The sequence below is a fragment of the Durio zibethinus genome, chromosome 13 (genome assembly GCF_047325235.1).
Source record: "Durio zibethinus cultivar Kanyao isolate XHJ-2024 chromosome 13, ASM4732523v1, whole genome shotgun sequence".
In the NCBI taxonomy this organism is placed as follows: Eukaryota; Viridiplantae; Streptophyta; class Magnoliopsida; order Malvales; family Malvaceae; genus Durio; species Durio zibethinus.
The window spans coordinates 24,271,978-24,323,067 of record NC_143174.1 but is presented as its reverse complement, the minus strand read 5'-3'; the positions used below and the strand labels follow the sequence as shown (position 1 = coordinate 24,323,067).

Below are 51,090 nucleotides of genomic sequence, written 5' to 3'. Positions count from 1 at the left end.
AAAAAAAAAAAGAAAGAAAACAAATGTCTGTGGTTAATGACATGACATCTTTCAACACACGTGAGTTATTTGAATCATTATCTTATTGGCTTTTTTTTAATTCAAATTAGGTTAATTTGGTATTAAATAATAAATTGAGAGTCAATTGATATAAATAGAAGAAAATGTGTTTAATTACAAACTTTACTATAATTAGAGAACATATTTTATCATTTTACCTAACCTAAGTAACTAGATGAAGAAAGTCCTTATTTTTTTTTTTATTTGTGTTCATTGATCATTCAATCTATTATTTGATATAAAAAAAAATCATATAAGATGAAAAAAATTTAATGTATGCACCAAAAAGAGAAAAAAAATTAATGTATGCGATTAACGACATAATATATTTTAACACATGTAAATTATCTTAATCTCATCGGTTTATTTTTTTTAATTCAAATTAGGTTAGTTTGGTATTAAATAATAAATTGAGAGTTCAATTGATATAAATAGAAGAATATGAGTTTAATTACAAACTTTACTATAATTAGAGAAAGCTTATTCAAATTTGATGGTAAGTTATAGAGTCAAGGTTTTCAAAACAAAAACATTGTAACATCACTATTGCACACCATGTTAGTACTTATTAAAGGACAAAGGCAACCTTTCTCAATGGAAATTTTATCCTATTAAGTGCTAACAGTTAACAAGAATTATTATTTTGATTCCCTTTCTTCTTCTTTTTTTTTTTTTTTTGGAGCACTAAAATGGCAATGTTTGTGTATATGTGTTGTTTATCTTAATATACAAAGAAATAATTTAAAAATGAAAAGATTCTTTAAATTTTTTCATTTAAAAAACATATGTATAAAGTTAAAAATTGTTTTATTTGACTCATCAGCTTTTAAGAGGGTTTTAAAATAGAGAACTTGTTTAAAAGTTTGAATGAAACAAAATACATTTTAATTGCAAGGGAATGGTTAAAATTATGCATAGAAGCATAAGGTCTCTTCTTTGTTTGAAAAGCTATTTGGAGATAATGCAACCTAGTAATGGGCACTAGTCTAGCTACATTTTTCTTCTAAGCTTTTAGTTAGATTTTGTGATTTAAAACACGATAGTGAAAATCATATGAAAATAAAATTTTAGTAATAATTATATATAGGTTTAATAAAATAAAAAAAATCATATTTTTATGGTAACACGAATTATGATATATAATTTTTAAGTAAAATATGATATAAATATCCGAATTTTAATATTTTACATGATATTAATGCACAAATTGTAAGTTCTATTTTTAGTTTATAAATTATTAACAATTAAAAACTTGACAATTTGTAGCATGTTTACTACATGTCTCTTAAAAGATAGTAATACTCTAACTAAATAAAAAAAAAATGATAGCCATTCTTTATATTTTTCTTTCTTATGTCCGTACAAGTTTTCAAATTAAGAATGCTTCTCGAAGAAATGTAAGAATTATGCATAAAAAAAATTATGAATAAATAAATCTAACTTAATTTCCAGATTAACTAATCTTAACCAATTAGAAAATGTATCAAATTAAGTTATTAATTTTCCAAGCTTAATTTGATCATAAAATGAAAAGGTATTGAAAATCAAGTATTAACTCTTATTAGGCATGGTTTTCCTTTTAATCATACATACACTTAGATTGAAAAATTCATCATCATGCCCTGATTAGTTTGAGAACTCTCCTACTAGCAAATTTAATGAGTTTTAATTGTTCTTTAATTGTAGAAAAAAAACCGAAAAATTAAACTATAATGTTAATCCGAAATGGCAAAACTATGATTGTTAAAGCAAATCAAATGCGTCTCCAAAGATGGCAATCCTTTAATTAGAGAAAAAAAATTGATAACCAAGGCTAATTAACTACTTTGACTTATAGTTGAGATTAATTAACTTGATTAACATGACCATATTTGTCTAATTTTAAAAGAACATTTAGTTTTGATCAATAATAAAATATGATATTCAGTAAATTTAAAATATAAATTTAAAAAAATTATTAAGATTGAAATTTTTTAAATTATTTTAGCAAAGTGTGAACTTAATTTAAGAGTTAGATTTTCTTTTACTTGTTATGATATGTAGGTTATAACGAAAATTCAAAAACAAAGACCGATTATAAATGGCAAAAATATAATGGTTATAACCGACACAAAACATAGAGATTTGAGATTTGGAATAGGAACCTGTAGAATTCAGTTGCCATAAAAGCGCGTGGGCGGTTAATTAGTTGCAAGAGTGTGGACAGATGTACAGATAGGGCCCACATGTTTGTCCCCACTAGGTTAACATCCACCGTCAGATCCGGCAATATGCATACCAACCACAGTTAAGTTACTAAAATATAGTTTTAAGATAATTCTCCATGTTAATCTGCTTTTTAACATCACAAAGGTTTGAAAATAACTACAATAAAAATATAAAAAATTTACTAAATACGAATTAATATCTTAATTCTGTGAATTTGTACAACAACGATTAAAAAATAAATAAATAAATTTAATACTTTATTATTTTTTTAATTGAAAAATATATTATACATACAAATTTTTATAAATTCATAATATATTAATTAATTCAAAAATTAATTGACTAATAAACTTGATATTTAAATTTTAATATTTATAATTTATTCTTTTATTTTTGAATAATAACTTTTTTAGTGTAAAAAAATTACTAATACATTATTATTGTTATTAATATTATAACATTACATATAATATATAATAAAATAAAGTAATAAAAGAATAGTAAAAGCTAGGGTTCAGTAAATCTTAAAGAGGCACCCTCCTCTCCCAATATTCTTCTCGGGATTGGTGGTGAAAAGAAACTAACTTATTTCCGCTATAAATATCCCATCTTCCCTCATTCCCTACACCCTGTAAACTCGCCTTCAATCTCTTTACTTTCTTTTCCTTCCTGTTTCCTTTGCTTGGTTCTAGCCATGGTTGTTTATGAAGATTAGGTTTTTTTTAGGGTAAAGGATAAAAGATGGTGGTGATGAGAGGAAAAGGATAAGAAAGAAACAAACATGGCCCTCTTTGTATTCTTCCGCAGCTTTCTTGAACGGCAACTTCATCTTAGATCGTTCTTTGTTGTTGTTGATGGTGCATGTGGGTGGCATACGAGTATGTTGTTGCGGTTCAATAAAGCTGTGGGACGACACAGACAGGGTCAAAGGGAAAATTTCAAGATCGATCGGCCCCAGGATTTGAAATTCTATTTTGGGTGTTTATTTTTTTGTCTAATTAATCTTTTTTTTTGTTTGTTTGGTTTGTCTTTCTGATCCACTTGCAAGGAGTTTTTTGATGCACTCAATAAGTTTTTCTTTGAGATGATTTGACTATGAATGGAATATATATATATATATATTATAGATCAGTAGCTTCCATGGTTATTTGCTTTAAAGAACAAAATTTTTCTGAACCCTAAATGGGTTTTGTGTTTTTTCTTCTTTTGAGTTATGTGAGATGTCCGAGCTTGAGTTGCCATTCTCTCTATTCTTTTGTTTTTGAATTATTATGTTGTTTCTTTCATTTTGCTCTTGATTTGGGCTGCTTTCTAACAGTCCGAAACCATCATAACCATTATCCCATAATAATTTCTGTAGCTGTTTGTTTTTCATTGTTTAGAGAAAAATTAAAGGGAGCAAGTTGTTTTCTTCCATTGCTGTTCTTCTGCAAGCTGCCTCTTTGTACATCAAAGAAAAAGAAAAGGTTACTCCTAATTTGCAGTAACACTGTAAGAAAAGAGAGAGAGAAAGAGAATGATAACTGTTGTTTTTGTACTTGGAATTTTCTACAGCTCTAGATTCTTGTCTTTGCTGAATATTTCTAAGAGTTTGTTTTGGATCTTCTTATCTTAATTGTTTTGACTTTATTTTAATGTAGCGTGCCCCCATGTGTACGTAGGTTCCACACTGCTGGACTTGAGGTTCAAAAAGCTCTTACTTGATATTTGTAGATAAAATTGCAACAGTTATCAGCTGATCAATCTGCAGTTATACTTCCATCGATAAATATTAACTTCAGTCATTTTTATAGATTTCCAAACCCCCAAAGATTCCATTGCAGTCAAATTTTCTTTTTTGTGAGTGAGTGACTATATGATTCACTGCATTCTCATTAATTGGATTTCATGCTTTTTATTCCGTTTAAAGTGTACAATTATTCTGCTTTAGATGGCTCAAAACTGCCAGGATAATTTTTAATTAACCATAATAGGGTTACTACTCAAATAAGCAGCATTAAAATTCCAGTTATATTGAATGTATGCACCAGCGGAATTAGGCTTAAGCCTATCCTGGCTCATTTGAGATCCCACACAATTGATTAAAGTTTACCATGCCTAAGTTCATGCAATTGGATTTGAATGTGAAGCTTGCTGAGTGTTAGGTGAATGAAGCTCTTATAATCAAAAGAAAATAAGAAACCTGGATGGACTGTCCCACTTTTGAATTTTCTAAGATTAGGGTTTTTTTTTTCTTTATATATATATATTTACATATATATTTTTTTCAACAATGCCCAAGGACAACTAAGCTGCAAGAAAAGTGGTTCTAGATTATCCCACAAAACATGCTGTCTTGTCCTGATAGTACTGGGGATGTTTCAAAATCTGATCTTAATGTACGTGCCTTCCTCTAAGGTAGTTGAAACAAGTAAGCTTTTTTTTTTTCATTTGACAAAGTAGATCTACCATAGACAAACTAATGTGATTTTTTAAAATGGAGGCATATTGTTTTGGACAAATTTTTACAGTCATAAAACAAATCCGATGAGAAAGTACAATGATCTGCACCCTGACAAACTAAACAATTGCTGGCTTCTTTATATATATATATATATATATATATTTATATTTATACACACTATATGTTTACCTTAGCTGTATTCGTAGATGTTCACTAGAAAATTGAACTCATCCAGTTAAGGAGCCAAATCTTTTATTCGTTTGTTGAAGTTGCACAAGTCATTTGATCTAGCAACTTTAATGATGTGATCGATCTTTTAATGCTGCCAACTAATCTTGCTCACATTTTAATCATTTCTCCTTTTGTTTTGGTGTACAATGTTTTTAATAACATTACTTTATGATTGATGTAACATGGAGCATCGCTCCTTTATTCTTTGGATTTAATTCTGAGTGCTAATTAACCGACAATTTTCCAGACTTTTGTGGCAATTTTCGAGTCTCCAAGCTTTTTGTTCGTCCGAGTGGCTTAGTTGATTTCATTTAGATGATATTAATGGTTTCGCAAGACTTAGGAAGCGGTTTTAACGGCTCATCAGCATTAAAAAAAAAAAACTGACAGTTAATTTAATCTCTACTATAAGTCTATACTGTTGTAATAGCCTTAACTTAATTTGTTTGCAAGTAATTATTCCAAAAGAAAAGTACTTTACTAGCATTATCATAGCAAAAGATTTAAAAGGTTGGAATCACAGATTAAACAAATATATTATATGCTACAGAACAACCTAGCTACCACTTACTTATATTGTATTGATGAGGTCAAAAAGGAAGGATTTGTTTGTCGGATTTATATAATTTATAATTATTATAGCTTTTTCCTTTAGGAAGGAAAGATAAGAGAGATGAAAAGCTGTGATTGCCTTGTGTTTTGTGAATGTCCACTTGAATAATCTCGGTAATCTTAAGAGAACTACTACTGTAACTGCTGCAACACTTGTCTTATTGTCTGTATTATTGGCTGTGATATCAATAGATTAAAGTATTCATAAATCTTATGAATTGTGGAGTAGTTTTTTATATTTCCTTTACTTTCCCTATTGGCTTGGCATGTGCATGTTCCATTACCTAATTTGCACACATGCAAAAATTTATACATTATCTTGCACGATGCTGGTGTATTTTTTGCATGTTTTGCTGTTTATATGTTGGGAAAGTTGGGCTGGTTTTTCTTGTCAAAAAGTGAAAGGGGGTAGTGAATTAATTTTGCTGAGAAACGATTGACAAATTTTGTTAGTACTTCCACATTTTGTTTACTGATCCTTTTCTCATTTGGATATTTGATTAGGAATGTCATAAGTGAATTCGAAGTGTCGAAGACCGGCTTTTGCAGGGAAGAAATAGGATTGAAGGCTTCGATATTGTCATGATGATGGTTGATTACTTTGGCTTGTACGATATACATATTCCTTTCACCTTCATGGTCAACAAAGTTGCAATTTTTCGTTGCTGGCGCCCTTTCACATCAGATAAAAGGGCAGGTCCCTGCGCTCTTGCAGTTGCAATTGCTCTCCTATTGTTCCAATGGTTTGAACAAAGAGTTATACCTCAAAAGCGACGTGACCGAACAATTTTCCCCAACACATGGGGGCGGAATTATTGCTTTGCCTTGCCATTTCCCTTTCAGCATGTTCATGGCTCCCCCAAAGTTTCAGCCCTAGTACATATCTCTTTAACGGGCGCCAGTTGTATATATATATCAATTGGATTATTTATATAAACAAGTAAAGGTCTCAACTTGATTTAATCCATAAAGCTAGCAATAGCATGAATTCAACAAGAAACCAAACCCATATTCATGAACTCGTTAGTGAAGCAACTAAGTGAAACTACTATATCTTCATTCAAATGTGTACAAAATCATGGATGATTCCCACTTCCCTTCCTTTCCTCCCTCCACGAAATCTCAGTACTTACAATGTTTCATGTTTACTTACATAGAATAGTTTGAAAGGACAAAAAAAGCTTAAAAAATTTTCCATTCTTGCTTTTTTATTATAATAATTAAATTGGAAAAGGGTATTATTTTTTTGGTTAAGAAATGGGAAAATTTGAAGTTGAGACACCATTAATCGATTGTCCTTGCCACCTTGAACAAAAAATTTGACCAAAAAGCTTCCTCTGCACTTCAAAAAAAAAAAAAAAAATCATAGTATACTCCTACATATATGATTTTTGTACTATGATTTATGTTTAGTAAAAGCAGCAATGTAAGTATATAATGGCTTGAATTGGTAAATTGCTCATGCATAAAAGTTTTTAATTATTATCACCTTTTCCCCATGCTTTGTCAATAATTGAATTCACTCTGATAAAAAAAAAAAAAAACCCCGTAATACATTAAATATTTAATTACTATATGTAGTCATGTATCATTATTATTATTATTATTACTAATTATTTTCTACTTTGTACGGATTATAGAACCTTTCTTTGTATTAAGGAAAGATTCTCCATCACTACTCTTATCTTCACTCTAATTAATTAATGGTCCCTTTTCCTTCTTCTATCTTTGATTACACCTTAATAAGAGCCTTTTTCTTTTGGGCTTTTCTATTAGGTGAGATTCTTCTCACTCATCTTTAATTTCCCTGACTTAAATTATGAATCACTGTTTTATTTTAATTTGTTAAAGGCCTATAGTATATATAGCTGTAAAAAGGAAATTTTGTAATTAATAATAATTTAATTTAATTTAATTTTCTAGGAAAATTAAAACTATTTGCATGGGGTTGGTGTAACAGAAGTGAGCGTATATATAGATATATTTTAAATGACCCACTGATATTGTTGCTACTTGCTTAGAATATAATTGGATGAAATTTAGAAATTAAAACCAAAAAGAAACAGAAAATGAAAAAAAAAAAAAAAAAGAAGAAAGAAAGTAGTTGGAAATAAGAGGTGCTTGTGGCTGTGAGGTAGATAACCTTTATGTTCCTTTGGCTGTTCTTCTACTGCCCACCAATGCTGTTTCCGCACGTAAGCAACTTCTGCTGTCATCAACTTTCTACCCCCTTCAACCCATAAATTGTCAAACATACTAGCTGGAAAATTTGCTGTCTTAATTAATCAAATATATGTATAGTTATCGACTCGTCGTCGTCATAGAAAAAATGTTCAAAATGTAAAACATCAAAAGTTGAACTTAATAGTCAGAATATATGTTAGTTTGAATTCCTGAATAAACAATTATAAAAAATCAGCCATGCACCATTCCAAAGATGTAAGGATACATTTATGCATGTATAATTAATGCAATATTGATAAGCTAGCTAGGGTTAGAGGGATGTTGTAGGAGTTAGGGAAAGAGAATAATTGAGAGATAGGTTGGAAAAGTTGAGATCATCTGTGATCAGACAGGTTGGATGATTTCCATAAGAGCTCAACTACCTCTGTTGTGGGGGAATTGAGAGAATTAATTTAAAAGAAAATAAATAACAATATTTATCAAGAAAATGAAATGAAAAAAAAAAAAAACAAGACTGAGGGTCAGATAATTGGGAGAGATCATGATTAGTGGGGGAGTGATTAAAAAATGATGTCATACAAAAAGAGCCAAAGGTTGACCTTTTCCCATAGAGATGTAGGACATCATGTTTAGTGTTTAGACTGAGGGGCAAAGCAAAACCAGAAAGGCCAACAGGAAGAACTAACATCATTGATGATATAAAGGAATTAAAGGTAGGGACTCTTCTCTGCACCAAATATATAACTCCACTTTTTCACCATTTTGATTCAATAATAAATATCAGAAATTAAAAAAAAAATTGATTTAGATCAATTTAATTTGCATATAAACCTATGTCACGCATACATAAAATTCCTTTGATTCTCCCCATGTCCATGCATGGCAAGAAAAGTGTTGCAGTCTATGTGAGTTAAAATAGATGAAATCACCATTTCAAGAGAAAAAAAAAGGAAAAAAACCCACCTTGCAATTCAGCATCAGAAATCTTTTCTCTGGGGGGAAAGCTGCAAGAATGATGGATCACAAGTTCGAAAAAAGGAAAGGGCTGTAATAAAAAAAAATTAAATGAACTAGTAATAATTTTGAGAGCTTAAAGCTTACTAAGCTCGGTATGCGGATAAAAGAGAAATGAAGTATATTTCTTTTCTTTTCTTTTGCTGCAGGAAATCTTGGTCTTCAATGTAGCTAACTGAAACGAGAAAACAAGTCCTGAATTGCCATCATGTTCTCCCAGAGCTTTCTTGAGCTTCCATGGTGTGCTACTTTAAAGCTATATATTAGCTAATATTTTTAAGGAGTAAGTACACAAAGAAAGTTCAAGAAAGCTGTGGAAAAGCATGACCAGAACTTTTAAAGGGAAAAAAAAAAACCATCAACCATCCCACTTAAATTTCTTGACCTCAGATCTCCAAAAAAAGAAAAAAAAAACTCGCAAATTATCAGGAAAGCCTTTTTTCCTGACTAAAAACAGTAGTAGTGATGAAGAAGAAGAATAAGCATGGCCAAATGCAAAATTTCATGGACCAGTGCTGTACCAACATATAATCTATGTACCAGCCTTACGGAGAAAGAAAAGGGGGGAACATAAGCCTGGGGAGGAGGGGAAGAAAGGAAGAGGGGTAGGGTTTGTTTTCACTCACAATCACAAAGCAGCAATTTACTCACCAAAAAAGACCTGCTTTACTGGTGAGTGCTCAGTGGGGTACAAAATACAGCCAGAATATTAAATTAGATACGTCAAGGCAAGCAAGTTAAACTGAAACCTGGCTAGGCCAACATTGAAAAACTTATGGACAAAAAAGAGTAATCAAACATGATGAAAAATTAAAAGAGACCCAGAACCAGAATTAAAGGAATAAAAATAAAAAAAAAAAGAAGGGAAAATCCATATACCAAAGAAAAAATCCCATCCCTATCACATGCAGCCATGTGATTTCATCTCTTTATTTAAAAAAAATTTATTGGAAACTAAAGGTGTGGGTTGTTTTTGGTCCCCAATCTTTATTTTCTTTTCCTTTTTACCCCAAACCTGTATATAATATGTAGGTTATCATCAATCATGATGCTGCAAAATGTTTCTGCCGTAATTTTTTATGTTGAGATCGTTCAAGAAAATAAGTGAAAATTTTTTATTATTATTTAGTTTTTGGTTATGCAAATAGGTGCAAGAAAATTTTATTTCAGGATGAAATTAATGAAGGAAAAAGTTGGAAATGAGAGTAAAAGGCAAGGGTGATTTTTATTTTTTATTTTTATCTGTACCATTTACATTTAGTTGGTGTGTTTCTAAAATTTTTAAAATTTGCTGCAATGATGTGACTCCCTTGGACAAACTTTGATATTGATGGGATAGCATGAAAGATTATCACCCAAAAACTGTCCAAATCTTTTTTCCATTTTTGTAAGTTAATGAATTTGGATGGAATTCAAGAACTCATGAAATTAATAATGAAATTTAACATTATTTTTTTTTTATAATATGATCAAGGATGTTGTCAAATTTTGTTTAAAATTTTCTTTGTCTTCTTTCTATTCAAGAAGATAAGAAAATGGAAATGATGAAATTTAAATTTTTTAATCATTAAATCAAGAAATTAAAAATTATTTTCAATTTTTTATTTAATAATTATAAAATTTTAAAAAACTAAAACATAAAAGTTTAAAGCTCGAAACCATTATCTTATCTTTTATTTCCTATCTAATAAACAAAAAAAAGTTTAAATTTAATTTTTTTTTTTCAGCGATATTCGATCACGTGAGTTTGCAGTGAAATGTACTGCTTAATGGAGCAACACCAAATGTAATTCCTGGCTGTGGCAGCGCAGCGTTGCATGCTATCTGTCGGCGCAATGCTATACCTTTGGTCTCTCTCGCCGATTACTCCAAAAGCAAAAAAAATCAGACCACAAAATGCTGATTTTCGCTATCATCCTTTCACACAAATTTCATCTGTTTCAAATCATTAAAACTTACTAGTCTCTTCATATATATTTTAGCCCGAGCTAATAAGAAATGTCTAATGTATTATTTTTATATTTATATATTATAAAATTATGATTATATATATGATAAAAAATTAATATATAATATTATTGTATAAATATCAAATAATATATTGATGTAAAAAATACAAGAAAAAAGCCGTATTTGAAATTATCATTCATCTTTCACCAAAACCTTGATAAGATTTTTTATAAGAAATCTGACTTTAGGAAAATTGATGTTCATATGTTCTTGCGGTAGTCGAAAAATATCACAAAAAAAGAACGAATAAAGATAAAATTAGATCGATTTTTTCAATACATCTTCGAGAATCTTTAGAATTGAACTTCTATGTTGGCTAATTCCAATTCCATGTTTAAGTAACACATTCAAAATCTAATTATTACTACTATGATTGGGATTTTTTTTCAAGCAAAAAAAAAGAGAGTAATTTTAATTTGAGAGATAACGGACAAATTAGAAATGGGACCGTAATAAAGGGCGGGCATGAGGCATGTGGAATAAAGGCGTACGTTGAAACGGGACGGAGCTTTGACAGAGATAGCAAAGCTTGTCTTCATCCGTTTTGTGGGAGACTGTCCTGCCATTTAACAGCCTGTTCATTTCTTACAAAAACAATGTGCCTCTCTTCTTCCCCTCTTGCAATGAATTTATGATCCATCACATGCATCCAGCTCTTTTATGATTTTCTTTTCCTCCTAAATTCCATGAAGATATCTTTATCATTGATTTTACACTTTGTTGTTGTATACTAAAAGAATTTATCACTTGTTTTGGTTCTATCAAGAAAAATTGCAATTTTTTTTTTTTGTTTGCTCCTACACAAATGGATCACCACATACAATTTTGTCGATTATTTAAAATTTTTTCATGATTGGATTAGTTGAAAATTCAAAAAAAAATTCCGTTGATTTATTTGTGCCTATAATGTGGAAAATAAGGTGTTTTTTAAAGTCAGTAGTAATGTTCATAATGATGGTCCTAATGCTTGCAAGCCTATGCAAAACTCAAAAACATAATATACATTATTGACAACTTTGTCACCCTATGAAAGAAAAAAAAAATCAATCATTTTTTTTTTTTATCTAAAGTGAAATAATGTTTTTTTTTTTTTTTATGATAAGAAAATTTCGGGATAGATAGACTACTCAATCTCTCAGATTAAGGTAAGATGTATCGTATTTGATAACCTAAGACAGATGACTATAAGTCGTGTATTCGAGATAATTCCAATAAATGACTATTGATAGAATTCGAATCTAAAATTTTTTCATCGAATATGATGAACCTAATCGATTGAACCAATCACTTGTCGGTAAAATAATCATATCTATAAACAATTGATGAAATGTGTCACATGTTTAATAGTATTATTTTTGTCTGTTTTAGTTGTGACAATTTTAAATAACACCTTGATCTTAATGGAAATTGGGCCTTTTCAATGCTATGTGTATTTTCTTTGGCCTATAGTACTAGAAGAGGAAAAAAGTTGATTGAAGAAAAATGAAAGTTTTTAGTTGGACAGAGATGAATACAACCCTTGATTAATAAATAAGTACGAATTATATTTTAAAATCTATGAATTAATTAAACAAATTATAAATATAATAAAATATATTCACTTCCATAATATCATCGGGAAATGTTCCATTATCAAAAACAAAATAAATTTTATTTCTTCTATCATTTCACAAACCCAAACTTTAAATAATAAAGACAAAATTAAAGCAAAACAAAGTGGTCCCAAATTATAGGGTGGTTCGCCTTTGACGTTTTATTTTGAGAATTTTTTACTTGTTTTAATGGTTAATGTTAGGATAAAGGGTATAAAAAGTTTTGAATTATAATTAAAATTTTTATTTATATTTATATTTTTTATTATAATCAATTAATATTTTAAATATTTATTTGATTAAACTTTTATTTGGATAAAAAAATTAATATCGTTAATTATTTTTCAACTAAAATAAAATGTTATGTAATAAAAATAAAATAGATGGAAGTTTTATCATCACTTCGTGCAATTAATATGTAAAAATCAAGTTACATAATTTTTTTTATTTATTATCTCTTTCACTTTCTCTTTGAAATTTTCTTTAAAAGTTCAATTGATTATAATTCGAAGATTACTTGATTCAATTTTTTTCACTTGACTAGATTTTATTCAATTAATGAGTCAATTGAGTGAAATATAAAATTAAAGATTTAATTATTAAAGATTTAAGTGATTATTAAATTATAATTAAAGGGTATTTTTGACCTTTTAGTCTTAATGTTATTAATATGGTCTATGAGAATTGATTAAGTTTGTAAGAATTAAATATTTCATTTATAAAATCTATGTGTGATTTTTGCTGTTAAAAATCTCATATGTAAATCCAAAAAAAAAAAAAATGTTGTTAATATCTCCAAAATTATTCACAATTGAAGCTTTGCATCAAACTTTGACGTGGAAGTCTTTGGTGATTTCCACCTTGAGAGGCAAAGCAATTTATTAAGAGCCTTTGGCTTTTTCAAAAAGAAAAATATACAAGGGAAATTATTCGTGATCCACCCACCTTGAGAAGGAAAGCATTTGACATGGAAGTTCTTTCTTAAAAATAATTTAATAAAAAAATAAAATTGATAAATTGATAAAATTTAATACGAGAATCAATAATATATATAAATTATTAAAAATATTATTTACAATTTAATTTTGATTAGTACTTATTCAATTATCAAAATTTTATCAAAATTTTTTATTAAAAATATCTATATAAAAAAATCAAAATTTATTAAGCTTTTTTTTTTCAAAATTTACAAACTTAATCTATGTAATAAAATATTTTAATTTATCTATTTTAATTTTAAATTTAATTTTTATATGATATTTTTAATAAAAAATTCTATGAATTTTGACTAAAAATTTTTTTATAAATCTTTTACTGTCACTTAACTCAAATTTAAAATAAAAATATTAATATATTGCTCAAAAAATTTGAGTTTGAGCAAATACATTTACGTGTAATAATAGTCCAGATCGAGTAAGGTTTGATTTAAATTTTTTAAATATTGCATAATTTATGAAATTTTAAAATTTGATCTGAATCTAATTATTTTTTTATTTGATTCAGTTTGGATTAAATTTTATTTATTCAATTTATCGATTTTTGAATTTTAATTTTTTATTTATTATATATTAATTTAATATAAAATTTTAATATATTTAAATAGATTTTAATATAAAATTATTATTTTTATTTTATAAAATTTAAAAAATATATAAAAATTAATATATATATATATATAATTCAATTTGGTTAGAGTTTTTTTTTTTTTTTTTTTTTGAGTTTCTATCTCCCAATCCAAAATTTGATCTATACTAAATTGAACGATTTTAAATCGATTTTTAATTTTTTAATATTTTTTAATCCGAAAATTCAACGTTGACAAGGGTCTTCCAATAATTCATTCAAAGTAATGGATTTCTTTAAATAACTTTGTCACATCCTTGAATAAAGTTCACGCGTTTTGTGGGATCAAAAGTGCAACAACTCCGCGTTTTCTCAATTCTCAAATCCGCGTATTCTCAAATATTGTCCAAAAGAAAAGAGGGTTCTTGTTCTTAAGCTCAACAAAAAATCAGATAAAATGAAAATTACTCTTTTTTCATCTTTGTAGCAGCTGTTTTATCTTCTTATTCATCTTGGTTCTGTTTTATTGACAAGAAATATGGTGACATCCATACTTTTACTAGCAGTTCTTTTTACAGCTGGTTTTATTAATTTTTACTTCTATTTTTCTCCCTGGAAGTTTTATGCATGGCTTCAATCTTTCTTCCTTAACAGCTCTTCATCATCACCTGTGTCCTCTAAGACTGTTACACAGGTGATTTCAGTGAAGGAAAGGAGTGATTCAAAAAAGGTAGAGCAGAAAAGGGTTTTTGCCACCTTTGACAAGAATGGTGATGGGTTCATAACAAAGCAAGAACTGAGGGAATCACTAAAGAATATCAGGATGTTCCTTACAGAGAAAGAGGTCGAAGAAATGGTACTGAAAGTGGATGCAAATGGAGATGGCTTGATCGATTTCGATGAGTTTTGCACCTTGTGTCAGGCCATGGATGGTCATCATGAGGAAGGTGTGAGAAGAGGAGAAGATGGAAATGGAATTGTTGAAGAAGGTGTCGTAGAAGGGGAATTGAAGGAAGCTTTCGACGTGTTTGACAAAGACAAAGATGGGTTGATTTCAGTTGAGGAATTGGGTTCTGTGTTGTGTTCTTTGGGGTTGCAGGAAGGGAACAAGATGGAAGACTGCAAAGCAATGATCAGGAAAGTTGACATGGATGGAGATGGAATGGTTAATTTCGACGAATTCAAGAGGATGATGAAAAGTGGAGGAGGACTAGTTTCAGTATCAGCCTTCTGATCTCACCAATCTTAAAGCTTAAAGCTTAAAGTAAGGCTTTTCATCTCTCTTTCTCCAGCCCAAACTCACAATTTATGTACAGACAACACTTATCGTGATCTCCTTTCAAATCTACAGGCGTTTGTCTGTGTTGGTTTTGTTACTTTTAACCCTTTTGAACTGGTTTTTGACACATTAGCACAACCATTAAAAGCTTTCACCACAACAACCCTGCCACTACCAACTTGCAACTACCATCTTATATTCGTGACAGTACTTTTAACAACGTTTGTACACTAGTTCAGGTTTTAGGTCTGTCTGAATTTGAATGTACTGTACATATTTTTTAACTTTGTTGTGCACCTGTCGAAATCTATATTTGTAATCGCCACCAAACGTGTGCGGTGTGAAGGGTGTAAATTGTAAATGTATTCTTGTAAATGTATTCCAGATGTGTTATCTTCAATAGGATGTATTGCCAACATGAAAAATTCACCAAAGCGTTGAGGTCTGAACATAATCATGTCTCGGTTCAGTTGCATCAGAGAAAATTGAGATCAATGAGAATATCAAGGGCAAAGGCTGGGGCGAAGAAAGAAATTGTTCATGATGACAGCAAAGCAGCATGAATTGTTCACTGAAGCATCTGATGGCACGACAGAAGCAAAGCTTCTTCTCTTCTTCCCTTCTTGTTAACGGCAGTAAGAAACTCACTCTCCAAGTAATTGCATAAAGGCAACATTTTTGTGGCTTGATAGCATGACCATGAGGATAAAATGCAGACTTCTGAGTTATGTCTTCTTCTACAGCATATGTGTGGATACAAATAAAAACTTCAAGTCTGGATATAAAGCCTACCAACATTTTTTATTATCAAATATCCACTTCAAGCATGAACATGGTTGCATTTGGTTAAAAATTCAAGAGCATGTCTTTTAACTGCAGCCTACCCTTCTGTAAAAAGAGAAAAAAAAAATAAATGCAAGTGGCAGCACATTAATTGAAGAAGATGAAAAACTCTAAGTGGCTAAAGATCGATAGCAAAACTTTTACTAGGATTCAAAAACAGGTTGTCCACAATCATCTGCAAAGCCATATCCAAGAATTACTAGAAAACATCAGGGTTGAAACGGCCTGGGATGGAGCTACTTTGCTGTGCTTGCTTCAAGTGCATTGTCAATGCATAGTTGTTTACCTGTTGGGGCATTAGATGATCAAACAATTTTCATCAGATTCTGGAAAATCTAAAATATTACGCTTGATCATGTAGCAATAAAAAATAAGATGGATGGATACATAGATTACATATGCATATGCACGGTTTGTGCATGTGTTCCAGTGTGCATTAAAAGTTAGTTCATGAGGCCAACCTCAAGGGTTCTCAACTGCTCCTGATACTGAGACACTAGTTGCTTCAGTTGCCGCAACTCTTGACTCTGATTTTCATACTCTTTCTGACGCTCATGTTGAACAGAAACAGCTCGCTTGAGAATGGCATTTTCCTGAATAAGTGTTTCCAATCGTTCTTTCAGCATCATATTTTCCTATAACAACCCAAGTAGTAAGTTCAACATCCTCAGAACAACCATTTCCTCATTTTCCCCTCTGAAACCCAAGAAAAAGTGTGGATGTGGTGTGCAGCAGGGAATGGAGAGTAGATAACCATTAGCAACTGTAACAACCATGACAACCAACCTGGTGAAAATTTTGGGCCAGCTCTTCTCCACCTCGTGCACGAATGGACTTCTCCAAAGCCTCCAGTGCTCTTGAGGCACGAGCTCTGGCATCATCAATGTTAGAAGCATTCAACATTTCTCTAACAAAAAGCTCCACCCAATCTGGACCATCCATCAAGAAGAATTCTGGAGCCGTCTGCTCCTTAGTCGGAACATCTCCATTAGCTGCTATACCTAAAACAGAACAATGCTATTCTCACTAAGTAATTAGTGATTCCAACTGACTAAAAGGTAATTCAGTAAAACATATGTAAGTCATAATTCTAGTTTTAATTGCATCTCATCCATGGAAAATGTTGGCCTGTTGGGCTAGCCAAATAACACAAAAGGTGCAAGCAAGAACATAAACAGTAACGTTAATAGCAATACTCACAGATCAAATTGCTAAGAAAGCTTTACATATTGCATGGTATATTTGTGTCAGCTTCAGGTTTCCACAATTTTTTTTTTTTTTTAATTTTTATTTTGAGAAAACAAAAAGGGGCATGGGAGGGACATTCACTGATAAGTGATAACCAACTCCAACCTTTGTAGGTGAATTACACATTACACATTACCCTTTCTCAGAAGCACTCTTATCGTCATGGACACCACCAAAAGCAAACCATTCATTTAAAACATGTTACATTAAATCAAAGAACAAAATTTCGGGTTATCATATTTCCATGTTGTCTTCTGAACAATTCCCTAAGAAAAAGCTAAACCTTCTTTGCTTCAAAGTCCAAACAAAGTTAAGATCTTGGTCAAACCAAATGATGCATGATCTGTCAGGGATATCATCAATCTCGAGTGATCAACGTTGAATAAAAAGGATTTTCTTTTCATACCTTGCGCTTGAAGTTGAACATTTTCCTCTAATTCTACACCAGTTTTATCATCATCAGCATCAGCAGCAGCAGCAGCAGCAGCAGCAGCAGCAGATCCTAAACGAAGCTCATTCAAACTTCTAATAGCTGAATCCAAATCATCTCCACATTCTTCAAGTGCTCTCTCAAGAACCTAAAATCATATTATTTCATCAAATTATTACGACCGATACAACTTTTCCTGTATTAAATAATAATAATTTTCAAATTCATTTCATCTCCCAGAAATTAAAAATAACATTTTTATTAAAAAAAAAGAAGGAAATCGTACCTGCTTGTCCATTTCAGGGAAAATAACAATCAGTTGATCGATCAAAAACAAGGAGGGAGGCGTAGAAGAAGAAGAAGCAAAACGAGAAGAGCAACGGATTCTCTTAGAAACGGGAGATGTCGCACTCAATTCCTCAAAGAAAGATCTCTTTCCTGAAACTATGGCAGACATGTTTCAGCCAAATTGCCTGCTCTTTTGTCCTTGTTTTTTTCCCCAATCTCTCCCTCTCTTTTAAATTATATCGAAAATCAATCACATAAACTCCGATCCTATCGATCTCGATTTATCTCAAGAAAAAAGAAAGTAAAAGAATTTTAGAAAATTAGGATTTGATTTGTCGCATTTGAGGAATTGAATAATTTGATTTTTTTAAAAATTTTCGTTGTTGTTGGTGGCCATGGCTGGAGGAGGAAACAGGCAGCGGCCAGGAGAAATAAAAAAAATGGATGTGGGAGAACCCACCACTCCGAATTACACACGTCAAGCATAAGGTATTGAACGGGACACGTGGTTTACTTCGATTGGAGTTCGACATCGTTACAGGAGATTTTGACAGTCTAGGTCCAGAAACAAACACAAGCCATTTTCAATCTGAACTTCAATGGCCCAGCCTTAGGCTACTCCAGGCCTTACCCAGAAAGGAGAAAACTAAGGCGGTAGATATAGAAATCTGCTTGATGATTTTATTTAATTTATTTAAAATATAAAAGATTTAATATATTTTATTATTTAATTAATAAAAAATTAATCGGACTGAATTAATTTTAATTAATTAATTTTTAAATTTAAAATTTTAATTCAATTAATAAAAATAATATAATATAATTCAATTAATTTTATTTTAAATAATTTAATTTAAAATTAATTGATTCGATCGAATACCCTTTAATTATTTTCTTTATAATACATGTAACATGTTCTCCATCTCGATCAACAACTCTCTCACCAAAATTAAAAATTACATAAACAATTATACTTGATAAGCTTAGGCATGCATGTTTTTTCTTTGATATAAACAATGTCAGAAAAGCATGGAATGTTTGTTTGGTCATTTAGATTTCTGTCATTCTTTTTTTGTCCATTACTAGCTAGCATTCTGAAATTCAATTCAAGAAAGGAAAGACATTTTTTTTTAGCATCGATCTTTCATGATTTAAAGTCATGTATTACTAATTTGGTAGCAACTAAAATGGGAGCAAAGATACTTCTTAGGATGTACTTGATTGAGCTGGCAATGGAATTGGATTCCAGTTCACAATAAGTAATTAAGTTTCAAAGATTTGTGGAACCTGGTCAAGAATCATCTTCATATCAATCGATGGGATTTTGTTTTCTATTTTCTATCAATCTTCCCACCAATAAGATGGGATTGTACAAACCATCATGATGATGACACCTAACAACGAACCATGCTGCACAAGTGGTTCACCTCTGGTATTATTTATGAGGAAAAGAAATGGTTTCTTTTTTGTTTTTATGCCAAATGAATAGTTGCAACTTCAATCTGTAAGCTTAGATATTATGGTTTTGATCAAAATCCATCTTGCTTGCCCAATACGATGACCTTGAGTGGGCTACAACGGTCAGTCTTTCAAAAACTATTCTCAGCGTAGATGTGGTGGTGTAGTGGATCAATTCATTAAGTTTCATTTGAAATGGTGTGAAATTAAAAATAATAATAATTATTATTATAATTATAATTAAAAATTTTAATAAAAAATTTATGTTAAATAAATTTTATTTAAATAAATATTTAAATTTAATTGATAATACGACAAGCTCAATCATCTCGTATTAAAAATATTAAAATCCAAACTTAGGTTTAACGGGGTCAATGGGTACCAACACAGTACATTTGGCAAGTTGCAAAATGCATTGTAGGGAAAAAAACAAAAGAAAAAAAAGAAAAGGGATCTCATCTCTCAGATTTGCTTTTCTTCACCCAAAGCATCGTGGACTTCCATTTTGTTTATATTGGCTGGTTGTTGATGAAATGACCCCTCACCAAGCTCTTCGTTCCCCAACTCTTCCCATCAAATCTCCCTTTTTATAAAGAAAAAGAAAAACTAAACTAAAACCCTTTCAATAGAACAAAGAAGCCCATCTATAATAAGAGACTTCATATGCATCTCATTTCCCTCTATAAATCTATACATACATATAGGAATATATCCATTTTGCCCTAATGAAAGAGAGAAACAAAGAGCCTAGGGTGGTGGGATTGCACTCAAATACCCTCTTGACTATCCTCCCATTAGCTTTGACCACACAATAATATTAAAGACCGAGAATTGTTTAATTAGTGGGAAAAAAAAAAACTTTTTTGACCCTTTGATTAGGAAACCTTTTTGGGTACAGTATCGTACTTATCGCAAACTCCATGTAGGCAAAATATTTTCTTTTTTATTTGTTTTGGAAGTTTTTAGGCAGCCAAAGCTTAAGGTGGCAAATCAATATTCCTCGAGTCAGTGATAAAGAATTTAATTTTTTAAAATAAAATTTTAATTTTAAATTTAAAAAAAATTATTTTTTATAAAATTCAATTCGATTTAATTTTTAATTAATCAAAATTTAAAATAATTATTGAACATCGAAAAATTAAAAAAAAAAAAATTTAAGGTGGCAAGGTGTTAGAATAAAAGAAAGAAAGAGACACAAATTTTAAGTGAAAATAATTTAATTTAATCACCCTTTGCTTCCATTTTTTAAAGCAAATCAGATAGGATAATTCTTTAATGAATTAGATTATTGATGAAAATAACCTTCTATACAATGTAAATATTTTAAGTGAAATATAATTACATATCTTATTGCCTAGGTTGGATGGTATAAATACAGCTAAGTAATGTATTTCTCCTATTGTTTTAATGTTCATGAAATTAATTATTAATTATTGCATTAATTTAAAAATATTTTATAGATAATAATGAAATTAGCATTAAAGAGTGTTCTTAAAACACTCATTAAAAAAACTCAGAGATATATATCTATTCTAATATATAAAAGAAAACTAGTGAGAGAAAACCTAAGAGATTTTATTAAGTTTAGTTTTGAACTTATGTTCTAAGATATAAAATATTTATTTTTTTTATATTTAAAACTTTCCATTTAGAGATGATAACGAGTTGAGTTGGAATGAAATCTTTTTATTTTAAACTCGACCTGATCCAATAATAAAATATTTTTTTATATTCGAACTTGATCCAACCTGCATATATTTAAGTTCACGATTAATTTGGTTCAAAATTGATAAATATTATTTTTTAAATATAAATAAATATATATAAATATAAAATAAATAAATAATATATATATTGAGTCTACATGAGCTAGGATTGCTTAAAACCTGACTTTGATCTCAAAATTTTTTTTTAAAAATACTTAACTTGACTTGATCTAAAATTTGATTTAAAAAAAAAATCGATCTTATAAGATTGGATCAAGTTAAAACTCAACAGTTACGAGTTAAATTACCAACTCTACTTTCATTCTTCTAATTTCAAGTTTTAAAGGGGTTTACAACAAAATTATTCATTTTCATTCCATTTTGCAATCACTAAATAATGACTTTAGATATAACTACAATGTGGGTATTATGCATTTGGGAATTGAATCATTGTAAGTGGTGAGTCTTAGTCGATAAGTGAAGAGAGAGATGTTTCTTTTCCAATTCAATCCTAATTAATAAAGCAAAAACAAAATAGTTGCTGACCTACTAGTCTATGTCATTTGTTTGGAAAATCTTGCATGTTTTGTATTTCAAGGTCAAATTATGATTGAAACTATCAAACAAAAATAATGGATTTATTTGGTTTACAAGAGAATAAATATGTATATAAAGATTACTAACCAAAGATCAACAAATATTTTTTACATTTTCCCAAGGTTTTCATAGGCTTTTATTTTTTTGTGAATTTTTTTTTAATTGCAATAACATTGTTGTTATCTATGCACCATTGTTTTGGTAAACTTGCGACATTAAAACAAAATTCCTTACAAAGGGAGAAAGGAGAAAGAGCGAGGGAGGCAATGGCCATTCCCCACAAGAAAAGGTGGTGGGAAAAAAGTTCTTTTTGCGCATTTTACTGCGACGTTGGTGAAGATGATGCTTGCAATCTCCAACAGCAGCAGCAGCAGCAGCAACAACATCAACAATACTTTCCCTTCTCTTTTCTCTCTCTTTCTCTCCTGCTTCATTCCTTTCCTCTCTGGACTTAACTCCCCCTTCTTATTCCTTTCCTTTCTCCCTATGGCCAATGATCTCTTCTTCTCCTTGTTATTTTCATGCAACTATAGAAACATCCCATGAAACATATACTTTATTTTTAAGTAACTAAACTAACACTTCTAATTGCTCTTCCATGGATGACAACCACCATGGTTGTTGGGCTGTCTTGAAACGCGGCGTTTGCAAGTCCTCTGCGTCTCGTGACTCTGATAACTCAATTCCTCGAACTGGTCTTGTTTATGATGCTGGTAATCTTCTTTGTTTCTTCTCTTTATTAATATATACGTGTCCCTTTCTCTTTAGCTTTTGCCTTTTCGTTTTGAAAATACTAATGGGTTTTTCTTTTGTTCCTGGCATTTATTTCTTTGCAGCTGATTTCTATATTTTTGACACTTATGTTTCTTCTGATTCTTGCAAAAAGATTAGTTTTTCCTGAGTCCTATGAGTTTAAAAATGGGATTTTTAAACAATCTCAGCTGGTTTATGTGGGAAGTGAATGTGAGAAATTTTTTAATCTGTTGGCAGCTAATATCATTTTCACTGGGTCATTAAATATCATGGCACTGTCTTTTTACAGGGAAGAAGGGGGATTGATTTATTCCACTTGATATCTGACAATTTTCCAAATTCCAACCAAGATGAATTTGGCTTGCATAATTCATTGTAATTCAGATCCTCACTGAAAGATTCTCTACTGACAAAAGAATTACTCTTTTCTTATTATTAAGCCTTAACCTGAAATAAAATGGAATTTATTTTGTTCCTTTAGCTATTATCGAATTATGATTTAAAAGAAGAAACGTTATTCTCAATCTCTGTATGCAGCTACTGAGACAAGATATCTAAATGCTAGTAATAGAGAGCTGTGCCCTCCGAATGAAGCTTACCTTTCATCTGAGAATCCTGATCCACCACCATCAGATAACAAATCTCCATGCCAGCTTCTCCGGTTTACTTTTCAGGAGCTAAAATCTGCAACAGGAAACTTTAGACCTGACAGCATTCTTGGGGAAGGTGGTTTTGGCTATGTCTTCAAGGGATGGATAGAGGAAAATGGGACATCACCAGCAAAACCAGGATCAGGGATCACAGTTGCTGTCAAGAGTTTGAAGCCAGATGGTCTTCAAGGCCATAGAGAATGGGTGGTTAGTAGAAAAATATGTGCCTTGGGTTTAGTAGATTTAATGTTGAAGAGACTATTGGTAAGTTACTGAAACTTGGGTGTGTGACATTGGATGATTCTTTTAATGCAGGCTGAGGTTGATTTCCTTGGACAGCTTCATCATTCTAATCTTGTTAAACTTATTGGTTACTGCATTGAAGATGACCAGCGGCTGCTTGTATATGAATTTATGACTCGAGGAAGTCTTGAAAACCATCTTTTCAGAAGTGAGTCTCACTGTTTTCTTTCCTTTTGTCATTTCAACTCAGTTTCAGTTTTTTTTTTAATCTCCAATTTGGTATTTTAAGTTAAGATCCTGTGTTGAAGTGGTCCTCAAGGACTGTTACTCTGTTAGTTTGCATTGTACCTTCTTACTAATAAGGCTCTCCCTTGTGGGAATTTCCATTCTAGCATATTTATATAAGTTCAAATGAAAGAAATACTGACGTTGCCTTGTTGGCTAATTTTGCAAAGGGACAACACCTCTTCCATGGTGCAATAGGATTAAGATTGCACTTGGGGCAGCCAAAGGATTGGCCTTTCTCCATGGTGGTCCAGAGCCAGTCATTTATAGAGATTTTAAAACATCCAACATTTTACTCGATTCGGTATGTAAGTTGATGAATTAGTTTAGGTAATTATACCAACCTTTTCAAGATATCCTTTGTTTTATGGAATCACTGATATGGAATTTCCTTTGCAGGAATATAATGCAAAGCTTTCAGATTTTGGTCTAGCAAAAGCTGGTCCTCAAGGAGACAAAACACATGTTTCTACTAGGGTTGTTGGAACCTATGGCTATGCTGCACCAGAGTATGTTATGACAGGTATTATAGTTGTGGAAGATGATCTGAACTAACTGAAAGCTTAAAGCTCTAGTGTTCTCTAAGGAAATTTGAACTCAACATTAAGAACCCCTTCGGGATAGTGGTGCAGTGCAAAGTCCACTGCTGTTAGGGGCTGCAGTGCGGTGGAAGCCCCTTTGGTCTGCATTGCACCAGTATCCCGAACATACTTTAAAACTAATCTAAATGTCTAGCAAGTAGGTATCTGGTTTAGTTTTGGACCATAAACCTTGCCGGTTGTTAAAATCAGGTCAGACATATCGTTCTCATTTCAATTATCATTAGCAGAGTTGGAAACCACATCCAGATGGTCATACTGCAACTAAGGCACTGCTGAAATCACCAAATTAACATTCTATAACGAAATTGACATTCTTTATCAGATTACTAAAAGACCTACCTGAGAATAAATAGAGTATGGAATCACCAAAAATTGTAGAGTAGGTAATGTACACTAAATATGTTACATATCTGCAACAACATTCCCTTAGGAAAGTTTAGAAGGAATTTCTGCAACTCATCGTACCTTTTATTGCTTTAACCAAAATTTTGTAACTAATGGATCTTGAGCTATCTGATTCCACTCTATCTGTTAGTTTGGAGAATGTTTCAATGATATGGAAGCATCTATCAAGCTTAATAGTTCATGCTGATTGCTGATCGATTGTTATAGTGTTATTTGCACTGAGAGTTCCTGATTTGCAAACTGTATTTTGATTGCTTCTGTGCCTGTTTGGTCCTCAAGTTTTCTGCACCATGCAAAAATCCGGAGAACTGATTATATGTACAACTTCGGATCTTTTTCGCAGGACACTTGACATCTAAGAGTGATGTCTACAGCTTTGGTGTTGTATTACTTGAGATTTTGACAGGCCGAAGATCAATGGACAAGAAGCGCCCTAGCAGGGAGCAGAATCTTGTTGCTTGGGCTAGACCATATTTAGGTGACAAGAGAAAAGTTTGCCAACTGGTGGATCCCCGCTTGGAGCTGAATTATTCTCTTAAAGGGGTGCAGAAAGTTTCTCAATTAGCTCACAACTGCCTCCATAGGGACCCGAAATCCCGTCCTACAATGGATGAAGTAGTGAAAGTTCTCACTCCTTTGCAAGATCTTAACGATCTTGCCATCTTATCCAATCACTCTCGTCTGTCTCAACAAGGGAGACGTAAGAAGAAACCAGAGGGATCTCAGCAACTCTCCAATGCTCAATCCAAAAGCATCAGAGATTCTCCCTTGAATACAGGCAAACAGGGGTGCAAATGATCCATAGTCAGTCCCTGTCATTATTGGCTCAAATGTCAAACCAAACAGAGGTTGGGATGCCACAGTCTTACCATCCATTGTGTGAAGACAATATTTCAGGCTTGTACAATTTTGGGGATTTGGAAATTTGCTAGAGGCAGAAGGATTGGAAGAGGTAAACAAATTTCCTTTTCTTTAAAACCTTACACGAGATCTAACCATGAATGCGGGATCAAACCTCCCATTTCGGATATTGGTATTTGCAGCCACCTGAATGTCAATTTCTTTGAGTTTTGCAGTATGTTCCCCGTTGACACTATGCTTTTCCTCAAATCTACGTGTCCTGTCTTAGAATTAACAGTTTTTAAGTTGAGAGTTTCCTTCAATTTGATATCCTCATTGGATCCCGTTAAGATATGTACTAAAGCCGGTCTTACATGATTGGAATTTGGATTAAGTTATGCATTAAACTTAAGTCTAAACTCATAAAAGCCGCTGGCTACAAATGAATTGCACCTCCACAAGCTCAGCCTGATTCCCCTTAACAATATAGCATCTAACTATTTGATCCAAGATAAGCCACTGGCTTATTTGCAGCAAAACCAGCACATCACCTTCAAGCAATATATATATATATATATATATATATATATATATAAAGCATACTATTATTTTTAAACAGAACAAATAAAATCTGTGAACAATGTATGTTTCCATCAGCTGAGCTCTTCAAACTAGAATCTAAGATTCCCTGCTTTAAATTATTCTGAAAATCACTTCCAAAAAGAGGACAGTGCAATTGTACAGTTACAAATGCATATTCACATCATAGCACATTCAATCTGGAATCTTTGTGAGCTTTACTTATTCTGCAAATCATTTCCACAAAGACTGAATCACCAAATATTTTGTTATTTGAAAACATATAATATAGTTAAATCAACAAAATTTAAGCATACCCACATTTCCATTTCTCAAAGTTGCATCAGGATATTCCCCTCTGAAGTCTTCTTTGGGTACTCCTTCTTGCACTAATTTAATTTGATTCAGGATCATTTAGATTTACCTTTTTAATACTACTATAAGAGGACTCATACAAATCAAACGATGTTAAAATTTCTATCAGTTTTAATGTGAGAAAAAAGAAGAAAAAAAAACACTTGATTAAAGAAAACGAGGAAATTAAGTTGTGAACTACCCAACAGGCCAAGACGCACTGAAACAAGAATAAGACAAACCAAGTTAACCATCCCTTTTAGTGTCAAACACTCTGAGTTAAACCAAAAATTAGGAACAGGATATTAATTAAAAAATTATCCATGATTTGTTCTTCTGCTAAATCTACTTATATATATTATAGATTATTTCCGTTTAAATTCTTTTATGACTGTGTCATGTTCCTCAATGCTCAATGTTAGAAATTGGACTAAACAAGTCATTTACAAGAAGAAAATTGTTAAATGATTGCATATATAAGTAAGAAATTTGCTTCTGGTATATAAGAAATGATTTTCAGAACCAAATATCTGCAAATTAATGGATGACCCTGACAGACGGATCACGGCAAATGTTTTATATTTCATGAAATATAAAACTGATCCGACATTTCTACTCTTAACTTCATGGTAATCATATACAGGAGAATCAAAACTTAATTTGCAACAAAGCTTATAAGGTTTAAAAACATAATAGTCTCAGCTAAGTGTTAACTCAAATGGCATGAATATCGATAAACTTTTGGAAGGTATGAGTTTGAAAGAACTTAATGTCCTCTTCAGATAAATTAATTAAGCAGATAGGGATAGGGATAAAGGTAGATTAAGATTTTTTTTTAAAAAGTAATACCCTATTATATATTAAAAAAAAAAACCATAATAACTGTACCATTCAACAATATCATCACCAAATACCAATATTCCATACTCAAGAAACACGAAATAAAGTGACCTCATCAATATACGGTTGAAACTGTAGCATCAAATTTTATCTAGTATTACTGTTATATATATATATATATATATATTCATGTAATGTAATAAACAGGTCAATTACTTTATTGGATATATAATGAAACAGTGAAATTATCTTTACTACAGTTACGAAATTACTGTAATATACATATATATATATATATATCTGTACTAATGTACTTCTAATTATATACAAGATGGTGCAATCTATGCTATATAGTAATTAAGTAACCTTTTTGCAGCAGTTATAATTGAATATTCGTCATTGAAAATAAGAAAAAAAGCTCTGCATTTGTAGTCATACCTGAGTCTCATCACTCCAAGATCAAGAAACCTGAAAACCAGTGATATATAGTTCCTGCTGTAAGGATAGCCAAAGGTGAAGAAATCAATTTTATAAATACTTATCTAAACAACATGAGGGTGAGTTTGGAAAGCAAAATTAGAAGAGTTATGGGAAGTGATATTGGCGCGGCTCAATCTGAGATCGTATTTTACAACTGAATCCATGCGTGTAAATCCGTCTTCGGATTGAACCTCACCAACATCGCTTTCTTTTTCTTTTTTTTTTTGCTTCCCAAGCAACCAGCTGCAAATTTCTCTCATGGGGTGAAAAAAAATAAAAAAGAAAAGGCAGAGAAAAAATAAAAAATAAAGCTCCTAAATGATCATCCATGAATGCAACGAGAAATACACCACGATGATAAAGAGCTGGTTTTGGAGCTTTTATATACTTGCATGCCTGGTATATCGAACTTATCAACCAAAAAGAAGGGAAAAAAAATACTTGAATAAAAGTCTTGGATATGGCCCCATGACAATAAAATTGATCTTTTCTCAGTGACCCTGGTAGGGCAAAAGATATGGCTGGCTAGCTTCATGGAGTAGAAGGTGGCCTGAGAAGGTGGTTTTGTTGGTGGTTGGGAATGATAATGACAAAAGTGGGATCTCAAAATCATGATTTTTATTCCTTGAATTGAGTCAAAATCAAGGCAATTTGATGCAAAACTATTAATGTGTCTAGCCAATGAAAATAATTATGAGGGAAAAAAAAAAGAATGGGATAATAGAAATTACATCAGAGGAAAAACCACCTAAACCAATTATCCAAAACCAAGACAAGGGAACTAGTAAAATGTGATGTTTTTGGGTGCACTAAGACATAACATGTAGCCATTTAGGAAAATGAGAAACAAAGCACATTCTTCTGTTTACAGTCCATGTCCGTAAACCTTAAAGTTTTCAGCAGAAAAAAAACAATAAAAAAACAAAGGCATGCATATTTTTCAAAAGGTTTTATTCAATTAGGATTCTGGAAAGAAAAAAAAAAGTGACAACATAAATATGGTACATGCGACGATAAGATTGTGATCAATATGTCAACAAAAGAAACAACTATATAACTTTATTTGATGCACGAGAGAAGAATTAAGAGAGTGATTGTGGGGGCGACAAGACACTATAGCTGAGGAAAAAGAGATTGAGATTGAGATTAGGGTTTGAGTTGAAGATGGAATTAGAATTTAGGGAATGTTATAACATGCCTGAGGTTTTGCCTCGGGATGAGGAGGTGAAGAAGATGAGGGGAATGATGTGAAGGGGAGCAAAACTTACTTTTTAGGGTTTGCCATGCTTAGTTTGTAATCAATTAAAATCAAACTCCTTCTCTTGCGCATGCACTTGAAAATATTCTCCTTAAAAAAAAAACCCTTCCAAAAACAACTCCTTTAGACTGTACCTTCTACATTATTTTAACACCCCACCTTTCTGCATCATACTTGCATTGGCTTATATGTACAACCTATAACAGATATGGCCAAGGAGAGAATATGATAGTTGGCTTTTATGTACAACCTATAACAAATCTAAATATATAATGGCTAGTATATATTGAAAAAAAATATATATATATATATAAATATGAGACTTAATTCAATTAATTTATATAATTATTTTTACAAAATTGTAGAATTGATGAAAAAAAAAAAGAGATTGTTACTAAAATTAAACTTGATAAATTAAAATATAAATTTAATATAAAAATAAAATATGAAAATGATATGATTTAAATTTTTAATAAAATTAAAATATATATTATATTTTGATATCTATATAAATTATAATATATATAATTACTATATAAATATATAAATTTTAATATTTTATACGTAAGATCAAACTAAAACATTAGGGAGAGGGATTGGATGCGGAATCTTGGAAACAGGAGCGCAGAATGTCAGCAAAGGGGATTGTCTAGAAAGAAGCTTCCAAAAGAAGAGGTACGTATAAAGTTTTTTTTTTTTTTTAATTTCACGCAAAAAAGCACATAGCAGTTAGCGAATACGCGAGAGGCAAGATTTGCCAATTGCCAACAAGCCAAAGCGGAGACACCGGCGCTAAAAGAGCCATGCCTTGGGCCTGCACTAGGGAACACGCTCCTTGAAAGAGGTAGGGGTCAGTCACTACTCAGGTCAGTCTGTCTTCTTCTCGAAGATTTTGGAAACTGTAAAAAATAATTATTATAAAAAGGGCCCTTCTTCACACACATGATTTTGGGCGATAAGTTCGCGTGCCACTTCCTATTACTTTTTTCTCATTTTTTGCTTCTTAGGAAACTTTGGCTTTTTTTTTTTTTTTCTATTTCATTTCTAATTATTTTTATACTTTTGAACCACCATATATTTTACATGTGTGACAAAAACGACAATTTCAAGTAAGGTGATAAATGGTATAATAATAAATAATATAATTAATTAAAACAGATTTGAAATGTTTAAATTTGAATTAATTAAACAGTATTATTTATATATTCTGATTTTGTTATTTTGATTTTATAATTTAAAATATAATACAATGATATAATATAAATATAATATAAAAATAAAATAAAAAATGATTCGATTTAAATTATAATAATAATTATATATATAAATTTAATAAAATAAAAACATAATATGATACATAAATTTAAATATTTTATATAATATAAATACATAAATTATCAAATTTAGGTATAAAAAAATGAAAAAAATAGATTTCTTAGGTTGATGATATTGAAAGCCATTGATTAAAGGGGTGGGACAAAGTGACACCCATGTTTCTGCTCAAACAGAGATTCCTTAAAGTTATATGGTCCATGTAGGCTTTTATTCTTTTATCAGGAAAAGCAAACATACTTTCTTAAAATCTATCCAATGAAGAAGGTAGTTGACGGACTTTTCATTTTTCAAGTTTCCTCTGTTTTTTTTTTTTTTTCTTCTTCTCTTTTTTATTTTATGAATGGAGAGATTAGCATAGATTTCTCTGGCTTAATGTACCCATTCGGAAGAAAAAGAATAAAAAGGAACTTTCTTTTGGGTAGCAATTTTTGATAGGACATAAACAGGAAGATCAATGGCATTGTGAGTGAACAAAACAAGTTGCTGATCTTTATCTGGCTTTCTGATAGTATGGGTCAAGAAACTGCTTTTGAGAACATTGAAGCAAGATTTGAGCTTTAGCAAATCTGGGTGAAGGGTATGTTTCAATCAAGCAAGGCAACTATGTCAAACTCGGTTGTCAGCTTGTGGAGACAAGAAAGACACCCCTCCCTCCAGGAACTCGAGTTTGCTACCCATCTCTTCCTCTCTTTTAACTTTTTTGCTACTATTTACGCTGTAGCATTCGAATAGAGATATCTCTGTCCACACCTCACATGGGATGGGAGCAGGGGTTACCTCCAAGAATCCCCCCCCCCCCCAAAAAAAAATATTTGCTCCGCAATAAGTGGATAGCAGAAGCCTTTTGCTTTTGTAAAGATTCCGGCACAAATGGACACAATTTCACCTTTTATGGGGACTTGAGGGGACACTTAAACTGTCCACACTCACACAATACCAAAGCAAAAAAAAAAAAATACTACATGAATTGTCGATAGTTATAATAATGTCTCAGGTGTCAGGTATACGGATGTAAATTCTGCTTTGAACAGAAACAATAACAGGCGACGGAACCATTAAGTTCTTGCAGTACAAGAAAGCTGGTCACAGTTGCGACACATGCAAAGAAATTTAAGACTGCTTAACCGTTAATGGAAATGAATTATGTCCAAGATTAATCCCTAGTAAGTAATCTTGCAAACTAAGGAAATAACCAGGCATTCGGTGTGTATAATTAAGGAAAGTTTTCTATATGCCTGTATTCTTTTTTATTCAAAACATTCTTGGTTCTGCCATCAGATATGGCTTGGCAATCAGAAAAGTATATTCAAATTATATCATTAATCTATCAGATTGGACATGTGTAGCAGACGAATCAAAATCCAGATGTTGCCATGTTAATATGTGGTTACTGGCCACACTGGACAGCCGTGATGGGATAAGCATGCAGGAGTGTAAGTATTAGTCTCTCTCGAGAGAGAGATATATGCTAAAGCCTAAAGGGCATCTCAACGCACGAGGCTCCTCCATTTAAGGGTTTGAGTAGGGTCGGATACACGCACCTTATCCTTTGTTACGCAAAGAAGCTGTTTGTCACGACTTGAACCTTTGACCTCCGAGTCAAAGTGAAGCAACTTTGTTGCACCAAGGAATATAAGAGCTATACGATAAATTATTAATAGCAAGCCAAGGCTACCAAGTATCTATAGCAAGCAGTTGGGGCAAACATCTGATTGGATGAAGGTTGTATGGTGGATGGAAAACTGTGAAAACATCCACCTAAAAGATGCCAAGTTCCGAAAGAAAAAGGAAACTGAATTCTGAAATTTGGTGAAATCAAAATTTCTTTTTGAACAGTTAAATATTAATCATTCTAAGATTAGCTAGAAAAAGAAATAAATGTTCATTAAAGTCCACCAATTTCCTGTGTCGAGGACACTGAAGAGTCAAAGAGTCGCCTGTTCCTCTTGTACACCTAAATGCTTGCCTCTTTGGCAGGGAACTTTGACCATAGTAGAATTTCATGTGTGCTCTAGAGTTTTGATCTTTGAACCAAAATTTTGCGGGAGATAAGATAGCAGTAATTGGCCATATTAGATTATTTACCTCCAGGATGAGGCTCTCAAGCAGTCGGCCATATGTTTATTTTCCTTTGAGTTTACAGTACGCATACAAACATGACCCCAAAAACCCAAGAGATTGGCCAACAACATTCATCTGGAAGCAAAAACAAGAAAGTGGGTGACATAACTATATCTAGCTCAATTGAGACTTTCATGTAACGGGCCCTACAAAATTTTTTTAACAATGAGTAGGAGGAACCCATACTAACCAAATCAAATGGAAGCCCGCCAAACAGTAGCCATCCCAGTCCAATCGTAAAAAGATCCTACCACAATACAATTAAGCGTCACCAAAATTTGATATAAGCTACCTTAAAGGCAAAGAAAAAGCAAGCATCTATTTAGACCAATAAGACAATTTGCAGGCCAAGTAGAAACCGAATAAAGACCATTAAATTCACAAGAAAAACAGAATTTTTCCCATGCACATTCATAAGAGTTGAAGCTACCCTGTTTTCCCCAACAGTCTATCAATTGTGCCAAGAGCATTCAACTTAAAAATAAAACTAATAAAATACAGGCCTAGTGCCTTCAGTGCTGATATAATTTGCAATATTTCCTTTTGGCATTTACTGAAACACATTGAACCTAAAGATAAACAAGAGGCAAAAGGATGTCAACCAAAACAGCTAGTGAGTTAAATGTGCAAACTTAAAAATTCCCTTCTTCCAGACAGCTCGTGCAAGATAGAGGAATCTTATGTTATGACTGGTTGGGCTTGTTTAAAAGTTAAATCCATTTCAATGGATCAGCAGTGCAACTGACACACGCTCATCATTCATAAGCATCTAGAATGCAATATAATCTTTAAGTCCTTAAACAGCCATCAAATTTCAATCGGTTACCTTTCTAGACATTCATGAAACTGAATATAATCCCAGACAATTTATTACTGCAGCTTAAAATTAGCTTAGACAGTCAACTAAAAGTACCAGTCACAGTGGTCTAGTGATCTACAAGAAGGTTCACCCCATTTGAGCATTGAACCCCTTTCCCATAAAATTTCTTCTGACCCACCATATTAAAAAAGGAGAATCACTCTTTTCAGTCACAAAATATGGAAGCCACGGGCTGTATTATGTAAAATTAACCAGAATAAAGGACAAATGTGTTATATTAACATATTAATATGTTTTATAACAAATATGTTGTAAAAAGAATTGCACTTTCCAGTGACAAAACATCGAAACCACTGACTGCATTATGTAATATTAACGCCAAACATACAAATATGTTATATTACACCAAAGCTAGAACAAGTGATCACACCTTCAAATTGCCACATATTGTCTGTGTCAGAGCTGAATTGAGTGTTGTATTCAAGAATACATAATAATTTATCAGGAAAGCCATGATACAAGAGAGAAGCATCACAATCTGCAAAATATTCAAATGATTAAAGCGTAAAAGAGTTTGAATTCTATCAAGTTTCTCTAATCACAAGTCATGGAAGTTATTAGAATTGCTACAATCTTGATGTAAATTAAAAGAAACTATGAAATTTGCCTGAATGAGTTAACAATAGAAAGGAGTCCAAGGAAAAGCAATTTGTAGCCGGTGAAAGAAATAAAACCAAGTGTGCATGACATACACGAGATGGGTAACACCAAAACAAGAAAAAGAAACAGAAGTGACTGAACTAGCAAAACCAAACAATATGATCAAGTAACATCCAAATATGATAAAGTAGGGAAAAAATGAGGTTAAGGTTAGAAAGTTGATTGACATGAATTTTTTTAAAAAAAATTGAAATGGACATGAAAGAGTAGTAAATACCAAGCCAGCAGGACTTGAATAAGTAGCAATGACAGCTAAAAAAGAAAGGACCGGACACAAAGTAAAACAGACAATGGATAGTAACAGCATATCTTAATGACATGTTGCAGCTTTAAATAGCTAAGACTATTTACCTTTCTGCCAAGTCAATAAGTTAGACTATACCATCCAAATTAATCATATTGTAATAGTTATTACAGCTGAGAACTAAGCAGGAATATTAATAGATGCATTTGCAAATAGCTAACAATGAAAGCACTTTCTTTCTGAAGAACATATCTTGAGGAAACGGATATAGTAAGAGAAATTATTTTGTGAAAAGGAAGCACCTGGAATCCTCTAGAATATAGATAAGGGAAGTTCATCATTGCTTCAAGGTCACCTTTGTATGACGTCCAAAACAACAAGATTGGTGCACAAACTATTCCTTCAAAAATCAATAAAAATTTCATACAGAGTTCAGATAAGGCTAATTTGTTAATTTTTACATGGACCGCAAGGATAAAATAACAACTCTGTTAGTCCTTTTATCTTACCATTGCACCACATAAGGCCAAAGCTATTAAGGCCAGTGGATTTACCTGAAAAGTTGAGAATATATCATGAATAAATAGAAAGAAATTAACATGCCATGGGAGATAAAGAAGAGACTACAATGGGATAATACCAATACGAGCAATGGAAGCAAGATATATGGCTGTGCAGATGTTTGCTATAAAAACAATGGAATAGCTATAGGCATCAAATGACAAGTCGCGAGCTCCAGCAACAAATGCACCAAGTATAATTATCCCCACACTGATGAAATCCTTGGATTAGTCCAAGAAAGTTATTAGTCGCATTTTGAACTTTCAACATAAAGATATATAAAAGACAATATCTCAAATAGAAATTGCATGAACATGAAAGCAATAGCATTAGATTAACAAATTTTCCATTAGATTTTAACCATTAGATTAACAAATTTTTCACCCTCACCTCTTGCCATCCTTCTTACGAAGCCTAAAAGTCATAAACTTGCATGCAAATGGAAAACTAAATTCTCCCGGATAAACTCAATGAAGACAACAAATTATAACCTTTCTCCAAGGCAGTTTTACATTTTATCTAGTTTCACACATATTAACTATTTTTCAAATGTTATTTCACCTTTTGCAAGAATATAACCATAATTGCAGATAATGACGTTGCATATTATCATATGATGCGTATTCCACTATGCCCATTTTTCTAAACTTAATGCTTCCTGTCAACCATAACATTCAATAGTGAAACATTTTAGGAATGCACTGAACTTTGTAAATATAAAAGCAACGCATTCTTATTTATGATGCAAAACTCTAAGAAATCCAAGTTGTCTAAACTTAATTCTTCCTGTCAACCACAATATTCAACAGTGAAACTTTCTACGTTTGCAAGACATGGGAGTTCAAAATGGCAGGAATGCTCCAAACTTTGTAAATATAAAAGCAAGATGTTCTTATTTATGATGCAGAATTCTAAGAAATAACTTAGGGTGGATGCACTAAAGAGCCCAGATTCACTTGCCTTCAGTACAATATATGACCCAATTGTTAGATGAAAATAGTATATAAAAAGGCTCCATACCTGCCAACAACATATAATGAGTGTTTCCGTCCTGTCAAAAGATACTCCACGATCATGGTAAAAGCCACAGTAGTCCGCCTTAGGGTGGTATACATAGGAACATTTATGCCACGAACAGATTCCATGGTAATTAACTTTAACCAGACAAGCAAGTAAAAGGGAACAATCAGAAGAAAGATTAAAGTTTCACCAAGAATACTTTAAAGTGAATATTCAGCCTCTAATACATACCATGTATAGCAAATATGAAACCGCCAGCGGAAGGGCATGAAACAGTGTCTTCAACGGTACCAAGGTTATTGGGTTACTAGTAATGCTCTGTGGTTCCCCCTCTGTGAAAGAGATTATCTTCCAGCGTTTCATGGCATAGAGAAATGCACACGAACATAGAATCTAAATGCACATAAGAGTTAAATTGTTTTAATAAACTAATAAAAGAAGGCCAAACTTAGTGCATTGTGGTTCAATTGTCAAACTCCAAATGTCAGACATGGTGGTAAGAACTGAACTCTAAATAACATGAATTTGAAAGAAATTAAACCAAAAATTGTCAACTGAATTTTTAAAAAAAAATGATAATGAGAAATTAATGAACGGGCAAAAGATAACAAAACACCCAAAATACATGTAAAATCCAGTTATTGCAGTCAAAAGTATGTCTAGGTTTTTTTTAGTAGAAAAAAAGGATGGTAGAGGGGGTTATACAAGTAAAGCAAGGTGATTGTAATCAACCAGTTCTTTGATCTTTACCACTGGTTTCTTCCACTTCTGTATATCTTACTCTGTTCATGAAACTTTTTGAGGTTATATTCAACTATCTAAGAAGGGAAGCTCTGCTGCTAGCAATTCTTCATGCAGAAATTTGTCGTTGAAAATCTTAAAAAAATAAGATATTCTATTATGTCCTTCAGGTTTCAACTGATAAAATATGTAACTATTCTACTAAACAAACAAACTTAGGCTAGCTCAGGAATTCAACTGAGCAAGTGACCTACCTGAAAAAGTGTAATCACATTTCCATATGGAAAGCTGAAAGAAGAAAGAGCTGCTTTGTTAAACAGAACCAAGAGAACTGCAGCGAGTAAAGAAAAGCAGGACAGAGGAATTAGTAGTGTTCATGGATAAAAGTTAATTAATCAAAACATGGCAAGTGAAGTGGCTGAAGGTGTTCTGATAAATAATTAGAAACAGTTTTTTTATCATTCTTGCATCAAAATTACACAATAAATAAAGCTGAAAAGCCTGTAGCTTAGAACAAGGATAAACAGATATGCAATTGGATCAGACATAGAGAGGAATGAAGAGATGATCAAATAACTTTACCTTTTCCCAGTAATATGTGATTTCCACTAATAATATTCACATAAAACAAACCAAACATGCCAAGACTTTTTCAATGCTAAGACAAAATGTCCACAAGAAAGTTTTTGTCAGGTTTTTACAACCTCAGTAACTCCCCCAATGAATTGATTCAAAGTCATTTTGTTTGTCAATTGATCTTTGAATAATAAAAAGTAACTTCTCTCATTCTTAAAAAAAGCCACGGAAACCTAACTTCTTAGTTCTTCCCTCACTGTGAATGAGCCAAGCAAACACGACAATGGATACTTTAGCACATTGTAACTGGAAATACAACAGGTTGATCGTATATGTAAAATAAAACAATTATTCTCCTCTAGAATTCCTTCCACCAAACTAGATAGTTTATTCACAAAATTTCCAGAGGAAAGCTCGCAGTTCTTCCAAACACATCAAATAGGCAGCACAACTTCAGTTCATGAACATTTTATTCCTTAGATTAGGAGTGAGAAAAAAATCTAGAAAACCGAAATCATAATGTTTAGTTCATTTGAATTTTTTTTTTGTTTAAATTAAGTTTGGATATTAAATATATATATATATATATATATATTATAGTCAAATCAAAAGGTAAAAATGAAAAAAATCAAAGCCAACCAAATTATATATTTTTATAAATTTTTATAAAATAAAAATAATAATTTTATATCAAAATTTATTTAAATATACCAAAATTTTATATTAAAATAATATATAAAAACAAAAAAAATAAATTTCAAAAATCAAAACGGTAAAATTAGGATAACATCGTATGAAAAAAGGGATCAAATATTAAAAATTAATAATATTATATAATATCCGAAAAAACATATCACCTTTAACTTAAATATATTATTTAACACCGTTTAACCATAAACAAAATTTTTACATCAATTATTATTGTTGTATACACTGTTATTTTTTAGGTGCAATTTGAAAATATCGCCAGCATTTGTGAAATTTGTCACGTTTCCACTTAATTCAATATGTTAAGCTCATAATTCAATGCTTTTTCTTATTACATTCAAATGGACACTGGTAAACACTTAAAACCGCTAGTGAGATTTCAAATTCCACAGAAGAATAAGAATTTCTTTGTTGCACTCCAAATCTCTGTAACCAAACAAATAAGAAGAAAAACAACAATCAAAATAAAATTTCCAAACGACAAATAAAATAGTAACGAATTCGGACGTCATGCTACTGCTTTTATTTTCAAGGCAAAAACTAAAATGAATAAATAATCAGTCCATTGAGAAAACAGAGAAAAAGAAAATGTTTGTAGGAGAAAATGCCGAGAAACAAACAGAAAAGAAATTTGTTAAAAAAAAAAAGTGAGAAAAGAGTTTTAAAATTTTGAGACCTGCACTGAACATGTAGCCAAGAGCAGCGTGCGCTCCTTTGTTGGACACGGCTGAGGCAACGGCGGTTTTGGAGGGATCGATGAGTGGCAAACCTTCCTTCTTTATGGAACCCATGACGAATTTTTGAATTCGCTTTCTTTTTGAATGAGGGAAGAAGATTCAGAGAGACAGCAAGCAATAGAGCATCAAGTAAGAAGCGTCCTTTTATCGTGGAGAGAAAGAGCGAGAGAGAGAGGGAAAGGAATATGCGAGTGGGCAACCGAGAATGCGTTGGACTGGATAGGTGGCATCGACACTGCCAAGTGAGGGTCCACACTCCACATTAAATTAGTCTCCGGTCCCACCCAAAGTACATTATTAAATTATTTGATACATAAATTAAAAAATTAACACATATTTTAATTTTTAACATTAAAAAATACGTATCGTTCAATTAATTCACTTATAAATAATTTAATAATTAAAATTTATAATGAAAGTAAAAATATAAACGAAATATTAATATTTATAAATTATTATTCAAATAAAATTTTAATTTAATTCGATGATTATTATAAAGTTAAATTTTAATTTTAATAATTTAATTTATTAATTAAATTAAATTTAAATATTTTTATATTCGATTTAAATAATTTATGAATCTAATCAATTTTTATATTTTAATATATTTTATTATTTTAATTAATAAAATATATTAAATTTCAACATAAATAATCAAAATTTTATCAAATATAACAATTAAATTTATTTTTATATATTAATTAAATTTAATTAAATAAATTTAAGTAACTTAATTTTTATTTTGAATTGAATTTAAATTAAAAAAATGATATTAGACCAAATTTAAATCAAATTTTAAATTTTAAATATTAATTTGAACTCAATTTCAAATTTAATATTATATTAATTTGAATCCGATTAATTATATTTATAAAGGAAAGCAATAATAATTAATGACTTTCTCATTCTTTTTCTTTTTTGTCTTTTTTTTTGGATTTTTTTCTTCTTTTTTTTATCTATATTACCTAAATTTAATGACTGATAAAATATTTTAATATGGAAAGTTAAGGCTTTTGGAAATAAAAAACAAAATAGGAAAGTTATGAGTGTGCTCTGTGCTTACAGATCAACTTGCCTTTTTTGTTTTTTTCTGCCAATAACTTTCCATTTTTTTGGATATTCATTGGGCAACTAAGGGTGATTGTATTTAACTGCTTCAACTTAGGTTATATTAGTTTTTCTAAAAAATAAAAACTTTAATATCGAAAAGATAAGTAAGTGTTCAATTTTTTCTTTAAAAAATACTATTTGTTTTGTTGTTTTTATCTCTTTTGATGTGACAATAATTTATTTATTTTATGGTAATATCTTATTATAGATAAATTGACTTATTGTGAATCTATAAATTTTAGTTTTAAATTTATCTAATAATTATATAATATTAAAAAAAACAAATATTTGGATAAAATTGATTGGTCAAGTAATAGTTTTTTAAAATATTATTTAATATATTTTTTAAAATTAAATGATATACAAAAATAAAAAATGTAAATGTAATAGTTTTTAAAAAATGATGGTTGAATGAATTTAGAGATCAAATAATGAATACAAGAAAGATGATAAGACATTAGTATTCAAAGTATTTAGCAAAAGATATGGGAGCAAAGGTCAAGTCTTTTAATAATATTGTTTGTCATTCTTTGCTACTATCCCCATTAAACATTTACACCAATGAATTATAATGATAATGAGATAACAAATTAATTTATTTATAAATAGTTTAATTTATCATCATGTTTGAATTCAAAAAATAATCCACATCACGTTATTATAAAAATAAAATAAAAAAAATTATAACTTAAAACATCAAAGAGATTAAATATATATATATATAGATGAAAGGAAACTTTCATAGAAATTTAAACTCAAGTGTTAAGGGTTTTTTTTAGGTTCAAAAAGTATTTTTGTCATTTATTTTATTAAAGATTATTAGTAGATAATTGAGATATTTTAAATTTTTTGACCGTGACATATTTAATATCATGTCAATTTAATTATATCATTATTATGTCTTATAAATTTTTTACCTTCTATCTATTGATAGGATATTTAGGTACTTTTTTTTCATTCTTATTTCACTCATACATCATTATTTTTATTTTTTTATGATCTCTTTTGTATTGATTTATAACTTGTACGTTGGAATGCAAACATAAAAAATGTTTTTTATCTTTGCTTTTAATCATTCTCTTTTTTTTTTTATTTTAAGATTTTGACTCTTACTTTGAAATTCAACAATAACATTAAACTAATAAATGTGCTCTCAATCAACATTCTGTCAACAGAATGAAATTATTTAAGGCTCTTAGTCATGCCATTATCAAGATAAAAAAAATTGCCAACCAAAAGACCCAAATGGTGCAAAAATATATATTTGGTGTTTGAAAGTAAAACTTGATGGAAATTCAAATTTAAGGTAAGATTCAATCCTAAATATTATATGAACAAAATGATATCTGTATTGGAACCTGTTTAGTTAGAGGCAACTTGATGAATTTAGACTTAGGCACACGCACAATTAAATTAAAGATAAACATTACATATCATTGTAAATAATTATGTTGCTAGTATTCTTTGGAAAAGAAAGTGCACTTTCAAGATTTTTTTTTGTTGGGTCTTATTTTATATATATATTTTTGATGATTTTAAAAACACATTTCTTCGGTCGTTAATATAGAGCAATAAGGAAAACTATTCTTTGCATAGTACCAGTAAATTCATGTAGTTTTTCTTTTAATTACTATTCAAGACAAAACTTGAGTAAATTTTTTTTTGTAAGATTTTAATCTAGCCTTTTAACTTTTTTAACCCTATTTAATTTACTTGCTGAAAGAGGTTATCACGTATCAAAAATCAAATTACAATCCCTACAAAATTTATCACAAGCGTCATTGTCAACACACTGGATGCCATTAAGGCTCAAATTGAGAGTTATATTATTTTGCTTCCACTGCACTCTTGAGCCTAAGCTCAATTGGCATTTACGTATTGAATTCACAAAAAATAAGTTCCTACTTAATAAAACAATTATGAATTTATAGTAATTTTTTTAGTTTTGAATCCATATTATAATTTTATTTTTTATTAATTCTTAATCGATATATTTTTACTCTCTAATTTAAAATTAGTTTCATATATGATTTAATTAAATAACTATATACGAATTAAAACAAATACTTAAAGATAGAACATAGTATGAAAAGCTTCTTTTCTTATAAAATTTATTATAGGAATGAAAAGATAGGATTCCATATAAAGCATCAATCACCTAATGATTGATTTCAACATTTTTATAAGAAAGTGGAGATATAAAGAAGAAAAACCACATATTTAAATGCAATTTGCTCTATGAAAGTTACATAAAAGTGAATTGAGATGATAGATATAAAGATTAGCACGCGGAGAAAATTGTAATGTTACCCACTCTACTAAAATAGTTCAATGATTGGAGGGGAAGAAACCAGTGAAATTTGTCTATTTGGCAAAGTATTCTCTTTCCTTGCTTTGGACCAACCGAGGCATTGGATTAGATTAATTTTTTAAATAAAAAATATACATTAATCATTAAATCAAATATTTAAATATTTTTTAACTCTTTAAAAAATGTGTTAATTATAATTGTATATTATTAGCTAAAAATGAACCTAAAATTTTATCGACTAAAAAAGTACATGTTTGGCAACCTAAATAAATGATAGAAAATCCAAGGAAAAATATATTTTAACTATTTTTGTTTTTCATTAAAGTATATTTAATTAATTTTTTTAATCAAATTACTTTTGAATTAAAAAATACGCTTGTAATAAAAAAATAAAAATTTACGTATGTTACAAATCAGTCCTCAAACAAATATTTATGTTTTATTAAAAAAAATTTAAAATATCAATAAAAATTTTATTTTTTTTAAACCAAATACAAAAATTTATATAAATTAATTAAAAAAACTCGAATGACATATTATTAAAAATGTGTTTTAATAATCTTATCGGAGATTCCAGAATCCTATTACAACTTTAGGTATCCCGAGTCAACCGCCTCAGTCAAACTATCCACAAGTAACGGAAATCTCCTTCACGCCGGTCCCACGGCCACTTCCCTCTCTACTCCTCGGCTCCGCTTAACTTTTCATTTCTTGGCCTCCAAGGTAAAGAAGAAAAAAAAATTACTACAACAAAAAAATCAGCTGTGTCTTAAAATTCACTACTAAAAACGAAAAATAAAAGAGAAAGGGGAAAATCTCTAAACGATTCAAGACGCAGAACTTCACGATTTATCAGACGACGCCGATTACGCCTCGTCTCAGCAACAAGTACCAATCCTTTTAATCCTTTTTCTTTTTGCGCGATTCGATCTCATAATTAATTGTTATCTATATCAGATTTCTTGAATTTAATTCCGGTTTTATTGTTTTAGTTTTTTTTTTTTTTGTCCTTTTCTTTTTTGGGTACAGTGATAGCGAGTATGATGCGGTGCGGCAGTGGGAAAAGAAGCTCGTCGAGTGAACCGGAGGGAGCCGAAATTGTTTATTTGAAAGATAATGTTACAATTCATCTTAATCAGTTTGCCTCTGAACGGATTAGTGGAAGATTAACGTTAATTAATCAAGGTTCTTCTCTCTTCATGGTAATTAGTTCATTCTTAAGCTATATGATGTGAATAAGTGTTGGGGCAAATATGGTTTTTGTATGTTTTATATATGTATGAATTATATGCTTGTTTGTTGTATTTGATTGTAGCCATTGATTTCGTACAAAGGATGAAGTATGAATGCAAGGTTGTCCGAGAAAGGTTTTCCTCTTTGGACTTGTGATTTGAACGCATTATGCACTTATCAAATTGGTATAAGATTATGTGATTTGCTGAAATTGTTTCATGGTTTTATTATGCAGATTGGAATCTTTATAACATTAGGGAGGTGCCATTTGCTGAAGTGAGGTCCATTGGAAGACACACTCCGGCTTGTGGGTGGCAATACATAATTGTTGTTCTTTCATCTGGTAAGGAACCTAAAAATCTATTGCTTTTGTGGCTTGTGGTATAAGAGGTTGAGCATGATGGCTTTTGATATTTTACATTCTACATATGATATTCAGTTTATATTCTTTTGAACTTTCATGGCCTTGTGGGGGGACAAATATATTTTAAATATGAACTAGTTCATATATTTAAAGCCAAAAGTTTTTGGAGATATGGTTTACCAAATTCTCTTAGGAGATGAGCATTTTTTAAAGCCATATATTGTACAATTCCCATCTATGCTGTGTGCACGCATAGAGATTTTCATCAAACGATAAGAAAGGTGACATTATTTCAATTGTGTATCAATAAGTGCTCAGAGCAGTTTTAAAGGAAGATAGTAGATTCTACTCCACAATTATGGTGCCTCTGGTTCTGGAAACTTGTGAATAGAACCGCTGAGTAGAGAAGCTGATAATCTTACACTTTTTTTATTGAGTTTTTTAATATGATAATGAGCAAAGTCTTTTGAGATTTGGTGCTTACCAATTTTTATGTTCCTTCTCTTGCTATTTTTTTTATTTCCTCTTAAGTTGGGTGCCTGATGTGGACAATGGAAAAATTAAAGTTTAACTGAACAATCTTTGTTCTTGTTCCTGCATCTCATTTGTTCATGTACATGTTCATTGAATGTCCTGAGGAAACTTACTAATTGACTAGCTGGAAATGTGTCAAATTGCTACATCTCATTTTTATCATTACATTTTGTTTTATTTCTGTTTCTTTCTTGTGCTTGTCTTTACATTTACAAAAAAGAAAAAAATATTTTGCAGGACTTGCATTTCCTCCCCTTTACTTCTACAACAGAGGAGTTCGAGAGTTCCTTGCTACAGTAAAACATGTTTGCCTTGTGAGGTTGGTATGATCAATAATTTTGAGTTCATTTTGAAGAGTTTTGACAGTTCGTGCTACATTATTTTGACCAAGAATAAACTATTGTCATATGCTAACGTATCAAAACAAATGGGAATAGAGAAAGACATATAAAGGAATAAAATTACTAGGAATAACAATTGCATATATATTTTTGAAGTTGCTGTAAATTTTATTCTTCTCACAGAATCAAGGGTACAAGCCTTTGGGAGATTGTGAAGTGTGGTTGATATATTCATTTAGAATTTGTTTGTGTTAGCATAATAAACTTTCTTTTCTATTATGACTTATATTCTTAGGGGATTTGATAGATTGTTGGAATCCCTAATATGGGATTTTTCCGTGATTTGGGAAAACCCAAAAATATGTCTTATGTATTATTTCTTTTTACACTACAAGTCTTGATTTTTCTTCATGAAGAATTTGCTACAAGTCTTTCTTCTTTTGTCAAATATGCCATAATTAATAATTATTATTTTTAATGGTACTTCTGCCATTTGCCTCATTTTTTAAAATGAAGATCTTTTTGCACGTGTGGGTATAACCAGAGCAGGTTTTTTAATGAGAAGAATTTTAGTGATATAAATACGTCTATTTTCATACTTGTTTGGTTCTTGTACTTCTAAATCTTCTTAATTCAGGAGTTCTCTCTGGAAACAATTAGTATTATACTGCAATTATGTTCGTATATTCCAATTTTTTGTGTTATATCTGTCTTTAACTCAGAATTTATTAATAAAAGATATATTGTTAGATTTCTTTGAGTTCCATATTTTTCCTCTTATTTTCAGGTCAGGAGAAGATGCAAATGTATTTCTTGTGAATGACTTTCAAAATCCTTTGCTGCTGTGTATGATGCTAATTAACTTGTTTGGTTAGTTTTTGTAACTGAAAATCTTTCAGTAACTGCTATGTATTTCATGAAATCCTCAGCAGCAATGTTTCCTATAGAATATGTCCAATAAGGGAAATCAGGAATGCTGTAACTGCAGAATATCTTATTTTTATAGAGGCTAATTATTTTAAATGCATAATTGTCCCAACTAACATTTGTTTTATCCTCATTTTGTGTTTTTTTTTTTTCCTTTTCAAAATGTGAACTGTAAATTGTATTGTTTTCAATTGGTAAACTAGATTTGTCAAACTAAATGTCCTATTTTATTTTGTTTGGTTTTGTCAATCATACCGATCATACATGGTCAAAGAGTTGCTATTTTATTTTGAATCTCGTAATTGCTCATGACAGTGAATATTGTCTTTGTTGGAGCTTCCCAGGGCAGTTTTCATTGTAGGTGCATCAACACCTGTTTTGGTTGGGGAGTCTGCTTCACTTGTAAATGGAGGACAGATGTGGGGTTCCATGATGGAACTGCCAGTATTCCTCAATATAATGGAAGGCAAAAGCAAAATGTTCATGATCCTGCTCGAGATATTTCAATTCAAGTTTTGGATAAATTTTCTATTGGAACCAAGTTGCCCAAGAAGCAACTTCACAGCTATTCCGGGAGACTCATACCAATGGTTTTGGTCCTTTTGAAAGGAGAAACAATAACCAGTCTTCCCTTGATTATAGTCACAAACCATCTGACGATAATGAGGAAGTTCCTGTTCAAAGCCCTCTTTCTCCAGATCCTCTTTAGGTAGCTATTTGTTCCCTCTGTAAATTATTTCCACTTTTAATTTTTTCTCAAGAACTGTTGTTGTCTTTTACGCATTTTACACATCTGAATAGTTTTTTTTACCTTGGGATTTAAACTCTAGATGCTTATACACTCACTTTTAATGCTCATACTTCTTATGGAAAGGTGTAAAAATGGAAGTATATATCTTTCTGTAGAAGCTCTTGTAGTTCTTGGATCAATTCAAACCCAATATCATCATCATAATTTTTTGGGGGTCATGGCTGAACATGGTGGGCGAGAAAAAAAACCATATTTAAAATACAGGCTGGAATCCTTTTTCGAACTTTTCAATCTTGATGACAAAACTCAACTACTTTCTAAGTATTTAAACTACTGAATAGTTTTCTGTACATGGTGGAGAAATTATATCCCTTTTCTTGCAATATAAATAAGATACCTTGAGTGTTCCATTCAGTGATGAAAGCAAAGAATGAGATGAAATCTGGTATATTTTCTGAGGTGGCAGATAGCTTTTAGAAAGTTATCTTGATGGTCTAAATGTCTCTACGTCTTTCCTCATTACTTGGAGATATTAGGTATTGTTGTTAGCTTAAGCATAGTTTAGAGTTTGTTTTATGCTCTTTCTGCAATTCATGCTACTTTCACTATTTTAGCTGGAAAGTTTTCAACTTCTATACCAGGGCAACCTGATTCCAACCTTTATCCTTGTTAAACAGAGAGTCCTATATAGGAAACACTATCATGATTATGAAGCTGCCACCAATGTGGAGACTTTTGAGCTAATCAAAATTAAGGAGGTATAGAAAGTAGACTTTGTTCCATTATAGTTTCTGGGTTTGTTTCATTTTCTTTCGATGTTTCTACCCTTTCCAAGTGTGATTATGAGTGTGATATAGTTACACTTTCCTTTATAATCCTTTTAGAAGTGCTGCAGATACTTGTGAATGAAATTGGTGCTACAACCTTCATCAGGTTCGAATACATCTTTTGGTATATGATTGCTGAATGAGAGTGCATACTTCAATTCTTAGTGTTTGCTGCATGAAATTTGAAATTGACAGAGGGACCAGAAGGAGTGAGTAGATTGGTTTGTGAAGCATTAAAAAATGATTAATATGTTGCAATGTTGATGCTTCTGTAAATAATTTTTTTAATGGGTGGATTTACAAAAAATTAACTAAAGTTTGGTTCTCAGTTTAGCCTGGAGAAACTTTTGTTGCTGCACTCCCACAAGTTGAGAAAATTGGTTTCTGTCTGGATCTAGCAGATAGATAAACTCTATGTAGTCTATATATGCTGAATATTAATGGTGCTGGTAATGGGCTTTCCTCCTTTTCTATTGATGTGATTGACTTTGGTGTTTGTTTTGAGTTTTTTTCTGTTTCTTTAGGATTGACCAATTGATAAGTTGTGGCAAAGTCATCATAAATTAGGACAAAGATATAAAAAGGCCTCATGCCAATCAAAGGTTTACAAGAGAGAAGCTGAGATGGTTGTATTTATGACCTTTTGATTCTATGAATGAATCTGCAACGTAGTTATTGTGATTGTATTTACATTTATAGGGGTCTTTTCTTTAACCTTTTGTAGAGAAAGCTGGGCATTCATAAAAATGTTACAGGGCTACAAAGAAAATTAGAAACATTAATTCATGAGATCTATGAATTAATTAAGAAGTGATGGTGATTTATCAAATTAGGGAACTAAAAACTGTTTTCATTTTAATATTCTGTCTGTGTATGCAAACCTTCTGTAAGCAGTTGTTATGAATGGTACAGAAATGTAATTCATATATTGCTAGTTTGTGTTATAAAAATCAATTCCTTTCTTATGCCAAACATGCACTATTGTAGTGTATTTAATAATGATAGTAGGAGAAGGCCCAATGTTTGGTGTGTGGTTGAATATTAAATTCCGTAGTTTTTATGTATTATTGTTTCAATTATGGAAACAGATTTTGGATCTCAACTTGATATTTGTTCTTGTCTTAATTTCCTGGCAGTTTGACAAATTCTCACCATTGGGGGGAAAGCCCCGACAACCACTATTGGGGTTGGAAGAGGTAAGGAACCAGATGCAAACTTTTTTATTTTATGTTGTATCTAGTTTGCTCATCTATTTTCGCCGTCCTTTCTGATTGGGCTGGTTGTCTTACGTCCTTGCTTCTTTGGGTCATGCCTCCATCACTAGTTTCTTACCATATGAAATGAAATAGATTAGTAATAAAATTTCATAATTTTAAAGCCTTTTTTAAATGTGATTTTTTTATTTTTGATATTATGAAACAAAATAGATCACTATTAATTCGTTATATGATTGGTATTTTTGATATTTTGAAATTTAATTGTTTTTTCAGTGGCTGATATTCTTGGATTCAGGAGGGCGAGTGGTGGATTCAAAAGCTTTAAGAAAAAGAACATTTTATGGAGTTATAACAAATTACGGAAAAAGGCTTATATTTCTACCAAGCAAGGAATTATAAGTGGATTGATTCTATTAAAAATGCATCACAATCTTAGAGATCTTAGTTGTGATTTTAAGGTCCGGGCAATATTATTGGGATATCATACATATGAATCAACATAAGCAGAGAGAGAATATCAAAGGACTGTCAAAAAGACAGAATACAAGATTATAAAAACCAGTGGCAAGTTTGCAGTAAATCTTTGTCTATTTGTCATGCTTCACTCTTTCCTTCCCTACATTATATTTGAGCTTGCATGGAATTTTAGTTTCAGTGATCTTTACTCTTTACAAGCAGCTGAAACCGTGGAGGTTCAGAAGAAAATTTGTTTTCAACCAAAGACACATTTGGGTGTTCTTTATTGACATGGTACTTTCTTTTTCTTTTAATGTTTCTATGACATGAGTTGTTTTGGTACGTCTCCTAGAAATGATGTTATTTTTTCCCTCATATTTTGCGTATGGTGCATTTCGTGTTTCTTTTTGGAGGAATGAGGGGTGGAGAAGAGGAGGGGGGGAGCTAAAGTTTGTGTTTGGCTTTGAGGTTTCTTTCACAAGCCTGTGTGCTAGGATTGCTGGTTGCTGTCAAGGTGTATGGCATGTTGCACAACTTGCATGCCTCCAATATGTGTCTCTAAATGGAGAGCCAACCTTTATAGTGTTTTTTTTATTAAGATAAACCCAATTATTTTGTAAGGGCAGCTTATATGTCTTATTGGGAGCTCTTAGCAAACCAATGACTTGAAAATGACCGTGCACTCCAGTCAGTGTTTTTATATGATAATTTTAAGTTGTATAAGAGTATGGGAATGTAAAATGCTGCATGATTACTTGACGTATCATACAGATAATGGGTGCTAGAATAAGAAATACTGCAGCAGGTAGATAAAATCTGGATTCAACTTTTTTTTGTCAATTATTTTACCTTAATCAGTATTGTCTTCATTGAAAATGGGGGCTATTAGATGATGTATATCAGTAAATCTTTTTTAGGTTTTCTAATCCAGATGCAGTATAATCTTTTAAGGGATACCCTGCAGAATTTATTCATTTGTGCTATAAGCACAAATTGTTCTAAATTTATGATGTTTGGTGAGAATACATTTGTAGTTTATTTGATAGGACTTGTTTGTGATTCATGCATCTGTTGTTTGGATAAAATAATGTTCTTAGACCTCTTGTAACCATTGTTATGCAGTTTTCTCTGTGAAGAGAAGTGTTTTTTTCTAGCTGGCAAAGCTTAGTTTTATGAATCTTAGTACTTGTTTGATGAATATTTTGGCAGAGTCTCTCTCCCGAACAGGCAAAAAAATTTACGAAGTTCTGAGAGAGGAAGGGCCTTATAGAGAAAGATGTGGTATGTATGAAACCATCACATGTTTGAGTTTTGAGTTTCATGTCAAATCTGAATCTTTTACGTGATATTCTTTTGACCTACTCTTTCTACAACTTCGATCTTGGTTACTGTCAGGTAATTACTTCTGATATGCTTTGATTTTTCATCTGTTGGTTGCCTAACAGAAAAAGCTTTTCTTACAGTCACGCTGAGTTACAATTTTGATGATGGTTGTTTTATTTGATTCCTTGAAAAGATCTTTGAGTGTTTTCAAAATGCAACAACAGTGGTGTTTTAAATTTGATATGCATGTTCTTGGCAAAAAAAATGGATATGCATGGGATTATGTAGAAATGTTTAAATTTGAAAAAATGGACAGCCCATTGCCTAACTATTTCAAGCAGAATGACTGCTTGAATTATTTCTTCTGCTATCGCTGGATTTTGATACAGTTTAAAAGGTGAGACCCTTGGATTTAATAGTTCATCTTTTTCTTCCACGCCAATATTCATTTAGGGTACTCTTTCCTTCAATTATGCAATGCTCCGTGTAAAGTAGAATAGGTTGTGGTATAAACTCTTACAATGTGCTCCAAGGGAGAGGAAGTGGGAGTATGAAGATAAAAGCTTTATAACGAGGATGCAAAGGGAATGGAAAATGTTAAGTGGGTGCGGTTTCTTTCCCAATTGAAAGGACTTGGCAAGAGGATAATGAGAGATCAGAAAATGTTGACAAGTATGGAAATTTCCTTGTCAGATCATTCACATTGGAGATGAAAATTACCCTTTTCTGCTGATCCATTTTTCATCCCTATTTTAAATCACACACTTAATCGCTTTTTACCTTATACTTTTCTCCATGTGTGTGTACCTTTACTGCTTTCCCCCACCCTCTGAAATCCAACATGTTATTATGTGGATGGAACCAGGTAGGGAGGGACAGAGGAATGCAGGGAGAAAGCTTGTTTAAGGTGTTGTGCGGGTGTTAATTGCTGAAAAATTAACAGTGAGAAAGAAGCTGAGTCATTTTATGATCTTGGTCTTGGCATTATAGAAAAAAGTCTCTTGATTTTGCCTGCATCCCACCATATTGAGCTTTCAAAATTCATTTTTTCCTTTAAA

At 31.2% G+C, this 51,090-nt stretch overlaps 3 protein-coding genes, 2 long non-coding RNA genes and 2 pseudogenes across 8 annotated transcripts; 4 read left to right on the top strand and 3 right to left on the bottom strand.

Moving 5' to 3' along the window:
• The first annotated feature begins 2,820 nt into the window (after positions 1-2,820).
• Positions 2,821-6,507, top strand: LOC149515455 (uncharacterized). The gene is made up of 2 exons (XR_016326744.1): positions 2,821-4,111; positions 6,059-6,507. It is a non-coding gene; the product is annotated as an uncharacterized LOC149515455 (long non-coding RNA).
• A 74-nt stretch (positions 6,508-6,581) lies between these two features.
• On the bottom strand, positions 6,582-9,548 carry LOC149515454 (uncharacterized). Its single transcript, XR_016326743.1, has 2 exons — positions 8,702-9,548; positions 6,582-7,784 (listed from the first exon to the last, which is right to left on the bottom strand). It is a non-coding gene; the product is annotated as an uncharacterized LOC149515454 (long non-coding RNA).
• Positions 9,549-14,334: 4,786 nt separating this feature from the next.
• On the top strand, positions 14,335-15,630 carry LOC111303286 (calmodulin-like protein 3 pseudogene; annotated as a pseudogene). The gene is made up of 2 exons (XR_016326742.1): positions 14,335-15,181; positions 15,582-15,630. The product of XR_016326742.1 is annotated as a calmodulin-like protein 3 pseudogene (transcript).
• A 342-nt stretch (positions 15,631-15,972) lies between these two features.
• LOC111303284 (uncharacterized) lies at positions 15,973-18,463 on the bottom strand. 2 transcript variants are annotated; one of them, XR_002691737.2, is made up of 6 exons: positions 18,004-18,324; positions 17,694-17,865; positions 16,826-17,040; positions 16,501-16,674; positions 16,184-16,325; positions 15,973-16,084 (listed from the first exon to the last, which is right to left on the bottom strand). XR_002691737.2 is itself a non-coding variant. In XM_022899419.2 (5 exons), exons 1-5 carry the CDS (start codon positions 18,172-18,174, stop codon positions 16,239-16,241), a joined length of 819 nt encoding a protein of 272 aa, XP_022755154.2. In that variant the 5' UTR covers positions 18,175-18,463; the 3' UTR covers positions 15,973-16,238. The 2 variants fall into 2 exon arrangements, 1 of the variants encoding a protein (XP_022755154.2); XM_022899419.2 differs by having other exon boundaries at positions 15,973-16,325; positions 18,004-18,463.
• Positions 18,464-22,011: 3,548 nt separating this feature from the next.
• LOC111304231 (serine/threonine-protein kinase PBL35-like) lies at positions 22,012-25,959 on the top strand. Its single transcript, XM_022900758.2, has 6 exons — positions 22,012-22,479; positions 23,057-23,376; positions 23,485-23,620; positions 23,868-24,001; positions 24,097-24,220; positions 25,048-25,959. The coding sequence occupies exons 1-6, from the start codon at positions 22,365-22,367 to the stop codon at positions 25,500-25,502; spliced, it is 1,284 nt and encodes a 427-aa protein (XP_022756493.1). The 5' UTR covers positions 22,012-22,364; the 3' UTR covers positions 25,503-25,959.
• Positions 25,960-32,211: 6,252 nt separating this feature from the next.
• Positions 32,212-38,783, bottom strand: LOC111302604 (UDP-N-acetylglucosamine transporter UGNT1-like). The gene is made up of 10 exons (XM_089742182.1): positions 38,578-38,783; positions 36,872-36,948; positions 36,108-36,269; positions 35,877-36,010; positions 34,936-35,066; positions 34,805-34,849; positions 34,598-34,695; positions 33,762-33,869; positions 32,702-32,758; positions 32,212-32,586 (listed from the first exon to the last, which is right to left on the bottom strand). Exons 1-10 carry the CDS (start codon positions 38,690-38,692, stop codon positions 32,512-32,514), a joined length of 1,002 nt encoding a protein of 333 aa, XP_089598308.1. The 5' UTR covers positions 38,693-38,783; the 3' UTR covers positions 32,212-32,511.
• A 3,869-nt stretch (positions 38,784-42,652) lies between these two features.
• Positions 42,653-49,484, top strand: LOC111303283 (uncharacterized; annotated as a pseudogene). Its single transcript, XR_016326741.1, has 9 exons — positions 42,653-42,947; positions 43,089-43,261; positions 43,375-43,426; positions 43,528-43,635; positions 44,428-44,509; positions 45,319-45,401; positions 45,774-46,167; positions 48,173-48,232; positions 48,527-49,484. The product of XR_016326741.1 is annotated as an uncharacterized LOC111303283 (transcript).
• Positions 49,485-51,090: the final 1,606 nt, after the last annotated feature.

Coding starts and splice junctions, on each gene's coding strand:
- LOC111303284 (XM_022899419.2), bottom strand. CDS start 18,174: ATGTCTGCCATAGTTTCAGGAAAGAGATCTTTCTTTGAGGAATTGAGT. Junction 16,675..16,825: donor TGGCCCAAAATTTTCACCAG/GTTGGTTGTCAT, acceptor GGGTTGTTATAG/GAAAATATGATGCTGAAAGA. Junction 16,326..16,500: donor AGCAGTTGAGAACCCTTGAG/GTTGGCCTCATG, acceptor ATGCCCCAACAG/GTAAACAACTATGCATTGAC.
- LOC111304231 (XM_022900758.2), top strand. CDS start 22,365: ATGGATGACAACCACCATGGTTGTTGGGCTGTCTTGAAACGCGGCGTT. Junction 22,480..23,056: donor TGGTCTTGTTTATGATGCTG/GTAATCTTCTTT, acceptor CTCTGTATGCAG/CTACTGAGACAAGATATCTA. Junction 23,377..23,484: donor AAGGCCATAGAGAATGGGTG/GTTAGTAGAAAA, acceptor CTTTTAATGCAG/GCTGAGGTTGATTTCCTTGG.
- LOC111302604 (XM_089742182.1), bottom strand. CDS start 38,692: ATGGGTTCCATAAAGAAGGAAGGTTTGCCACTCATCGATCCCTCCAAA. Junction 35,067..35,876: donor TCATTATATGTTGTTGGCAG/GTATGGAGCCTT, acceptor GGATTTCATCAG/TGTGGGGATAATTATACTTG. Junction 32,587..32,701: donor GCGGGCTTCCATTTGATTTG/GTTAGTATGGGT, acceptor TTTTGCTTCCAG/ATGAATGTTGTTGGCCAATC.